Consider the following 72089-nt stretch of genomic DNA (forward strand, 5'->3'; position numbering starts at 1 on the left):
AGATACCAACAAACGTTGTAAGTTGTTGTTGTTGTAGTTACATTTTCATGTGGAGGTGGCGACTCTCGTCAAGCTCCTGTAGGTGAGCAAACTTGTTCCTCTCCAAAGAACCGATCGCCGCGGAAACAGGGTGGCCATTGAATATTTAAAGGCGCCAATATCCCGCCTTGTCATATCGAGCATCATAGGCACTCAGTACTTGTGCAAGAGCCGGTGCTGCTTGGCCTCTCACTGAGACTCTCCGCTCGATAACGCTGATTGTCCACGCTGCTGTTGCAGCTACTCCGTATGGTGCATTGCACTATCCACAACCTGTGGACGCGCCTGGTAGCTCGCAGCTAAGCTTCTCGTGACAGCAATAAACACCACACAGATCGTACCTCAATGTTCGGCTATATGGTGCTCACAGCCATCCCGTGCTGGACAAACGTTTGCGTATCTGCTTCTGAAATGTCCGGACACTTTACAGAGAAGGTGTTGTTGTTGTAAACGTAGCAGTGTGCTATACACTGAGGAGACAGAGAAGGTGTATACTGCACTGGTGCATGTATTGAAAAAGTACAAGGCAGACATTATCGCCTTAGAGGAAGAGTGATGGATCTGGAGGGGTGTCGCACCAAAACCAAAGGGGATGGACTATACTATAAGCTGCTATGATACAAGACATGAATTTGAAGGAGGCACCTTAAAGCCAAATTCTTTAATATCAGTCTCATCTAAGCTAATGCCCCAACAGAAGACAAGGACGAACACACCAACGATATATTTTAAAAACTATTAAAACTCTAATGCCAAGATAGGGAAGGGATAAAATAACAAAGGTAAGCTGTATGACGACGATAGCATAGTTTCACAACGACTGCGTTGGCTAAGTCATGTTGTCAGAATGGATGAAGAAGCCCCAGCAAAAAAGTTTTTTGAAGGCAAACACGGTGGTACACGGGAAGACCAATAGCCCGATGGAAAGGTCAAGTGTTAGGAGACACCTCGAAACTTGGTTCAGAGATTTTAGAATGAGCGCATTAGATCGAGGCGCTTGGAACGGTATTCTTGTGTCCAAATGCTGTTGTCTGCTACCAGTAGCAACGTGCCAGGAAGAAGAGTTTTTGGGGATAAAAGGAAAGAGCAGAAATACGTATTCCGCAGAAAGAGATGGGAAATAGAAAGATCTGGAAATGAGCGAATTGATATGTATATGAATTAGAATAAATTCTGGAAATTTTACCAAAGAATCAAACATCAAACCTATGGCTTTGGTAAAGGGACATTCTCCTGCAGAGACAAAGTTAGAAATCTGGTAACAAATGCTGGCGGCTATTGGCAGCTAAGAGAATACAGCAGAACCAATCCCTGATGATGGTTTAGTATGTATACCTCTTATTCGAAATGAGTTCCAAATTGTAGTGAACCGACTGAAAAACAACGAAGCAGCAGGAACCGAAGGGTTGTTATCTGAACTTTTGACAATCTGAAGAGACATATGCATCACCTCTAAATATGGCTCGTAGAACACATACCCAACGATTGGAACCGACACAAGAAGGAGAACAAAATAAGCCTCCTTCCCATCATATACAGGATACATTCGAGCCTGCTCTTTGAGTGCAAATAATCTAAAATCAATGACATCATTGGGCCCTATCGATGTGGCTTTAGACCTGGTAAATACACCGTAGGGAGAAAGATCTGGAAATGAGCGAATTGATATGTATATGAATTAGAATGAATTCTGGAAATTTTACCAAAGAACCAAACATCAAACCGATGGCAGCACATACCGAAGAGTTACTATCTGAACCATTTGAGAACGAAAAAAAAACATGGCTCGTAAAACGCATACCCAATAATTGGAATTGCATACTTTTTTACAATTTGCTTAGTAGCTGAATGTTCACAACACTGATACTGACAGCACTTGACAAAAATTTCCAGTATTATACTAATTTTTATATCAAGGTTTTTATCTCCTGGCAACGCAACTGCAGTTAAATTGCAACCCATACTCGACCCATGTGTAGGGAAATGGAGAAGGAAGGAACAAAGATTTTGTGCTGGCCTATTTTTACGACAATCAGTTGCAAAATATGCCTAATAGGTCGATTACGGATTGCAATCCAACTTCAGTTGCGTTGCCAACGGATAAATTTGTTATAGCAATGTCCATTTCTGCATTGAAATGTATGCATTTTTACAATTTATTTGATAGTTGAACGTTCAAGACCCAGATATAGAATGAAACTGACAACAATTTTCAACTTCAACTTTGTAGGCAACGCAACTATAGTTGAGTTGCCTTCCATAATCGACCTTTAAAACTTTAAAAATGCCTAAATAAGGCGATATCTTTGTATGGAGCCAATTCCAGAACGTCGTTTACAAAACATGGCTTAACATCCTAACTTGAAAATGTCCGCCCCCAGAATACTTCTACATAGCGACATTTTTCAAAAATGTAATTTTTAAATTTCCCTTTACTTTGAAATAGCTATTCCAATATATACACAAAAATCGTTTGAAACCATTAGGTAATATCTACAACAAAGTTATACAAAATGGTCATTAAATTACCCTCGAAGAAACAAAAAAAAAAATATACAAAAACTAAATTGCATGCTGTTATCCGAATAAAAAAGAAAAATTTGGTACACTTTTTGTTTTGATTTGAAATCTTACAAAAATAATACACCAAGTTTTTATTTTTGTGGGAGGGAAAGGGAAACCAACCGTATGCCAGAGAGTATAATGAATTTCTTAGGCCCTAGAAAGGTTTCATAAGGACCACATATGCATGGTTTTGAGGGGGGAGGAGAATATTGAAAATCATCATTAAACATTTTTCTACACAGTGGTGTGGTCTTAAAAAAATTAATAAATTATATATGCCAGTGCACTCTGGCAACAAATTAGAGCCTTGCTCACAAAAATTCCATAGTCTACAAAAAAAAAAAAGAAGTAACTCCTGCACACTACTAAGATGTTTTCCTTTCTTACATTTCTTTTGACTATTTGTGTTTTTTTTTCTGTTCTTACTTTTAGACAAAAAAAAAACAATTTGGAGAGGGGCGAGAGTAAAAAAGTAATTAAATTTCTAATCAGGTTCACAATCATTAACAGCCGAGGTAGTGGGCCTTATGCAAGAAATTGGAGCAGTAAGGACTGCGGCCGTTGGACTTGAAGTTGGTGTAGTGCAGATCATTACCACACTATCTTGTTTTTGTTGTTGTTGTTGTTGCTGATTGGCATCCTTCACCAGAGCTTTGTGTAAAAGCAGCGATTTTCGTACATCTAGAAAACGAGCATTGACTGCTGGTTGTTGTTGTTGTCGTTGCAAGGTTATAACCGACGTCGTTGGCAATTGTTTAGATGTAGAAGAGTTTGTCATAATACCACTTGGGGCTTTATTGAAAACCAATATGCTTTGCTGCTTTACCACTACGGCATTATCGTTTCTGCCTTCGTTATCTTGGAATATTTCTTGGAACTCTTCTTGATCTTCAGGGGGTATGGGAAAATCGTTTTTGTTTTCGCCGCCATCTTCGTCGTCACCTTCACTTTCACCACCATCAGTAATGCTGCTAATGTTGTCGTCTAGTGTAGAGTTTGGTCTGTCTCAATCATTTTTGGTCTGACAATAAAGCTCTTTGAGCGATTTAAGCTCTTCTATAAGAGCCTTATTTTGGTTTTCCAGCACCGCCACACGATTCTCCAGGCACTTGATATATTCCTTCTTTTTTCGGCGACATTCCCGGGCCGCTTCACGATTCTTTTGCAGGCGTATCTCTCGCTTTCGCGTTTGATCTTCGGGTACCATGACATTGTTATCTGTAAGTAGCAATGAGAGAGGGAGAAAATAATTTTTTTTTTATAAGAAAATTTAAAAAAATTAGAAAGAAAACTAAAAAGGTTTAATATTTACTAGAAAATGTCATCCTATTGGATAAATAATATGTTGACGTATTCTCTGCAGGTAAATGTATTAAGGTACCAGGTGCGGGTCCTGCCGAACCAGTTGCCAAGGCGGGTATACCAACATTATCAGACATTTGTAAATTTGTTCCACCTTTTCGAATTTTCACGAAATTCACGTTTTCATACATTCATTCATTTAGTCAGTCAGTTGAGGGAATTAACAAGTTTTTTTTTGTTTGTTTTTGGTTTTGTAAGAGTTTCAACATAATAATTGGTTGTTGTAGTAGTTGTAAAAATTATAGTGTTTTCATATTTTGAAGTTGTTGTTGTTGTTGATGTTCGTTGGGGAAGGTTCAAATTCAAAAAGGATTCCCATATAATGAGGAGAAAATGTTTTTGTTTTTTTTTTTTTTGGAAAAAAATAAAAGAAGAAACATAAACATAAATTCAAATTAATAGTCGTTTTTTCCTTTAATTTTTCAAAAAAAAACAAATCTTTAACAAATAAATAATTTTTGCGATTGTTGGCTGGGTTAGTAAAACATTTAACGGTCTCTATATTTAGATGAGATTTTTTTGAATTTTCTAGGTTTGATGAAGACAAGCATTGATTGATTAAGTGTTTGAGTGGGAGAGGGGCGGGCGGCATGTTTTAGTATGAAGGCCCCCGCACAATTCAAAATGTACAGATTTGGTGTTCATTAAACGAGGTGTTGTTGTGTAGGCAGCGATTAGACAGATGGGAGTATAGAGGGGGTGTTAGTTCTTTTGTTGTGATTGCTACTAAGGGATTACAATTTAGTTTATACACATCATAGGCTTTAGCTTGCAATTTAATAGTACTACATAGGCGGGGTGGGGAGTGAAACATATGATGCTTTTTTGCTTTAGCTCATCACCCATCAGACAAGACAAATGTAGCCGGAGAGACCAAGAAGTAGCTATTTTAAGAAACTCCCTGCTCCCCCTCTTAGCTTTTGGCACGAAGAAGCATATGATTGTAGTGAAGAAGTTATGTAAGTGTCTTAAAGTGTTGTTTGGGGGTGCATGACAGCAACAATATACTCTCTCAGGTGATTTCTTCTTTTTCTTCTTATTCTTCTTCTTTTATCTCTTTTATATGTGAGATAGCTGTAGGTTATGATCTGACTTTGATTGAATGCTTTGCTGTATGAAAATGTGGTGTGTGTATGTTGAGGGTGTCTTGAGTGTGCATGTGTTTTGTATGCAATGTAACAGTTAGAGTAGTAGTATGTTTGTAGTCATGTGTTCTTTTTACGAGTAACTCTTACAACGTTTCTCTTAATTGAAGGCTAAAATAATGAATATCGAAAACGTGATTTTTGCTGACTATGGTGGGCTCATACAAATTAGTTCTTAATCCCTTACTGAATTTTTCAGTAATAAACAAGTGAAAACGTGTTAAGTTCGGCCGTGACGCAATTTGCATACCCTCCACCAAAGACCCTTAATCGTCAAATTGGTCTATATAACAGCTATATCCAAATATAGTCCGATCTGAACCATATTAAGGTAGAAGGCATAAAACAACTCACTGTTTTAAATTTCAGCGATATGGGGTAATAAATAAAGCTTTTATGGGCTTCAAACCCTTAACCGGCAGATCGGCAGTTATATGTAAATACAGTCTGATCTGAAACATATTTCGTTCGGATGTCGGGAGGCTTAAAAACATCTCACTGTTTCAAATTTCGGCGAAATCGGGTAATAAATAAAGCTTTTATGGGCTTCAGACCCTTAACCGGCAGAACGGTTTATATGGCAGCTATATCTGAACCATATTTGAAATGAATTCTAGGAACCAAACAAGGATGATAGAGAGACCGGTTTATATGGGAGCTATATCAGGTGATTGACTGATTTGGATCTTATTTGCCACAGTTGTTGGAAGTCGTAACAAAATATCGCATGCCAAATTTCAGCCAAATCGGACAAAAATTGTGGCTTGTATGGACTTAAGAGGTCAAATCGGGAGATCGGTTTGTATGGGAGCTATATCAGGTTATAGACCGATTTGGACCGTACCTAGCATAGTTGATTTGGACCTTATATGCCACAGTTGTTGGAAGTTATAACAAAATAGCAAATGCTAAATGTCAGCCAAATCGGACAAAAATTGGGGCTTATAAGGGCTCATGAAGTCAAATCGGAAGATCGGTTTATATAAGGTTATATGCCGATTTGGTCCGTACTTGATACATTTGTTGAAAGTCTTGACCGAAGATAACATGCAAAATTTTAGCCAAATCGGACAAAATTGCGGATTGTAAGGACTTAAGAAGTCAAATCGGGAGATCGTTTATATGGGAGCTATATCAGGTTGTAGATCGATTCGAGATCAACTCAGAACGTCGAGACGATCAAGAATTTAAATACTTTGTGGGGTTTTAGACGAATATTTCGAGGTACTACAAAAGGAATGACTAGATTAGTAGACCTCCATCCTTTGATGGTGCGTATAAAAACCATACGACAGGACGTTAAGACATCGTTCAGAATTCTTTCAGAAATGTCGGAAAAAATTCCTACAGATATATAGTCCTAAAATCGTTCACAATTCTTTCCGATGCGTCGGATGAAAAAAATTAAAAAACAAAATGTATGACAAGACATTCAGAACTCTGTCAGAAATAAAAAATCCCTCAGAAAACCAAATAGAATTCGGTACGTTTTCGGTAAGATCTTGTCGGAAGAGTTCAGAGTTTGTACAGAAATGTCCAACATCCGAAATTTGGTTCACTAGGAAGCTGCACCGACCAAGAAGTGAGATAGATGAAAGGCATTCATCCAGCGTGCAACAACAACATTAACTTGGTGCAACGAAAGCTTTATCTAATCTCACAACGTACGATCGTACGACTGGTGGCTGGAATCGCAATATATGGCAACAGCACGGGATAGCAGTGAGCACCACACAGGTTGGAATATGGAGGTCCGATTAGTGTGGTGTTCATATCAAGAAAAGCTTAGCTGTGAGCTACCAGGCGCGTCCACAGGTTGCGGATATCGGAATGCTCCCTATGTAGTAGCTGCAACGGCAGTCGGGGACAATCACCGATATTGGGCGGAGAGTCTCAGTGAGAGGTCGGGTGGCACTTACTTTTGCATAAATACTGAGTGCCTATGATGCTCGATATGACAAGGCGAGTTATTGGCGCCTTTAAATAACCAATGGCCACACTGTTACTTCGGCGTTCGATCCTTTGGACCGACACGAGCTTGCTCACCTACAGGAGCTTGACGAGGATCACCACCTCCACATGAACATGTGGCTACAACAACAACAAAGGCATACTCCATTCAGAAAGAAGAAGGAAAAGGAAAAGGAAAGACGTAAGTGTGTGCTAACGATAATTTTTTTAATTTCATTTTTATACCCTCCACCATAGGAGTCTTAATTTCGACATTCTGTTTGTAACTTCTCGAAATATTCGTCTAAGACCCCATAAAGTATATATATTTTTGGTCGTTATGACATTTTAAGTCGATCTAGCCATGTCCGTCCGTCCGTCTGTCTGTCGAAAGCACGCAAACTTTCGAAGGAATAAAGCGAGCCGCTTGAAATTTTGCACAAATACTTCTTATTAGTGTAGGTCGGTTGGGATTGTAAATGGGCTCTTTCGGTCTATGTTTTGATATAGCTGCCATATAAAACGATCTTGGAACTTGACTTCTCGAGCCACTAGAGGACACAATTTTTTCCGATTTGGCTGAAATTTTGCATGAGGTGTTTTATTATGACTTTCAACAACTGTGCTGAGTATGGTTGAAATCGGTCTATAACCAGATATTGCTGTAATATAAACCTATCTGGAGTCTTGACTTCTTAAGCGTCTAGAGAGCGTAATTATTATCCGATTTGGCTGAAATTTTGTCCAACGGCTTCTCCCATGATCTTCAACATACTTGTTAAGTATGGTCCGAATCGGTCTGTGGCCTGATACAGCTCCCATATAAACAGACCTCCTTATTTTACTTCTTGAGCCACTAGGGCGCAATTCCTACTCGAATTGCCTGAAATTTTACACAATGACTTCTACTATGGTCTCCAACATTCAATTCAATTATGGTCCGAATCGGACTTAACTTGATAAATAGTTCCAATATTAAATCAATTATTTTCTTTTATCCTTTGATTGCCTAAAATGAGGTATCGGGAAAAGAACTCGACAAATGCGATCTATGGTGGAGGGTATATAAGGTTCGGCCCTTTCGAACTTAGCACGCTTTCACTTGTTTTTTGATGATTTCACATATAATAAGATTTTGCAATCTTTTTAATGTATAAAGTTGCGTCCGAAAATTCTACCAACGAATCAAACATCAGGTACAGACAAATCCTTCAAAGAAGGAAATCTCGTAGCAGATACAAATAGTGTGCTTAGGATATGGAAAGAACATGTTTCCAGCTGTTAATATCCGATAGTGGTATACCGCAGAGCAAATCCCTTATGATGGGATATAGAAGACTTTGCAGGATGACGCTTGCTAATACACGTTCCCTAGAGTAAGGTAGGAAAGAACCTCTCCGAACCGTTGAATACCAAACGCAGACTGGTCCATAAATTCTACGAAGAATCTTTCTCTCGAATACTCCTAGCATTTCCTCATTTGCTTTGGCAAGTACCTTTGTTTCGGACACATATAACATCACGGGTAGTATCAGTGTTATTTTCGCCTGTCGAGAGTTGGCTTTGTTCCTGATATTAATTCACCCCATGCCATATGGACATACACCTATGTCAGTAATCGGTTTGTTGTTCGCTCTCAATTCTAAACGTAATTTCGAAAAAAGAAAATTTAAGTCAGAAACTATGTGCTACTTCGAAAATCCCTAATTATTTTCATACCACGCCCCGTAAGTTTTTTGTTTGGTATTGTGTCTTCACTTAAATGAGGATGTCTGTTAGCCGCGAAAGCCGGACAATGACATAGGAAATGCTCCAACCATGTTGAAAGCTCTGGAATAGAGGTATCATCTGTTTTCCCTCAATCATCTGTTTTCCCTTTATAAAATCAGCTGAACAGCCAGAACTCACCGTGCCAAATTTCATCGAAATCGGATGAAAAATGACTAATTTATTGCCTCAAGATTTTAAGTCTGGAGATCGGTCTATATAGCGGCTATATATAACTTAATTCCGATTTTTTGAGATCAGAAGATCAGGTTTATTATATTGTTTGGAAAATATTTTTATACCCAAGATATCTGCAAAATTATAAATACCCAGCTTTTGGGTATAAATGGGTAAATACCCTGGTATTTACCCAATTTACCGGGAAAATACCTTTTGGGTATTTACCCATCGCACTTCTTTATTGATGGGGAAATTTGCATTGTGGCATACATAAAGGGGAAAGACCAAAACTCCGATAGAAAGAAAGACATCTCAAAACCAGGCAATAGAAATTGTAATAGAATCGCAGAGGACCGAGAAGCTTGGAAATCTATTCTATACTCGGCAAGTGGAACAAATGTTATGTCTGTGATAGCCAACTAAGTAAGTAAATAAGTCTTCATTATCAGCTCAAAGGTAAATTAATGTATTGTTGTTTGTCGCCCAGTGTATGTTACCGAAAATTTCGCTAGAGCTGCGTACTGGCCTTTAACAGAATGCATTTTGACTAATGAATCGGATATGTGGCAACAAAACTATAGAAAAATCAGTATCGGACTAGCACTCTACTAAGACAGGGTCCAACTAGGCGCTTTTTATTGACTTGGTATCAGGGCCAACCACATACTTGTTTTATAATATCGCGAGTGTTCAATCAAATTTGATATTGTCTCTAACAATCAGAATAGTTCATTGCTAATAATATCAATATGAATGACCATGTATTAATTACAAAATGAGACACACAAAAAATGCAATAGAAATGCAAATTATAATAAATAAATGAGATGCTATTATGCATAGGATATTATGTTTGTTAAAGAATTTTGCTTAATAATCAAAAAGTCAGTTACAAGAAACAATGAATTGATGAATAATGATATTCTCTCTCCTTGCCTCTCTCTTGCTCTCTTTCGCTGTGAATACTTGACGTATATTTGAAACTCAATGGCGGCGGTGATTGTGGGTTTGCGGCTGAGGTGGGTATTGATTGGTGTGAGGAAATAAAACGAGCGTAACACAAAATGTAATAGCAGTAAATATAAAGAATCTTGTGTAAATGATGAGATACTTTTTTGGTTTTGCAATGAATCGAAATACGTTTAGGTTTTATTTCCATTTAGTTTGATTTGGTTGTGGTGGTATTGGTGGCAAACTCGATGATGATCAAAGACAGTAAACAAATTGCATTTGTTAACAGCGATAAAAATGTTTTTTAATAGATGGTGGTATATATGAAATGTATATGTACATAGACAAACTGCAGCTGTAACTTTCTTCAATGGCATTTCAAGATATTATTAAAATTACCTGTTATATCGGGTCCACTGATTTCCGAATAGATTTTATTATACGATGGTCTTCGTGTAAGTTCCCTTCGGCCGCGTGGTGAATCGTCATCGGTGTAACTATCTTCACTGTTTGTATCGAGGGGGTGTGTATTCGGTTCAGGTTTAATCTTGCAGGGAAAATGTGGAGGAAGCTTCAGTTATCATTTTGCAAAAGTTATTTTTTTTGTATTTTTTTAAATTGGTGTTTAATGGTGACAGTTGGCGATACAATGGTGGTGGTATGGTTGTTGTAATATGTTCGATTGTTGTATATGTTTTCGGGGTGGAAGGGGGAAAATAAAAAAGGGTTATAAAAAATGTTTATTTTCAATTAGGATTAATGCAGGTTTATTTTTACTATTATGTTTATATATATGTATGTAAATATTGTATTGGGTTGCCCAAAAAGTAATTGTGGATTTTTTAAAAGAAAGTAAATGCATTTTTGATAAAGCTTAGAATGAACTTTTTTTCTAAACTAACAGCTGATAACTGACAGAAGAAAGAATGCAATTACAGAGTCACAAGCTGTAAAAAATTTGTCAACGCCGACTATATGAAAAATGCGCAATTACTTTTTGGGCAACCCAATAGTTTAAAGGGCAATAACGTTCTAATATTGTGTGTACGAGGTGAATTATTTTTCTTGTGTTTACCATAAATCCAAAAACTTAAAGTTGATAAAAAATTTAATTGCAAATATATTCCTTTACAAATAAAAAAACATTTTTAACGAATATTTCTTATTTACAGAAAAGAAAAACAAGAGGAGTCGCAATAAGGTTCTTAGTGACAATTTTGTCAAATTTTTTTTGGTAATGTAATTTTGGAGTATGGGGTGTATAGGAAGACTGATTACATGTACAAATGTACATGTCGATGACTGAGTAACAGGATTGGTACTGTGTGCTTGCTGCTTTAACAAAACTGTTATTGTTGTTGTTCTAGCAGTTTATTGTGTTCTATCTTTTGTCTGCTTGATTCTGTTGAGGGTCAAGACCCAGGAACTTTGCGCCTAAGATGGGGTGCGTCCACAGGGATCTGGGTCTGAGTCGAGTAGGTCTGGCCGGGCAGTTAAACAGGTGATGTGTATCATGCGGTCACTGGTTACAATCGGGACATACATCTTGCACGTCGGCATCAATCCTTGCTCTGTAGGAGTTGAGGCGGCTGCATCTGCCGGAATGTAATTGAGTCAGAATTACTCTGGTTTGTCGGGGGTGGTCAATTTCTTCAGGTGCAATGGGAGACGGTCGTTCTCCAAGGACTACATTCACCCGGTAGCCGTTTACCGCATCTGCTACTACCGTGTCTGCATGATTGTTGTCTAGACCTGCTTGATATGCCGCTTGATCTAGAGGTTCTCTCTTGTAGCGCTGAAACTCAAGCTCTAGATCATGTAGATCTACCTTAAGGCTTCTGGGCGGTGGATATCTATTCACAAGATTATGATTTGGATGGTCTCAACGATAACAGCCCAAAAGATATTGCTTAGACAGCATGTTGTTATGTCTTCGCACTGGTAGGATCTTTGTCTAATGATGGAGGTGGTTCACATGAGGACTAAGGAGACAACCCGTCGCAGTTCGCGAACGGCATTTTGACAGATCTGAATACCGACCAATTCCTTTGTACGTGGTCAACAAGGTTTCTTTGTCCCCCAACCCAAGTGCTGCCAGCAAGTGACTTTAGGACCATGTTTCTACTTTTGACTTTATCGCAAATTGCTGTGGCATGTGGGGAGAATGTATAAGAGCTGTCAAATGTGACGCCAAGTATTTTGGGACACTTGATGATCGGAATCATTTCTCACTGATTATTTTTGGGGCTACGCAAAGCCACCGTAGCGCAGAGGTTAGCATGTCCGCCTAAGACGCTGAGCGCCTGGGTTCGAATCCTGGCGAGACCATCAGTAAAAATTTTCAGCGGTGGTTTTCCCCTCCTAATGCTGGCAACTTTTGTGAGGTACTATGCCATGTAAAACTTCTCTCCAAAGAGGTGTCGCACTGTGGCACGCCGTTCGGACTCGACTATAAAAAGGAGGCCCATTATCGTTGAGCTTTAACTTGAATCGAATTGCACTCATTGATATGCGAGAAGTTTGCCCCTGTTCCTTAGTGAAATGTTCATGGGCTAAATTTGCAGAAGTTATTAAATTTTCACCGGATTTTCACGAAAGGGGTTTACATATATATCCGAGGTGGTGGGCATCCAAAGTTCGGCCTGGCCGAACTTATTGCCATTTTACTTGTTTTTAATTGCAATGTTTTTCTTAAATAAAAACAAAAAAAAAATGACGATGTCTCTTTTTGAAAAAAAAAAAAAAACTTTTAATGTTTTTCTATTTGTTATAGAAACAGATTAACCTATGGTCGGCAGCCGGACAGTATCCTATTGTATGGATAATTTTCTCATTTCAAAATTTATTTTGTAAACAAGTCATTGTTTGCCAATGGTGCTTTAGAGCTGTTGAAAAAAGCGTTGATAAAGCCAATTATGCTCGAGACTGTAATGCGTGTTGGGGTGTTGTTTTGGCATCTGTGTTTTATCCAATGGGAATTTCCAAACCGATAAGACCAAACGGATATGTAGATATAAAAACAACACAATTTCGAGGAAACATCTTCATTCGTCTCATAACAATCGTTCAAAATGGCTGGCAGCTTATTCAACTTTAAATGGGTAGTAATTCTTTTGGCTATTATAAAAGTGACCAAAGGTACGCCTCATGATAAATGGCAGAAAGTGGATGAAGCTGGCAAAATATTCATAGAGCAGGAACAAAAGGTATGAAAAAAAAAAAAATAACAAATCTAATATAACGAACCTAAAAACCCATAAAATATACTTTTAAATTAAAAAATATTCTTTTTAAATCTAATTACAGTTTACTTGGTTCGAAGCCAACAATGAATGTGCCATACGAAATATGACCTTAATTGCTGTGGATACATTTGAGAAAAATCAAGTCATCGATTCATTGTTAAGGAAAAAATTTCGTAAGTGTAATGTCCAAACTTAGCTGCCTCACTTATCAAACACTCCTTTCGTTTTGCCTTATTTTAGCTGTTTCTCCAAATTTATGGATTGGTGGCAGTGACCTTGGTCAAGAGGGCAAGTTCATATGGTCTTCCACAGGCAAAAGTTTCGAGTTCACAAACTGGCAACACCAGCAACCTGATAATAGTAAAAATGATGAACATTGCGTCCATTATCGTATCAATTCCGACTTTGAATGGAATGATGCACAGTGCTGGGGTAAAATGGGCTTTATTTGTGAGGAAAATCGTTTCTTGATGGAAGCCCGCCGAGATTTGGAAATTAAGAAAAATTTCATAGAACAATTGTTTTCATTGTAACTTTTTGGAAAACAAATTAAATAAAGGACAACATTTTTTATTATTTTTGCTTGTAGTATCTGCATACTCAAAGATGACATTGAGAAAAAAACCGCTATAGACCTAGGATGATCCTCCACCCTATCAGAAAAATAAATAAGGAGCATCGAAATGTGAAATTAGTTGTTGGATACTAAGCATGTCGCAAAAACACCCATGTCCAAACTGAAACTTTAGTAGACGACATGGGAGTGAGAGCAGAGACAACGGAGGACATGTTGAGTCTATTGATGAAAACCCATTTTCCACACGATACGAAGGGACTCACGGAGACACCGAATTCTTGGAATAATGACGCTGATCGAAGGTTTATAATTACGGAATTTATGGTGAAGAAATGCTTGAGGAGCTTCGAACCATTTAAGTCACCCGGACCCGATGGAATATTTCCGGCGTAACTACAGACAGAGGCAGACTATGTGGCGCCTCGTCTGGCTAAAATTTTCACAGCGCTGATCGAAGGTTTATAATTACGGAATTAATGGTGAAGGAATACTTGAGGAGCTTCAAACCATTTAAGTCACCCGGACCCGATGGAATATTTCCGGCGTTACTACAGATAGAGGCAGACTATCTGGCGCCTCGTCTGGCTAAAATTTTCACAGCGCTGATCGAAGGTTTATAATTACGGAATTTATGGTGAAGGAATCCTTGAGGAGCTTCAAATCATTTAAGTCACCCGGACCCGATGGAATATTTCCGGCGTTACTACAGACAGAGGCAGACTATCTGGCGCCTCGTCTGGATAACTTTTCACAGCGTGCCTAGAACTTGCATATACTCCGAAAGCCTGGCAGGAGGCAAGGGTGGTGTTTATACCCAAGTCCGGCAAGGGAAGTTGTGCAACACCAAAGGTCTACAGACCCATAAGCCTTACGTCCTTTCTACTCAAAACCATGGAACGTATTGTGGACACCATGATAAAGAGTAGGACATCCAGCGAACTGCTTAAATACAAACAGTATGCCTATGTCAAGGGAAGGTCGGTGGAGACTGCCCTGCCCTGCACGAGGTTGTGCATAAAATAGAAGAATCCTTCGATGCCAAAACGTACACACTGACACAACAGCGGACCGACACTCTGATCCAAACCTTAGACCAATGCCGGGTGGACCCGGCCCTTAGGGACTGGATAAACCATATGCTAAGGAACAGATTGATAAATTGTGTGTGTCATGACGTAAATATAAGGGGTAAAGTGGCACAGGTCATGCCACAGGGAGGCATTTTATCGCCACTCCTATGGGTGACCACCATAAATGACCTATTACGGATGCTGACTGAGGAGGGGTTTGAACCCGTCTGCTATGCAGACGATGTTATAATACTTCCAAGAGGTAAGAATCCGAACGAGCTATGCAGAGGACCGAAAGTGTCTTGCATATGGCATATGACTGGGCTAGACCCAGAGGTCTCAGTGTTAACCCAAAGAAAACTGAAATATACCTGTTCACGAGGAAGACGAAGGTGGGCCAATTTAACACACCATGTTACCTCAATAAGACGACTTCGATATCTGACAAGGTCAAATACTTAGGTGTGATCTTGAACAGAAACTGAAATGGAAGTGTCCCATTCAGGAGCGTACTGAGAAGGCTCACAGATATTGGACACTATGTAGATGGGCCGTAGGCTCGAAATGGGGCCTGAATCGGAGAATAGTCCACTGGCTCAGGAGCGTGATTAGACCACTACTTACTTACGCCTCAGTAGGTTGGTGGACTGCTATGGAGAAAAAGTGCAACATAAGGACCATACACCAGGTTCAGAGAACACGTTGTCTTGGCATAGGCGGAGCGATAAGGACCACACCCACTAGGGCCCTGGAGACTATTCTAGATATCCGACCCATTGACATACAGATTAAGTGGGAGGCAGCCACTGCGGCTATGAGACTTAAGGCGATGGGAGAAAGGATTGAGCATGGGAGCAGCTCATACCATCGCGGTATAATCGAGGCGACGATAGGAAACCTGGAAGGAAGGGAAGAGGTTTCCGAACGGATAACTGAGATGAACCTTGAGGTCGAGTGCGGGGCACTGCTGCCATCGGCAGTCTTGGATTGACGGAACCCTAGTATTGCCATCTGGAAGATCATGTAACACGGATGGATCAAAGCTAGGGGACAGAGTGGACCCGGCAGTTTACATTGAGAACCCAGGGACTGAGATCTGTTTTAGACTGTCTGACCATAATACGGTCCTGCAGGTGAAGATCCGGGCGATCAAGGAATGCGTGCAGTGGTGTGGTTCTAACGCGAGGACGTCGAGTCTGAACATCTTTGCAGACAGTAAAATTGCCATAAGGGCAATAACAACCAGGACGGTAAGGTCACGAACAGTCTTGTAGTGTAAGAAGGAGATTAACGCCTTCTCTGAGGATGCCAAAATCCGCATCGTTTGGGTGCCGGGCCATAACGGAGTAAGGGGAAATGAAAGAGCAGACGATTTGGCAATGAAGGCCAGAGGACTGCCGTCAATGAAATTGGTTAATCCAAAGCTTTTCGGGTAGACGCAGTCCGAGTTAAGGGAGTGGGCTATGTAAGCGGGTGCAATATTGTGGAAAAGCGAAACGGTCGGTAGGATGGCGAAAATCCTATGCGGGAGATCCAGGTCGTGAGAAGACGAGACTATTACTGAAAGGAAGCAAGAAGGAGGTCAGTATAGCTATTAGTATCATAACGGGACACATAGGACTATGAGCTCACTTATGTAAAATCGGTGCGGCAAGTGATAGCATGTGTAGGGCATGTGGGGAAGATGATGAGACGCTGAAGCATTTACTTTGTCACTGCCCGACTTTCGCGTCTAACAGATAGCGGCATTTAGGTGGAGACACAATACCAGCCATGAACCAACTTAGGAGAATGGTATTGAAAACAATTAAGGATTTTGTAAGTAGCAAGGAATTCCTAACTTAAAATTTTCTCTTTAGAGGTTACTTTATAGATTTTAGAGCGCACAACAAGCCGATTACTGGCTAAGGTGTATGTCCATAGTGGCATGGGGCGGATTAATATCTGCACCCTCTTTTCAACCTAACCTAACCTACAAAATATTGCATGAGATGTTTTATTTGATGTTCCAATATGTGTGCAACATTTCATAAAAATCGGTTCAGATTTAGATATAGCTTCCATATTAAATTTTCATACTTTACGACTGATTTCTTTACCTTATTTGTCACAAAACGTGTTTTTCAATATCTGTCAATTAATGATTACACATTTCTTTGTAAACGGTTATCGATAGACGTCATTCATCGAAAAAAATCAAATGATATTTATTTTTCAGCCATGACTGATGGTTATGTGTACATGTGACGAATACACCTTTGTTTTCACCACTACTATTACAATGACCAGACATGAGATGTGCCATGTCTCAACTCAGCAATAGGTGATGGGAAATTAACAACAGTATCGATACTATCGATATTTATTATTAAAACTATCGAAAAATATCGAATGTTGTGATTATCGACAGTTCGCCAGCTCCACGTCCACGTATAACGTGACAGTCCGCCACGGAAACGAAGTCATCCACCATGACTATAAAAAGGAAATTTCGACTTTCGATTTTTTTTAAACAAGCAAGTCATATAAATTTTCCCTTATCTTTTCGCAGATAATTTTGTAGTTTTATTTTTTCTATACTCAAAATTTGTTGTGTAAAAAATCAAATCCCTAGAGAGCTTTTTTATTTGGAGCTCTGAAAAAGTGGATTGATAAAGCCAATTATGCTTGAGACTGTAATGTGTGTGGGGGTGTTGTTTAGGAATCTGTATCCTAAGGGAATTTCCAAATCGATAAGACCGCAACGCTATGTAGGTATAAAAACAACTTCACGGAAACATCATCATTCGTCTCATAACTATCGTTCAAAATGGCTGGCAGTTTATTCAAATTCAGATGGGTACTAATTGTGTTGGCTATAATCAAAGTCACAAAGGGAACGCCCTATTATAAATGGCAGAAAGTGGAAGAAGCTGCCCCAATATTCATAGAGCAGGAACAAAAGGTATGTAAAAAGTTGAATTCACCGAAATAGCAATAGACTATTCTTTTAAATTGAAAAAATATATCATCTAATTTCAGTTCACTTGGATTGAAGCCAACGATGAATGCGGCGTACGAAATTTGTCCTTAATTACTGTGGATACAATTGAGAAAAATCAAGTCATCGATTCATTGTTAAGGAAAAAATTTCGTAAGCGTTTAAAATGGCCAAACCTAGTTCCGTAGCTCATTAAATATCATTTTCGTTTTGCCTATTTTTAGATGTTTCTCCAAATTTATGGATAGGTGGCAGTGATCTTGATCAAGAGGGCAAGTTCATATGGACTTCAACAGGCAAAATGTTTGACTTCACAAATTGGCAACACCAGCAACCTGATAACAGTAAAAACGAAGGACATTGTGTCCATTATCGTATAAATTCGGACTTTGAATGGAACAATGCTCCGTGTTGGCGTAAAATGGGCTTTATTTGTGAAGAGAATTAATGACTGTCCGCTTTTGCCCAAAATTTGGAAATTAAGACAAATTTCATGGAGCGATCGTTTTCATTGCAACGCTTTTGAAAAATTTCTAAAAAAGAACTAAATCAAAAAAAAATTATTAACTTTTTCTAACTGTAAATGGGTTTCCAACAAGTGGTGTTATTTTTAATCAACCGGTATTTCGGTAGCTGTCACTTTTGAAGCTTTTACTCTTGGACATTTGACATAAAGAAATAACGCGATTATTAAAAAGCATTTTTGGGTCTTCGTGAAACATCTTATCGGACTGCAATACAGCAAAATTGTGGCATCTGGGGCTCGGAAAACCCAAGAGTTATTGATGAGAAGCCTCTCCATCCTCATCGCGTGACCGTTTGGTGCGTTTATGGCCCGGTGGAGTCGCTGGACCTTATTTTTCTAAAAAGGAGGATGGTGTGTTTGTAACTCGGTGCGGTTTATGGCCCGGCGGAGTCATTGGACCCTATTTTTCTAAAATGAGGATGGTGTGTTTGTAACTCTGTGAGGTTGAGGCAGTTTTTATTAGTGAATCAGCAAGAATATCGTTGTTTGAACAATATTTACGTACGATTACTCCTTTGGATACGTAGTCCTTAACAAAATGACATTTAATGCTGATATATTCGGTCCTGTTATTTAGTTTAAATCCATCTTCAATTTTGAAGCAACTGTCGATATCATTGTGTATGGTAATAGGGCCATTTATTTTTATGCCAAAATCGATCAATAATTCTTTCAGCCATAGAGCTTCTTTTGTGGTATCAGCTTACGCGATAAAATCGGCTTCGGTTGAGGATAATGTTACACATGTTTGTTGTCGACATGCTAATGACATAACCGCTCCATATCGGCAATTTATGGCTATTTAAAGTAGGTTAGGTTTAGGTGGCAGTCATTACGACGATTGACATAAATATCATCTCAAACAGCCAGGCGGCCATTAAATCCCTGGAGAACGTATTTCTGAACACAAAAACCGCCCTCAACTGTCGCAGATCTCTCAACGCGGTGGCTGAACAGTTCAAAATTCACCTGTTCTGGGTGCCGGGCCACAGAGATATCCCAGGGAATTCTAGATCAGACGAGCTTGCGAGACTAGGAACTAACTTACACTCCAGGGACACTGGAATCTGTGGGTATGCCTCTAGCGACATGTAAGCCAAGTTTTCAGGAGCAGGCCTGAAGGGCAATGAATGAAAGATGATCACAAAGAGAGAGCATTCCAAAACTATGTGGCCTCATCTAGACTTAAAGAGGTCTACTGCTTTGCTGTCATTGGCTAGAACAGACGTCTCAGTCATTGTGTCCGTCATGACAGGTCATTTTCTAATCGGAAACCATGCTGACAGACTAAAGGTTGCCAGCAACGACTTTTGCAGACCAGGCAATGTTAAAGGACGGTCCTCGTGGCACTGGACCTATCGAAGGTATTCGTCAGCCAAACTTTTTGTGGACATCGCCAACACGTCCCTCCAATCAGTTCTGAAACGCTGGGTAGCGATTTTTCGTGTGGTAGCCAGTCGTTTGCGCAATTTAGGGATAAGAAGTCGAAATACCGAAGAGTGAACCAGGGAATTCCGCAAGGCGGGCTGATATCTCCGGCACTGTTTAACCTTCACCTATCCTTTATTAACCCCCTCCAGACGGCATAGAGATCGTATCATATGCGGAAGATTGTATGATCATGACATCAGGTCACCAACCATTGATGACATTTGCGATAGGTTAAACGTCTACCTCAACGAACTTGCCGCGTATTTAGCTGCAAAAAATTTAAAGATATCTGCAACCAAATCTTAAACCACATTCTTCACTGCAAATCCGCTTGAAGTGAATAATGAGCTGAATGTGATAGCCGATGAAGAAACGATTCCAACCATCAAGTGTCCCAAAATACTTGATGTCACACTTGACAGCTTACACATTCTCCCAACGTAGCACAGCAATTTGCGATAAGGTCAATAGTTGAAACAAGGTCCCCAAGTAGCAGCACCCCAAGTGCTGCTGGCAAATGACTTGGGACATATCAAGCTCGTCTAGACAACACTCATGAAGACACGTTGGCAGATGCGGTAAGCTACCGGGTAAAGATAGTCCTTTTCATGTGGAGGTGGTTATCCTCGTCAAGCTCCTGTAGATAAGCAAGCTCGTTCTGGTCCAAAGGACCAATCGCCGCAGAAACAGGTTAGCCATCGGTTATTTAAAGGCGCCAATAACTCGCCTTGTCATATCGAGCATTGTAGGTGCTCAGTACTTATGCAAGAGCCGGTGCCGCCCAGCCTTTCACTGAGACTCTCTGCTCAATATCGCTTATTGTCAACGACTGCCGAAGCAGCTACTCCGTATGGAGCATACCACTATCCTTAACCTGTGGACGCCCCCTGTAGCTCGCAGCTAAGCTTCTCGTGACTGCAATGAACACCGCACAGATCGGACCTCAATGTTCCAGCCTGTATGGTGCTGACAGCCATCCCATGCTGCCCCTATTACGATCCGGAAGATGCAGCCGCCCCAATTTCTACAGATCATGGATTGATGTCAACGTGCAGGGAGTGTCTTGGAACCTCACGACACACGGCACCTGTTTAACTTAAAACATCCCTCAACAAAATCAAGCAGACGAAAGGCAGAACACAACACCCTGCTACAACAACAAAAAGCACGTTGCGGTCCATAGGACCGATTGCGGCGGCAACATGATGACCAAAAGCCATATCAAGCATCATAGGATCTCAGCATTTAATCAAGGGTCGGTGCCGTCCGGCCTCTCTAGATACCGCTGATTGACACTGCGACTGCATTTGCAGCTAAGCTTCGCGTCATAACGACGAGAAGGAGTTTGAGACGGGCGAGTACCTTTTCTGCCACTACCCATGGCAGCTGGTTGTACGTAACGGATTAGCCCGATGGAGTCTTTCATCGGCAAGGGCTACCGCCGCAGTGTACAACACACTGCTACAACAACAACCAGGAGAAGACTTAGATAATGTATGAACACCGGGGCATTACCTCCATGTCATGTCTTGTCATGCTGGAGTTCTGTAGAGGCCTGAATTGGCACTCACCGGCGGTTGTACTAAAGTGTACTTAGTTTTTGGATTCGATAGCAAAGATAATATATCTGAAATTTGTGTTTTAAGTTTTTGGATTTTGGTATTTAAGTGAGGCAACGAATTCTTTGTGTGCATCATTCAAAAGTTTATAATTTTTTTTAATGAAGCGGAGAAATGCTATGCAGCATATAGTTGTTTGGAAGAATTTGGTTAAAAAAAAAACTTACTTGGACAGCATTGCCTGATGTTGTGTGTATAACTGTGGCATTGTTTTTATATACAACGGTGCCCTTGGGTATGGCAACATGTGTTTGTGAATTATTACCGGCCGCCGTTTGTATAACAGACGATTGATTGGCAGCCTGTATAACCGACTGAACCTGAAAATAAAAATCGATAACATCAGTGAGTCTAGTACAGGAGGGGAGAAGGACGGCGATAAGGACAATATGCCATCATAAAACAAACAAAAATTATATTAAACTCACTGGCAAACTATGTGGATTGGGTAGATATTGTACAACGTTGGAGGTGGTTGTTAGGGCAGAATTAGCCGCCAGGGCTGCTGCTGCGGCTGCCACCGATATTGATACGGGGACTGATGATTGGCTAGGAGGTTGTACACTATTTGAGTTTGTCAGATTCATTTGTGTGGCTTGTACCGTGGCAGGTTGTTGTAAAGATGTTGATAGATTGTGACCGCCGCCACCGCCAGTACTACCACCACCGCCCGATGTGTCGTCTATATTGTTTGAGGAGTTGCCGTTCTCCTCAACGATGCTGTCCATTTTTTCAATTTTCAACAGCACCGTAACGTCTTCCGACAACTGCTTCAGTTTGACTAGAATCTTGCGACTATCTTCCTGGTCCTCTTATACCACCCTCGGTGTGTTTTCCTTGTGTTTCTATGCACAGTGCAGGCACGGGGGTTGGGGGTGGGATGGGCTCTCGCACTCCCCTTAAAAACTAAACAGGTGATGATGAGTGACGTCTTCGTCGTAGTCGTCTTTTTTTATATTCCGTATCCAAATCTGGGGTGTGTGTGTTCTGCTGTACGCCAATGTGGTAATTGGCTACACACCACAATTTTGAATTGCCTACCTTAGACTGGCTCGAATTTAATTAGACGGGGACGTAATCGGTGGTGATTTTGCCTAGGTTTCTTATACAGCGGTGGTTTTGTTCCTACTGCCGAGGTCCATATAATGACGTAATCTTTTAAATTATCCAGTTTGAACTTCAATTTAATTAAAAACTAAAATTGAAAAGAAAAAAAAAAGAAAATTTATAGCTATTTGGAGCAAAATTTCGATCATTTTATATTTTTATGTTGAAAAAAATCAAAAGGCTTGAATAAAAACTATGCTGTTGCACATTTAGCATACAAATGCCGCAACTTGTGGCTTTTGACCGCCTTCAACCACCACCAGCACCAGTGTTGTTGTTTTATCCATTCACCACAATTGGGAATGAAACAACTTTTTCTTTAACACTTGACACAGAAAAAAAAAAACAGCAAAAATAAATAAACAAACACAATTCTCCACAAATAGCGATCAAAAACGATTAATCGTTGTTTAGTCGTCATCGTCGCGGCTTAGCCTATGCGGCTGTGAGTGTCTGTGAATGAGTCACCTTAACTTAACTCGAACTAACTTGTTGGCTCAACACAAAAAGAATCCAAGCAACAACAACAACAACAATAAATGTAAACGAAGAGGGTGGCAGCAGTTAAAGCGGGAAAGGCATGCAACAATTTGTTAAAGAGCGATCTGGAATGTTTGATTTGAGTTTTGTTTGGGCATTTTTACTCTATGGCTATTAAATGATCAAGTTTTAAAACCTAAATCTGTGAGATAGGCGGAGTAGGTATAGGATAGGATAGCTATAGGAATATTTAAAAAAAAACATAATATTCAGAAAAATGCAAGAAATCTTTATTTGAATCGATAGTACGGTCCAAATAATTTAATGTTTGAAGATTATTTCATGCAAATGTTGACCATGACTGCGCCTCAATTCGCCCATCCGCTTAGTCTGATTTTGACATACTCTTTCCAACATTTTGCCCGGTGTCTTACGAATAAATGCTTCAATATTGTATTCCAATGCGTTAATCGAAGCGGGCTTGTCTTTATAGAAATGAGCTTTAACATAGCCCCACAAAAAAGTCTAAAGGCGTTAAATCGCACGATCTGGGCGGCCAATTGATTGGTCCCGAACGTGAAATAAAATGTTCAGCGAACTCGCCTCTAAACAGGATTCACTAATAGAAGGTTAGGTCACATGCAAAAACACAAAGTGGATAGGCCCCATAAACATCATTAAGGATGTCAAATCTGACGATTGAAAATGTCATCATATAGGAGAAAATGTAAACAAAGAATGAATGTAAAAAGAGAACAAGTTGACATCCTCAATGCCAAGTACTGCCAAATATTAAAAAAAAAGTATATCGGCTGATCGCTTGGCTTAACCTTATTCAGTGAATCCTGGCCTCTAAATAAAGGCGAAGCTACATACTATGTGCGCGCATTAACATGCAACTCTGGAAACAAATTTGACAAAATCAACGAGCAAAAGTTTAACCATTTTAGAATTTTAAACAATTTTAAAAAAGCAGATCCTTCTGATCAGTTTGTTGTAGAGCTGGCAAAATATCGATGGCACTAACGATATTTAATTTTTTGACTGAATATCGATTGATATTTTTCCGATGGGTTCTAAAGCAAAAGTTAATTTTTTTGCTAAAGCTAAACAAAAATAGGCAATCCGACACTGAATGTGTCCTTTAAGATACTTTGCACCGATAGAGGGCATAATTTTCATCCGGTTAGGCTAACGTTTTGTACTCTCGAATCCCGGTAGACGGGATGACAGGATCTTAGTCCCTTTTGGCGAAATAACCGTGACTGATCCCAAGAGATGCGCCAGGTTGTTCAAACGTCAATTTATTGTGCATCCCGAGAATGACAGGGCAAGGAGGAGAGCCATTCGCCTAATTCGTAGTCTCGGAGCCGATGAACAGCCATCAAAATTTAACGTGGGCGAAGTTACGAATGTCATCCGTGGCGCCAAATCGTCCAAGGCGCTGGGGCCCGACGGAATCTCTACATTGATGTTGAAGAATGTGGATTCACCTGAAGTTGAGTTCCTTACTACTGTCCTCAATCAGTCTTTGAACACTCCTATAGTTCCCGATGTCTGGAAAATTGGCAGAGTGATCCCGCTACTGAAGCCTGGAAAGGACACAAGTTTGGGGGAATCGTACAGACCGATCTCCCTTCTCCATTCCCTTCTTCAGAATTCTCCCCTCGTTACACTTCAGACATTTCGACTCAAATATGGATTCCAATTCGTTCTTTATTCCCAACGGAAATGAAGTTCAGTTTAGGGTGTGCTTTAGGCCGTACCCGAAAACACTTGGCTGCAAAATTGGATAACAAATTCGTTTTCTACTCTCAAATACTTTTCATTTGAGTCCCATATTCTAATTATGGGTCAAATAACCCATTTGACGTATCTTAAGGAGGAAAAGCGCCACCCAGACTTGAACGCAAATTTAAATATCATATTCGTAATCTACTTCCTAATACCTTTCATTTGAGTCCCATATTGACATGAACTTCGAATGCATCTGCTTAGAGTAGTTTTGGGGTTGGGGGCCCGCTGGGTACTTGCACCCAAACTTGAATACCATATTCGTTTTCTGGTCTCCAATACCTTTCATTTGATAGTCTTATTGTGACCATCGGATCACTTTCGGATATGGATGGCGTTTTTGGGGTTAGGGGGAGGGTCCGTCTCCACCCGATATCTAAAAATTATATAGCCTACGTTTCCTTCGAGACAAACCTACACAATCTATGAGAATTTTAAGAAAATCCGCTCAGCCAAGTATCATATAGGCATAATGGGTCTAATGGCGTTTTTGAAGGTTGGCGTAACCTCCTATACTTCGATCTGATTTTGTATGGCAGATTCGAAATCTACTCCGGAATACCTTTCATATTAAAATGAACGTTCAATATGTCTGTTTGGGGAAGTTTTGGGGTTGGGCGGCCCGATGGGTACTGAAACTCAAATTTGAATACCATATTCGTATTCTACTCTCCAATACCTTTCATTTGATACCTATATCGGTCGCGATCGGTCCACTTTTGATTTTGGGTTGTGTTTTTGTCATAAGGGGGAGTGTCCGTCCCCCTTCCGATACCGAAAAATTTATATAGCCTATGTTTCCTTCCAACCTACACAATACGCGAAAATTTCGAGAAAATCGGTTCTGCCGTTTTTCAGTCTATACGGAAAAAACAGAGTCCCATATATCCGTGATTGGCTAATGTGCCCATTTTGGGCGTTTTTGTGGGGGTGGGGTGACACCTATGCCTGCAAGATTCGTTATCTACTCCCGCATATTTTTCATTTGATACCCATATTGTCCTTATCGGTCCACTTTATATTTTGGGTGGTGTTTTTGTGGTAACGGTGGAGGCCCCCTTCCGTTATCAATAAATTATAAAGCCTATTCCTAATTCCTGAACATATTCGTAATCTAATCCCGAATACCTTTCATTCTGTCCCATATTGTCATGATCGTCAAATAAACCTACTTTACGGGGTTTTGGGGCTGGGGCGGTCCCCCAGGTACTTGGACCCAACTTTTATTATTAAATTCGTACTCTACTCTTGAATACCTTTCATTTGAATCCCATATTGTTCCGATCGATCCTCTTTTATTTTTGGGTAGTACTTTTGGGGTAAGCGGACCCTTCGCCCCCTACCGATATCAAAAAATAATATAGCCTATGTTTTGAGTCTATACGGAACAAACAAACAAACACAAATTGAATTTTATATATATGATTTCTTTGTTTTTTGTTGTATTTGTCTTTTGACTTCCACCAAATAAATGTGCGTGAACATGTGACTGCAATTTTTCCATTGTAGGTACATACACACATAGTACGTCATTTGCATAGTTAACATGTTGCCAATTGCCCATGAATGATGAATATTTTGTGATTTGAATTTAGATTGATTTGTTGACATAAAGGATGTATGTTCCGTCATGCAAATTTTTCTTCGACTCTATAGGAATGGTTATCTTATCTTACTAGTGTTGCGAATTCTTTTACCAGATGATTATAATCTATGCCTAATTATAGTTTTTTCACACCAGCAAAGTGAAATAGGATATATTAATACGCCACCGCAGCGCAGAGGTTAGCATGTCCGCCTATGACGCTAAATACCTGGGTTCGAATCCTGGCAAAAACATCAGAAAAGAAATTAAGCGGTTGTTATCCCCTCTTATTGCTGGCGACATTTGTGATGAACTATGCCATTTGAATAAAATGGTATGGCAGCCATGTAAAAACTTCTCCCCAAAGAGGTGACGCACTGCGATAAGCCGTTTAGACTCACCTATAAAAAGGAGGCCCCTTATTATTAAGCTCAACATTTTTTAATCGGACAGCACTCATTGATATGTGAGAAGTTTGTCCCTATTCCGTATTGAAATGTTCATGCTGATATCAAAAAACAAAATTTTCCCTAATTTTCCTAAAACCATACCTTTATGATAACAATTTTAAGTTATCGATTCTCTACCTGTTGTGTTATTACAGCTGGCGCCATAAAAAAAAATATTCTTGATTGCGATATAATTTTCAACCCTCATTTTTCAGTTACAATTGAACAAACTAAACAGCTTTACTTCTTAATTTTAGATCCTGGATTAAGCAAGTATCTCCCCATTTGCTTGTAACTGTATCGTTTTTTATTAATATTTTCTTATCTAAATAAACAAATGGCATTCTTATCAAAAAAATTTTCAATATTTAACTTACTAACGCACCTTACACAATTACATTTATTTTAGCCTTTTAAAATTTAATTCATACCACTTGAAACCAATTTAAAGCTAACAGTGATAGGTGGGTACCTATCCCAAACATTTTTGCCACTACATTTTCATAAGAATTCATAACCCACAACTGAAAATTGAAATGCGACACAAACAAATGTTGTGTTGTCGGCGTTTGCACTGACACACACACTTAAACACTCACTTCGCTCACTCAGGTTGGCAGGCCAGTGTGTTGTTATTTTTATGAAATGACGTCATGACGTCGTCGATTCTAGCGCTATATTATGATGATGTCGACGTTGGGAGTTTCTACGTATGCTCGTTTTGGGGGTATAGGGAGGTAAGTCAGTCGCACGTATTTTATCGTCGTTGCTTTTGATTGTGTATGTTAAATATGTACATATATCCATCCAATCGCATACATACATCTATCTGTATCTGCCTGCTTGTTTGTTATGTGTAGCACCTTAGTAATGAGTGTTTGTTTGTTTTCGTTTCTCTTACATTTCTTTTGCGTTTCGTTGTTACGTATCATCATCATCGTCAGCAGCATATAGAAGAAGCACAAAAGGAGCAAAAGTTTAGTTTGAATGTACGTAATAGAATAACAAGAACACTCCAAAATATACATCCCAGTTGGAAATAAGTTGCATGAAATGGGGTTACCAGATTGTATGGAAATTTAGGTGTTCACCTAAGAACCTAAGCCCTAAACAATTGAAATGTCTCCTAATATGGTTCTAAAATCAAAGTAAAGTTTTCATAGAACAAAAATAACTGTAAAATCAAAGAAGGGCAAACTCTGGTTCCATGGAGGAGGGCCTTAGAAATTAGGGAAAACATTTTTTAAAAACTCGAAAAAATGGTAAAAACTTCTTTTAAAATTTCTAAGGAAAAAATCGCTCGATTTTTTGATAATTTTTCTTTCTTTTAGAGCTTAGGTTAGGTTGAAAAATGGTGGGGATATTTATCCGCCCCATGCCACTGTGGACATACACCTAAGCCAGTATTTGGCGTGTTATGCGCCCTACAAAAAATGGAAGGTTCCCCAACAATATTTGCAATAAAGTAAAGTGTGAATGTCGTTGCCTACGCGGATGACGACGTAGTTGGTACAGATGACTATGAGCATCACACGGATAAGAACACTCAGTTTCGTTTTGTACAGTGTTCGTCGTCATAACGAAAAGCTTAGCTGAAACTAACGGGGGCGTCCACCAGCTGCGGATAGTATAATACTCCGTATACGGAGTAGCTGCGGCCCGAAACGGGATAAATATGAGCACAACATGGTTTGGAACTCTAAGCTCCCATTTATGTGGTGTTTATCGTTATCTCGAGAAGCTAAGCTAATAGATACAGGGGCGTCCCCAGATTGCGGGGACCTCAATTGACTGTAGTCATTGACAATCGAATGTAGTCTCAGTGGGAAGCGGGGCGGCACCGACACTTGCTAAAATATTATGTGTCTTTTAACACTTTATATGACAAGACGATTTATTGGTGCATTTAAATAAGTAATGGGCATAGCGTTCCCTCGGTGAACGGTCCATTGCACCGGAACAACAGCAACCACTTTCCCGCGGCGATTGCTCCTATGGACCTCCTATTGCTCCTACGCGACTTTTTCAGGGGATGGATGACGTTTAAAGGGTTTGACATAATTGGCTGGCCTATTACCTTTCACCAGGAAACTCGGCGTTTTATGGATTATGTACCAAGGGAGTACTTTCTTATTGTTGTTGTTGTTGTTGTAGCAGTTTATTGTGTCCTATCTTTCGTGTGCTTGAACACGTACACTGAGGCTACAGCCCTTGCCGATGAGGGTTCCATCGGGTCAATCCGGTGCGTACAACCGGCTGCCATGGGATTGCCTTTCTTGTTGAAGGGCTGTAGGTACCACACCTTTCACAGGGGGGCAGGGGGATGTTTCATGGAGTTCATTAGGGTTAGGGAGTATTCACGGAGTTTATTGGTCGAACGCAGCGTCACTGGAGACGTTGTCAGCTGTCAGGTTCTGGTGGGCCAACAGGGTTGCCGGGAAACGAGAAGGTCTTCGAGCTAACCAGGAATGGCCTAATGATGAGCGTCGATCGTGCTATTGCATCAGTGAACTTCCGTTGTGTAGTCTTCTAGGTAGGTTGGACGGTATCTACGTTGACCGCGCAAATGAGGTTTGGACTGGGCCGTGGGTTGCAGTTCAGACAAGGTCTTGTATTCGAATGTTTCGCGGAAAAAGACTTTTTTGTCCTGGGGTTGAGAAAACAAGGCCAATAATTGCTGACTAGTCTTTCACGTCGCTCTAGGCATAGGTTGAGGGAAAGTTTTGGAAAAATTGCAAAATAATAGGTCAAAATTCCTTTCTTTCCTGGATTCCCTCTAAGCAATAAGCACTCTCGTCATTCTGAACTACTCCAGAAGCCTAAAATAGTTGGCTGGACGAAGCTGTTGCCTAGAGAGAAAGAGCTCTCTCTGGGCAGCCTGTTTCCCTTCGTTTGTCTTTTGCATTGGTTCTCTTCCTGTCTGCATTCTACCTTTTTTCTTCCTCTCCTCTAGGGAGAAACCGATGTACCTAAGGTATACGAGTGAAGAGGCACAGCCGAGGATGCAAGTCTTGTGCCTTTAAAATTAATCTAAACTATCAAAGCATTTAAATTTTTAAACATAAAATTCAAATACCCTTCACAAATGCACCATGAGTTTACAAGTGCAACAAGATTTTGTTCCTATTGGTATGCCATTGCATCATATTTGCATATGCTACGATTGTGTTTGTGTGTGTGTGCTATAAAGGAAAGCATGGGGTTAATGATATGAGAGTTTCATTTAAGAAGACTTAGGGGGAGCTATTGTGGGGGAAAATAACAAAGTGTGAATTACTTTTATATTATTTTTTTTTGTTCCCATTGCTTTAAAGATAAAACTTAAAGATAAGTTGAAGTGACGTAATGAAATCCTACAAATATCAAAGACACAACACGGCATGCAAAATGAGAAATACATTAAACGATGACAAACTCATAAGGAGACTCCAAAATGCATTTTATTGGCTGGTAAGTAAATAATTTTTCGTGGATCTTTATTTATATTCAATTCAATTCTTGTTGCCGTGTTATGACAACGGTTTGGGGGTATGGAATAGAAGTTACGAGTTAAACTGTTGCGAAAGATAGAATTTGGACATACAGAAAGAACTTCGTACAAACGTTGAGCTACGACCAGCTGAGAACAGCAGAAAAATAAGCAATCGTAAAAAATTCATGTTGGCTTTAATTTATTCAAAAATTTTATGTTTTTCATTGTTGCAAATTACTTTTCACTTCTTCGTTCAACATTGCACTTTTCACTTGGTCGGTTTGTAATTAGGTGGATGGTTTTTGGCGTATTTTATTTCCAATACTTGTTAGCTACACTCTGCTTTTATCTACAACACAAAATTTAAAGGCATACAAGTTTTTTTCAAGTGGGGTACACAATTTGCCGTTATTTACATTCACAAAGTGTGTAACAAGGAATTGGGGCTTTGCTTCTTTAAAGAAATCATTTTAACATAAATTCACTTGCACCTTTTTAATAGAACATATTTATTTGTTATTTTTTTATTGTTGTCCGCCGCGTCGTTTTTATCTGCTTCACACAATATCCAATGTCTATACAACTTCTTCAGAAAAATTCACACGAAAGAAAATTTAACACTCACGAACAATTGGATGAAAAGAAAAACTAAATAATTTCTGATGACATCACTACGTCATTTGTTGTTGTGCATACGCTGCTATTCGGTGAGCATTGGAATAGCGAGACAGAAAAACTGACAGCAGAAAAGAGCGAAAAATGAAAAAACAACAGAGAGCAGAGTTGCCTAGTTGTTATGCATAAAAGCGGCCGTTTGTTGTTTTAACGATTTCTTGCCCAAATGTTTACAAATTTTAATTAAATCATAACAGATTAATTAATTTTATTAGTTTAGAAAATATTTGGAATGATTCTCTTTTTTAAACATCCGTTGTTGGGCTATAGGGCGTAAAGTAATGTAAACGTTTTTCTATCAGCCACATCATTTGCCGACTTGTCAACATTGTTTTTTGTTTAGTTTGTTTTGGTCATAAAACGTCATGTGTTGAAAGAGTACAGCTATAGGATGGTTGAAAAAAATCCGGGATGCCAACCAGTTGATTTAAGTTGGCACAGTGAGGAGATTTGAAAAACAATAAAGTGATAAAATTGTTGTTGTAAAAATAATAGAGGTATGAGTGGCTGAGTTGTCGGATGGTCTCGATTGATGTGGACATTAAGGCTGAGCTAAAAATGCTCTGAACTTGTGACACGTAAGGTCGAGGCTTGAAGGCGATGCCGAACCACCTCCGGGTCATGGGAAGGGCTATGAGGCTGTAAACGATCCCCGGTAATCGTGGTGGGCCAGATTACGGAATAAGTGTGACCACTCCTGTGCGCTTACTTAGTTAATATAGACACTTTCCATGATGACAGCGTGAGCTGAGGTTACTGGTTGCAATGTGGCTAAAGACCAGTGCCTCGGTTCTCAAGAGGGATGCACGACTTATTCTGTGACTAAAGAAGAGTAATCTCGGGGAACTTTAATAGGTATAGGCTGTGTATCGGTCAACTCGTATTAGGGAGTTCGTGAAGGTTCAAAGATTGACTTGCTTCGGAATAGCTGACGTCCACGATGCAGTCAGCTTCGAAAGTGATGGGGTAATTCGCCGACATAGGCTGAGAGAACTCAACATGATAAAAGAGCTTGGATTTGGTTAAAGTTCTGAATACTATGGATCCGGAGGGAAAGTCGAGGAAGGTCTCATACTACCTGGTACTGAGACCGATTTTAGATAGGATCTTCGACTACAGCGTTTGGGGGTGGTGACATAAGGTACTGAAGGCTCTCATGTCGGGCCATATGTGGTCGAGACTTCTCACAAGATGCAAGCAGCTTCTTCTAATCATGGGGCAGGGACAGAATATGTGATTCCTCTCCTATGCGAGCTTATCCTTCCCTATGCGAGCCAACCCAAGCTCTGCTGAGCTCCGGGACATCAAGATTTGACGGAGAAGGTGATATACGGGCCATATGAGGTCGAGACTTCTTACAAGATTCAAGCAGCTTCTTCTAATCTATTCTCCAGGAATAGATCGCTGTTAAATGCGGAGCGTGCTATGGAATCTATGAATCCTACCCTATGTGAGCTTCTTGTTAAGTTGGACGCTTACTATGATAACCATACGAATGAGACATGGGGAAGCCCTGTAGCCTAGTATCTTGCGGAACAGGATGTGGCTTATCCTGTTCAATATGGAGTTCTGCAAAGGCCTGAATTGGCCAACTGGAAAATTTTCCACCGACGAGAATTTCTCCACGGTCCGCCGGTCCGCCAAGTATTTTTCGAAACAGTACGCAGCTAAGCCTGTTCAATCTGGAATTCTGTAAAGACCTGTATTGGCAGACTGGAAAATATACCACCGGCGAGAATTTCTCCACGGTCCGCCGACAGGTTCCCTACATTTCTGTCCTGTGCGTTAGTTCACGTTTTCCTCTTCAATTGTTTTTGCCGTTTTACACTTACTATGGTGTATCTATTTTTCTCTTCTACCTTTCTTTGAAAAGGCTAGCAATCGAAGAGGGGCAGGATGTTCTTTAAGCTTTTTCCCAACATACAACTAATGGTCATAAAGTTTCCTCCCTGTTCATTTGTGGAAAGTTTGCGAGAATTTTTGCAGTTGTATATTTATGGCGCTATATAGATTCTGCTCCATGTTTCTTAGTGGAAAGTTTGTGTTCCCTTATATGTAAGTCAAGGAGTACATGAAGGACAATTATTAAAAATAAATTACAAACAAATAATAAATATGGGTGATCTAAATTCCAGACTTATGTATTCATATTTTGTCCAATGATGATTTACTTATAAAAATGAAACAATTTTACAACACAAAGAACTCTTACACAAATTACATACAACCTATTTGTTGTCTAGCTTATTTTATTGTAAGTGCATACACAGGCACCGACAATTTTTTCGCCACTCTGTACACAACCTTCCAGAACAACGAAGTTCAAGGCTGCTGTCTTTACAACACGAGTCGTTGTAGTCGTCGTCGTCGTCATCATCGTCATAATCATCATAGTCAGCTGCCATCTAGCCCCGCGTCACATAATTCAATAGTCACACAAACTAACGGTAAGTAAATATTAAACATATGACAAACCCACTAACTACATACACACACATACATAAAAAACGACGAAAAACCTGTATACGAATGGTATTCGTAATAGTCGTGTGGTATAGGTTACAAAGCAAGGATTTTTCAAATGCACACTTGCCGACACTCATTTTCCTTTTTGAAAGCAAATAACAAGTAAAAAAATTACTGCAATAATGGAAAAATTGAAAATTTCCCTTATTTACATAATTGTTGTAACCAATAAAGTAAATATTGCAGGCAATTGTTATAATTTACTTTTGTAGGTAAATAAATGTTCAGTTTGTTGATGTCTGGCAATAAGCAATAAAATAAATGACAAATAGTAGTTGGGGAGGTGTTCTCTTGAAGTAATAAACAGCTGCTTCATTTTCACCTCATTAAACATTTATATATGATGAATATGTTCCAAATGTTCCTCCTTCCCACCCTTCTCTCTCTTTGGCAAGCAGGGGGATATGGTGTATAATATTATTATAAAAATTATAATTTTTTTATTCATATCTCCTCAATTAATTGTCAGCACGTGTTTGAAGAAGTTCTAAGACCCCAGCACATACATATGTACATATCTATGCCACCGCACAACAATAACACTCCCAATCGCTTTGTAATGAAATACGAAATCATGACGATGATGATGATTGTGACGATTCTTAAAAAGGCACACATGCCCCCATACGAATATGATTCTTGCTGATTGAAAGTGAATATGAGAGAGAGAAAGAGAGTAGCACAGTCAGTTCTTGCTGGCCAAGTGTCAAAATGCATTTTTTGTGTTTTCGTGGAGAAGTGTGCTTAATTGTTTTATGGCTGGTCGATTAAAAGGGTGATTTTTTTGAGGTTAGGATTTTCATGCATTAGTATTTGACAGATCACGTGGGATTTCAGACATGGTGTCAAAGAGAAAGATGCTCAGTATGCTTTGACATTTCATCATGAATAGACTTACTAACGAGCAACGCTTGCAAATCATTGAATTTTATTACCAAAATCAGTGTTCGGTTCGAAATGTGTTCAAATTTTGACAAATTTTGTTCAGCGATGAGGCTCATTTCTGGTTGAATGGCTACGTAAATAAGCAAAATTGCCGCATTTGGAGTGAAGAGCAACCAGAAGCCGTTCAAGAACTGCCCATGCATCCCGAAAAATGCACTGTTTGGTGTGGTTTGTACGCTGGTGGAATCATTGGACCGTATTTTTTCAAAGATGCTGTTGGACGCAACGTTACGGTGAATGAACACATTTCGAACCGAACACTGATTTTGGTAATAAAATTCAATGATTTGCAAGCGTTGCTCGTTAGTAAGTCTATTCATGATGAAATGTCAAAGCATACTGAGCATCTTTCTCTTTGACACCATGTCTGAAATCCCACGTGATCTGTCAAATACTAATGCATGAAAATCCTAACCTCAAAAAAATCACCCTTTATTATGACGATTTTATGGTTTTTTAGAATTATTTATGTGTTTTTAGAGAAAAAGATGAGTTTCTTTATTTAAAAATATTTTTTTTGAGATATAAACTTACGAAGTTGATAGAAATGGTTGAAAAAAAAACAAGTCAAAATACCTTCAGTTTAGCAGGGTTGAATCTTATAAATGAGCGTTTGTCAAGCTCTCTGGACTATTTTTTCCTAGAGACATAAAGTTAAACGCCGCCTTTCAAGGTCATAACAGAAATATGCATGCAAAATTTTATAATATTCCGATAAAAATTGTTCTGTGAAGATGCTCAGAACATAAAAATAAATGATTCCAAGGTAATGCAAAGCTGTGGACTGATTTGTAACTTTGCAGGACATAACAGAAGTCAATATGCGAAAGTTTCAGCCGAATTGCACAAGAATACACACTGTAGGTGCTCTAGCCAAATTGGATAGGACTTTCATTCTACAGCTTCTCAGGAAGTTAAATAGTGAGATCACTTAATTTCGGAGCAATGCTAGTTTGTGGACCGTTTTGTGCCTAAATTGCCTTGGATAATAGCAAGAATCACTAATAGGTTAGATAACTTGCATGAACGTCATTAAGGATGTCAAATCTGCCGATTGAAAATGTCATCAAATTGGAGAAAACGTAAACAAAGAATGAATGTAAAAAGAGAACAAGTTTATAACCTCAATGCGAAGTACCGCCAAAAATTAAAAAAAAATTATGTCGGCTGATGGCTTGGCTTAACCCATGACATAACTACTAAGTAGTGTACCGTAAACAGCTGAGTACAATTTTTTCTCGCGAAGTGCACTATCTGTCAACGAATTTTGGTTGTGTGTGTGCATTATGGTTAAGAACTATAACTCAAAACAACAACTATAACACAAAATCAGTAATCACTGATTTTGACAGATAGTGCACTCAATATTTTGTTGTTGGGCAATTGCCCCTACCTGTAAATTAATATATCTTGGCTTAATCCTATTCAGTGAATCCTGGGATAATATAAGTCAAAATAAAACTCAATATACAAAGTTAAGTCCAAATTTAAGATGGATTCCCCTCAGTAGGTGTTCTGTAAGTCAGATTTGACAAGAATTGAACCCTATAGTATTTTTGGAAAGTCAAATTATAATATAGCTTAATATCGGAGTTTGTGACCGATTTGGACCATACTTGGAATGCATAGTAGGTTGTGAACCGATTTGAACCATACTTGAAATGTTTAGTAGAATGATAACATAACTCAACTTCCAAAATTTCAGACAAAATGGGTAGGAATGGAACCCTTTAGCGACTCATAAAGAAAAATCGGGAGATCTTTTGTTTTGGACGCTTTAACGGGTTGTGAATCAGTCGATATAAAAATTTTTATGCCCACCACCAAAGGATGAGGGTATACTAATCTAGTCATTCCGTTTGTAACACCTCGAAATACTGATCTAAGACCCCATATAAAGTATATATATTATTGATCATCTCGACATTCTGAGTCGATCTAGCCATGTCCGTCCGTTCGTCTGTCGAAATCACGTTAGCGGTCGAACGCGTAAAGCTAACTGCTTGAAATTTTGCACAGATACTCTAAATTGGTTCAGATATGAATATAGCTCCCAGATAAACCGATCTGCCGATTTGACCTCTTGGCCGCAATTTTCGATTTGACTGAAATTTTGCATGTGGTATTCTGTTATGACTTCCAAAAACTGTGTTAAGTAAGGTTTAACTCGGCTTATAACCTGATATAGCTCCCATATAAATTTTTGCCCGATGTGGCTGAAATTTTGCACATAGTGTTGTGTTATGACTTCCAACAACTGTGCCAAGTATAGTCAAAATCGCCCCTGGAAGCCGTAATTTTCGTTTAGTTAAAATTTTGCACATAGTGTTCTGTTATGACTTCCACAACTCCCATATAAACCGATCTCTCGATTATCCTTGTTCGGTTCCTAGAAGCTTTAATTTTTGCTGGTTTGACAGAAGTTCGGTATGAAGAATAAAATTATGCCCTTCAACTAAATTTATTTTGTATAAATTTTTAGCAGAATCCATGGTGGTGGGTTTCCACCACCATGGATTCAGCGTTGCTGAACTTAGCACGCATTAACTTTTTAATTTTTGGTAGTACTTGGGCTTGAGGATGTCAACTTGTTCTCTTTTAACATTCATTCTTTGTTAACGTTTTCTCCAATTTAATGACATTTTCAATCGAGATTTGACATCCTTAATGATGTTCATGGGGCCTATACACTTCATGTTTTCACAAGTGACCTAACCTTTTATTAGTGAATCCTGGATGTTCATGGGGCCTATCCACTTTATGTTTTCGCAAGTGAATTAACCTTCAATTAGTAAATCCAGGATTTTCTGGTACTCATATTTGCAATATTAACTTAAAAAATCTTTATAAAAACATGACATTCTATTATTTTTAAAAATGCTTTTTTTGCTAATATTAGACAACAGGATTCACTGAATAAGGTTAAGCCAAGCGATCACCCGATATACTTTTTTTTAATATTTGGCAGTACTTGGCATTGAGGATGTCAACTTGTTCTCTTTTTACATTCATTCTTTGTTTACGTTTTCTCCTATATGATGACATTTTCAATCGTCAGATTTGACATCCTTAATGCTGTTTATGGGGCCTATCCACTTTGTGTTTTTGCATGTGACCTAACCTTCTATTAGTGAATCCTGATTAGACAATTTTGTTTTGATTTTTTTAACAGCAATTAACATAAATTACAATGTCTAATTTACAACGTGATGACAAACCCTTCATTTGCTTAAGTTAAATAACATTGCTCATTCTCGTGCATAGAATAGAAAGAAGTATTTCAAATGATGACTTCAGTGGTATCGAATATCTTGAGGCATAATTTATTATTCACACTGAAAAAATCGTGACATATGAAATAAATACGAAGATAGTAAGCGACAAGACGAGTTGCATTTAGTCTAAAAAAGTGGGAAGACAGCGACATAAAGGTATCTAAAATTGTTATAAATTCGTGATGACTTATACGGAGATTGAAATGAGGTGTCTGTCATTGTAATTGTTGGGCATTGCATCAGGATAGTAACGATCAATAATTATCAAACCACAACAAGTAAAAGGGCATCAATTTAAAATTTGGATACCCACCACCGAGGATTTATTGTAATAAAATTTTGTTAAAATCCGTACAGTACTTGGCATTAAGGATGTCAATTCGTTCTCTTTTTACATTCATTCTTTGTTTACGTTTTCTCCTATTTGATGAAATTTTCAATCGGCAGATTTGACATCCTTAATGATGTTCATGGGGCCTATCCACTTTATGTTTTCGCAAGTGACCTAACCTTCTATTAGTTAATCCAGGTTATTGGTATAGAATCGAACTAAAAAATATTGACAAGTCATTGTCAGGATGTTGATAAACAACAGAGCTGTAATCGATTTTTTTCTCCTTTTTCTTTTTTGATGAATTATCTCCCATGGCTGTTAAAATATATAGTTGACGAAGAACAACTTTAAGATTGTTTTTCCCAAAATACCTACAATGAAACTCGTACGAATAAGAATTTGTTTTTAACAAAAACAATGTCTTATAAGTTTTGTTGTTGTTACTGTCCATGAATTGGCATGCATGCATACGTAATATAACCACAAAAATGACATCACTTCAAGCTGCTACAATGCCCGCTACAACAATTTCAACCTCGCAATCTTTTAATCTTCAATGAACCTTACTCCTCGCTCGCTCAGTCCCTCCTTTAAGGCATTCATTACCTATGGCAAGATATGCGCTACTTGTACTTTTAATAATTTGTTTTTGTTTTATTTTCATTATAGATACGGGTACAGCAAGCACATTACCTGTAAACATTCGAAAGCAAGTAGGTACATACATACACACACACACAACATTACGAAAATTACGTAGCCATAGACAATGCAGTCAGTACAAGGAGTCAAAAATAGATAGAGAGTAGAGTAGCACATTGTAGGTAGATAGATAGGTAGAGTATATAAATTAATGTTAATTAATTAGTATTGTATACACAAATTAAACAACATAATTGATAAACGAAAAAAAAAAACAGTACAACACACATTTATAACCAAAACCTCAACTTGATACCTCCCCGCCAGCGTCGGTTGATAATTGGCTTGACTTCCTTGAGTGGTACTCAGTCGGTGGTGATAGTGGTGGCGCATGAAATGACGCGAAACCAATGAAAGTAAAAATATGTACACAAACCTATTAAGAAAATCCAGAAGATTTTAAATAACAGTGGCTGTCATTGCAGTTCAAGTGAAGTGATATGCTCACAAATTGGACTTCGAATACAAAACAGTCATTGGCAAAGGTATGGCGGTAAAGTTTTACGAATGTGTTGTAGAAAAAAACTCTATTCCAAAAATATCATCAGACATTGGCAAAGTGTTGGGGAAGCCCACATTTTTTTCTAATGAATAAAATACCATGAGACTGATGATTACGGTTAAGATGGACCCCAGAACTTAAATGAAGAGATGAGAGATAAATGGTAGATATATCCAAAATTTAAAGCGATCTAAATGTTAACGGATTTATTACAATTCACTGTTTCAAATGTCAGCGAAATCACAAAAATACGAATTTGATGAGCTCAACAGGATTCACTAATAGAAGGTTAGGTCACTTGGGAAAACATAAAGTGTATAGACCCCATAAATATCATTAAGGATGTCAAATCTGTCGATAGAAAATGTTATCAAATAGGAAAAAACGGAAACAAAGAATGAATGTAAAAAGAATGAACGTCAAAAATTAAAAAAAAGTGTGTGTCAGCTGAACGTTTGGCTTATACTACGTTCAGATCAAAGGCGTTTTGAGCAAACGACTCGTTTTGCCTTTATAATGATCTAAAAACGCCTTATTTTTCCTTTACAATTTAAAAGGACAAAACTACTCGTTTGGCACAAAAACAAGTCATTCAAAGCATGTGAGCCCAAATAAATGCCTAAAATGTGTAAATTGTGCGGATGAATAGATTTCTGCAAAATCGGGTATTAAATACGCCTTTTATGGGTTCTATCCCTCGGGAGATTGGTCTAAATTGCTGCTATATCCAAATTTGATTCGACCTGGAACATAATTGACTTGTTTGTAAAGTGTTTTCCAATAGGGACTTGACAACTTTGAATTTAATTTGTGAACGCAATCTTACATAAATTATCGAACTGTCACTGTCAAGACTTAAAATCGTGAGATCGGACTATATGGCAGCTATATACAAATCTGAACCAATCAGGGCCAAATTAAAAAAGTTTGTCACTGTCCTAAATTTGAGCGAATTCGAACAATAAATGCGTCATTAATGGGCCCAAGATCTTAAATCGGCAGATCAGTATATATTGCAGCTATATCTATATAGAAATGTCGAAGCGCCTTACACAACTCATTGTATCAAATTTCGGCGAAATCGGACAATAACTTTCACTTTACGGACTTTTATGGACCCAAGACTTTAAATCGAGAAATCAGTCTGTATGGCAGCTACAACGAAAGACCGATCTGGCCCAAGTTCAAGAGGGATGCCGAGTGGGTCTAACACAACTCATAGTCCCCCACTAAAATCGGACAATAAATGTGGCTTTTATGGGCCTAAGACCTTAAATCGGCAGATCGGTCTATATGACTGATTTGGGCCAAATTGAAGAGGTATGTCGAGTGGCCTAACACAAATTTGAGCGAAATCGGACAATCAATGCGCTGTTTATGGGCCCAAGACCTTAAATCGGCAGATCGGTTTATGTGGGGGCTATATCAATATATAGTCCAATAAGGCCCATCTTAGAACTTAACCTGCCAATCGACAAAAAAGAAATTAGCTTTGATCCATCCGTGTAACATGATCTTCTAGGTGGCAGAACTAAAACTCCGTTAGTATCTCTATTTTAAAAGACTGTAGCGTGATTTCAACAGACAGACGGGCAGACATGGCTAAATCGTCTTAGTTTTTTAAGACGATGAAGAATATATATACTTTATAGGCTCGGAAATGGATATTTCGATATGTTGCAAACGGAATGAAAAAAGTGAATATACCCCCATCCTAAGATGGTGGCTATAAAAAAAAACTATTTGGTGCGGTTTACATGTCGGCGGCGTCATTGGGTCATACTTCTTCGTTGACGATGAATCGTCATATTACCGTGAATGGACTGAATTGAAAGATATGGACATGGACGACATGTGAATTCAACAGAACCTGCCACAAGCTACCCATCGAAATCGTTTTGTTGAGGAAACGTGGTACCTCAATTTAGCCCACTTTCGTCTTCCTCGTGAACAGGCATATTTCAATCTTCTCGAGGTTGAGTTCCCAGGGTCTTATGCAAGAGCCTGTCGGCTTTTCTGCATAGCTGGTTCGGATCCTTATCCCTAAGAAGTATTATAACATCGTATGCATAGCAGACGGGTTCAAATCCTTCCTCAGTCAGCATCCGTAAAAGGTCATATATGATGGTCACCCAAAGAAGTGGCGATAAAATGCCCCCATGTGTCGTCCCTTGTGCCACTTTCTCCCTTATATTTATGCCATGGGACCAGCAATTTATCCACCTGTTCCTTAGCATTCAGTCGGTACTGGTCTAAGGATTGGATCAATGTGTCGGTCCGCACATTGTTATATGCCCCCTCGATGTCAATGCAAACCGCCAACGCTCTCACTCCGGCGTCATTTATTAATTATTAGTTTTATTACAATCTTAAATGTAAACGATCTATGGAAAACATTCACGGCATTTTTCATTCACTGAGAGTTAAATTTCCTACCCACTTTTTCGATAAAAAGTCGATGATGTATACGTACTTCAATGTTTAAGTGTAATATAAACATCAATTAGTAATAGCAGAGAGAAAGACTACATAAACAATCATTTATCGGTTCGTTGACTAGCCGGCTGTTCTCTTACGATATGCTTACATGCATATATATACATGTATATAGACATACTATAAATGCGCGTGATTGTTTTGCCCGTTCATATATTGTGTACATTTACAATTTATTTGTTTCGTGCTGCTACGATAAACAGTTTTATAAACGCTACTTTTACATAAATATTACATAGAGCAGGCCGGACTGTTATAAGAAAGTAAACGACATTTAAGTCTTTAACATTGAAGTGACGATACCATGCACATAGTGTTAAAAGGTAATTGACACTTAATGATTCATGTGAAGTCGTTTTGTGATACAGACTATAACCCTTTAATAACCTATTTACTTTACCTTATGTTAAATTTTAACTATGGTAATGATATCTATCATAGTTAAAATTTTTGTTTTTTTTTAGTGTGGGATGTTACGTATGTAAAACGTAACCCATAACGTCATTCATTAATTGGTTGAAGCATAAAATGCTTATATTGTTGCCAACATATGATTGTATGCCTGCATGCATGGTGCATTCTTTTGCATTATAGGTTAGTCATACGTATGATTCGCTCGCACACACACACACACACAGACATTACGTATGCACTAATGACGTTCGTACATACGAAAAATCACAGTGGCTTTATATTTTCCAGTGATGCAGCCGGTCGAGCTTGCTTTTTTTTCGTTTAAGGTTTTCATTGCATGGGCACGACTGGCACTCTCATTCAAAATTTGACATACATATCTCACGAGTTGCTTGCATGTGCGAGTATGCATGCTTGGCACAATGGGTTTTTGGTCTTTAGAAAATTAATTGAAATTTTTTCTTTCAAAAAATTTATTTATGATATCCTTTAGAAAAAACAATATACGCATATATATAAAAATGTCCTTTTAAAGACATATTTTTAAAAATTTTGTCAAAACAATTAATGATTTCAAATTTGTCTTTTAAAAAATGGATTTCATTTTCAAGTTTAAGAAGTTTTTTTTTTTAACAAAAATTTTTCTTAAAAGCAATTTTGAGTTTTAAGAAAATTTTAATCATAAACAAGTGGGCTTGAAGGCGTATTCTAAAGACCTAGAACTGTTCATATCGAAGAGGTTACCCGATCACTGCAGTGTGTATCAAGCAGAGATCCTTGCAATTAAGGAAGTTGTGGAATGGCTAAGATATAATGTCATAACGACGTTTGGCATAAATATCTTCTCAGACCGCCAGGTTGCCATTAAATCCCTGGAGAATGTATTTCTGAACAAAAAAATCGCCCTCGACTGTCGAAGATCTCTCTACGAGATGACTGAACAGTTAAAAATTCATCTGTTTTGGGTGCCGGGCCACATGGATATTCCAGGGAATTGTAAAGCGGACGAGCTTGCGAGACTAGGAACTGCCCTACACATTCCAGGGATACTGGAATCTGTGGGTTTTCAGGACGAGGCCCGAAGGACAACGAATGATAGATGGTCACAAAGACGGGGCTGTGAGCATTCCAAAACTATGTGGCCTAATCTAGACTTGAAGAGGTCTACTGGTTTGCTGTCACTGGCTAGAACTGACAGGTCACTGTCTAATCGGAAAACATGCTGACAGACTGAAGGTTGCCAGCAACGACTTTTGCAGTAGTCTATTCTTCTTCGATGTCCGACGAAGAAGAAGAGACGATAGAACACCTTCTGTGTGTATGTCCCGCACTAGCAGTCAGAAGAGTTCCACTTTAGGTTCTCATTTCTTTGAGAAAATGTCTGATTTAGCGGATGTGAACGGCAGAAACTTGAAGGCATCTTCTTTGTTCTGTTCCAGTGGTATCACAATGGACGAAAACGTCTAAGTGAGTCTGATGGTGGACTTCCACTTAAACCTAACCTAGTGTAATTATGTAGACAAAAAATCTGCCATTACACAAATACATGCATTGGAAAAAGAACGGCTAATATACAGGGTTGTCGACCGTGGTTAATGTAGTGTTTATATCATACAGCCTTTTTCGCAATAAATTGGATATAAGTACAACATACCAACGCACGGCCCTTGAAGCCTTCACACCCAATATGGCCGATGAGTTATTCTAACCAAATGACGAAACGCGTGACACAGTTGTTGTCGTAGCAGTGTGTTGTACACTGAGTCGGCAGCCCTTGTCGATGAAGAACTTTATCGGGTCAATGCGTTACATACAACCGGCTGCCATGGGTTTGGTCCCATAGTGGTTGGTGTGTGTTGCGATCTCTTGTCTCGAAAGAAAACCGGACAAAAAATGCTAAAATTAAATGAACCTCGCCCTAACAGGCAAAAAGACCAGAAAATAAATCAACCTTTGTTTTTGAAGAAAATTTTATTAAAAAATTTAGTCTTTTCGTTATAATTTGTCTTTGGAGAAAAAACTAAAATTCCCAAAATTCAACTTAAAATTATGTCCTATGCGAGCCAAATGATTTATAGTCCATAGAAAAATTGCAGAGGTCGAAAGTGGTCTGCTTGGCTTCCAGTAACTCCATCCCCTCAAATGTCCAGAACATTTTATAGCACTCAGATCAGCCATTTACTATTTATCGACCTATTACCAATTATTTTGCGTTTTGTACCACTGTGCTAAGCCACAATTGCATATCCAATTTTTAAATTATTGAGTTTTTTTCTTCAAGTGATAACATTGCACATTTGTATGTTTGTTTGTGTATTTTGCGACATGTCTAGAGTAGGAATATATACATGCATACAGATAACCATGTATTGTGTATTGAACACTTGTGGTGTATGTCATTCATTTACAAAAAAAAAGTGCCAGACAAATTGACATTTAATTAAAAGAAAATTTCCTATTGTGGTCAGTGCGAAATCTTTTGGAAATAAACAACGTGAGTAAGTGAGTGTGTGTGTGTGTGTTGACATTTGACATAACAATTTTTCTTTGCTACAACTTGACACTTATTACAGTCATAGAAACACAGAAAAAAAATATCACCAAAATGTTTTCAATAAAAAAATTAATTGAAAGTAAAATATTTTCAATTAAGAAATTAATTGAATAAATCATTTTTTAATTGAATCCCAATTTTTAGGTAATTTCAATAACAAAACTAATTGATTCAATCATTTTTTTTAATTGAATCCGAATTTTTTTCATGTACGATCGTGATTAAGTAAAGACAATTTTTTTTTAAAAAATTAGTTGGATATTTCGGAAATTTCAATCATATTTTAATTGATTCAATTAACAAATTAAATGAAAATTTCAATCACTTTTTTAATTAGATTCATTAAAAAATTACTTGGAAATTTAAAAATTATTGGTTTAAAAAATCAATAATTTTTATACCCACCGCCAAAGGATGGGGTCATTCTGTTTGCAACACATCGAAATAACCAATTCCGACCCTATAAAACATATATATTCTTGATCAGCGTAAAAATCTAAGACGATCTAGCTATGTCCGTCTGTGGAAATCACGGCACAGACTTTAAAAATAGAGATATTGAGCTGAAACTTTGCACAGATTCTTTTTTTGTCCATAAGCAGGTTAAGTTCGAAGGTGGGCAATATCGGACTATATCTTGATATAGCCCCCATATAGACCGATCCGCCGATTTAGGGTCTTAGGCCCATAAAAGCTACATTCGTTATCCGATTTTGGTGAAATTTGGGACAGTGAGTTGTGTTAGTCCCTCCGACATCCTTCTTCAACTTGGCCCAGATCAGTCCTGATTTGGATATAGCTGTCATGTAGACCGATCCGCCGAACTTGGGTCTTAGGCCCATAAAAGCCTCCTTTATTATCCAATTTTGCTGAAATTTGGGCAGTGTTAACACAACTCATATTTTTCCAATTTGGCCTAGATCGCATATAGCTGTCATATAGACCGATCGGCCGAACTTGGATCGGCCTTTATTATCCAATTTTGCTGAAATTTGGGACAGTGTTAACACAACTCATCTTTTTCCAATTTGGCCTAGATCGGTTCAGATTTGGATATAGCTGCCATATAGAACGATCTCTCGATTTAAGGTCTTGCGCCCATAAAAGGCGCATTTATTGTCCGATTTTCCAAAATTTGGAACAGTGATTTGCGTTAGGATCCTTGACATCTTTCTGCAATTCGGCCTAGATCGGTCCAGTTTGGATATATCTGCCATATTGACCGATCTCTCGATTTAAGGTTTTTGACCCAAAAAGGTCGCCGAAATTTGGGTCAGTGGGTTAAGACATACTTCTGCAATATATCACAGATCGGTCCAGATTTGAATATAGCTGCCATAAGGTTTTGGGCCAATAAAAGGCGCATTTATTGTCCGATGTCGCCGAAATTTGGGACAGTGAGTTAAGATAGGTTGAAATTTTGCATGTGTCATTTTGGTATGATTATCAACAACTATTTTAACTATGGTCTAAATCGGTATATTACCCGCAATTATTGCTCGATTTGCCTGAAATTTTGGAGGTGATGTTTTTCTATGGCTTCTAACAGCTATGGCAAGTACGGTCCATATTGGTCAATAACTTGATATAGTTAATATGTATTTGATAAAGACATTCAAAGAACTCGACCAATGCGATCCATGGTGGAGGGTATAAAGGACTCGGCCCGGCCGAACTTAGAACGCTTTTACTTGTTTTAAGTTAGAATTAACAGGATAGGCGTTTAATTTTCCTCCACGATTGCAAATTTGCCCATGAAAGATCCCGGATTTGAACTAAGGTTTACAGCGTCAAAGGCGGACATGCTAGCCTCTGAGCTACGGTGGCTCCAATATAATATGTTTTGAACTCTAAACTAAACTACTTAATAAGCGGTTCACCTGAGCATATGCTTATTTCCAACTGAATCCATATTAAGTATACGTCAAGTAGTTTAAAGGTGAAGAGTGGCGATATATGGTGAGCATACATATACAAAAACGAACAAAAGCACACGGACAGTGTAAACAACTTCGTTGGGCTTCGTTCGGTTGACTCTATTTCAAAGCTTTTTCTATTAGTTGATGTTTGATGATACCCAAACAAATACAGTTTGGTCTTTTCAGCAGTATTAATGTGCCCATCACTGGAATAGACCAACCGGAACTTCCTAATAACAATTATATCCTCCAAAACAGAGACAGCGGCAAAAATCAAAGAAAATTTTCCTTTTAAATATGGTGATAATCGATAATTTCATAAACATCATATAAAATCAAATGGTAAAGCTTGTCGCATGCCGTCTTTTGTGTCAATTGTGTGTGATAATAACAAAATCAAACGCATTTTTCTATTCTTTTTATGGCCCAAATGAATATTATAGCTAATTTCAGCATATGCGACTAAACTAAATTTTTTGACACACGTACATACATAAAATTTGACATTCTGTTTGTTCCAATCATATCAAATTAGCAAAAACACGCATTTTAATAGCTTTAAGCCGATAATGCAAGTAAATGATTAACCACATGTTTGTTTATATCAACATTCATAATAATCCTATCAAAAGACTTCTCTCTCTCGCTTCCCTTTTAACAATTAAAAGAGGTGGTAGTGTGTTGTGAAAACCTAAAATCACACATTCATCCATCCATCTCCATATAAAATAAGATTTTTTTTTTTTTAAGAAACGAAATAAGTGCCCCTCAAAAGAAGGAAAAATAAAACAAACAACAATCTTAAGAAAAAACAAAAAAAATATATATATATAAAAATACCTACATATTTTATTTTTTTATAGCACTAACGACGACGTCGCTCATACGTAGTTGGGCGATCGTGCATTAAGTGTAAGGGTGTGAGTATGATAAAGCAAGCTAGTGGATAGAGGCCAGAGTTGCCGTTGCAAAACTGAATAGAGTAAAAGAAAATAAGTACAATAAGAAAACAAGTAAAAGCGCGTTAAATTCAGCCTGGAGGATGTTTAAAAAGTTATTCGAATGAATTTCTTAAATATAAAGGAGCTATATTAGGTCTGTTCGCGTACTTTTCCAGTAGAAATTTGCTAATAAAAATTTACAGGAGAGTAAGCACAGCCTTTACTCTCTTTTGATATTTATTTGAATTAAACAGTTGGTGTTCATAAAACGCTGTTCCATGCTGCAAATTTCTGCTTAAAAAAACCTCCAGTAGAAATGTTGAAGCCCTCAATTACCAAACTCTCAAAATGTTGTTCAGTCTCACGCGCTCTCCCGCTCTCTTCTGCTGGCAAATAAAGTACGCGAATGATTTTCAGTAACCATTTGTACAAATTTGCCCATACGCACATATTTAGTTACAGATCGATGGGAATTGTAAATTTCAGCCAAAACGGATCCTAACTGCTCCCTCTAGAGGATCGAGAAATTGAATAGAGCGATCGATTTATGGGAGATTCGATTCGAATAATACTTGGAATGGATGTTGAAAGTCACAACACAAGTCTTTGTCCCAAATTTCTGCCAAATCGGATAAAAATTGAGGCTTCTAAGGATTCAAGAAGTCAAATCGATAGATCGGTTTATATGGGGGCTGTATCTGTTTATAGCCCGATTCATATTATACTTGGCATGGATTTTGGAAGTCGCAACTCAAGCCTTTGTTCTAAATTTCAGAAAAGCCGCATGAAAATTTGGGGTTCTAAGGGCTCAATAAGTCAAATCCAGGAATAGGATGGGGGCTGTATCTGTTTATAGAGCGATTCAGATCATACTTGGCACGAGTGTTGAAAGTCACAACACAAGTTTTTGATGCCAATCGGATGAAAATTGAGGTTTCTAAGCGCTTAAGAAGTAAAATCCGGGGATCGGCGCATATGGAGCTATATCTGTTTATAGAACGCTTCGGATCATAACTAGCATGGATGTTGGAAGTCGTGACTCAAGTCTTTGTTCCGAATTTCGGCCAAATGTATATTGGAAGTCACAACACAAGTCTTTGTTCCGAATATCGGCCAACTCGGATGAAAATTGAGACTTCTAGGGGCTCAAGAATTCAAATCCAGAGATCGGTTTATATGGGGGCTATATCCGAGTCTAAACCGATATGGCCTATTTGCATATCTCAATGACCTACATCAAAAAGAAGTATCTGTGCAAAACTTCAAGCAGCTAGGTTTATGCGTTCGACCGCTATCGTGATTTCGACAGACGGGCATGGCTAGATCGACTCAGAATGTCGAGACGAACTAGAATATATATACTTAATGCAGTCGCAGATCAATACCTCGAGATGTTACAAACGGAATGACTAGATTAGTATACGCCTATCCTATGCTGGTGGGTATAAATTTTAAAAATTATACTGTTTTTGATCAAATTTGCTAATTTTATTGCTATTCCAAGGGTTCAGCCCACGTGAAGCATGGCTTTACGAGCAAAAGGCCAAAGAACAGTCATTTTACCGGTCTACAACCATTGCGCACATACAATTATACTATAACCTCAACGATGAAACTACAGTCTTACAAGGTTTTCAACAGCAACTATACTCCTACAACGTTATCTACTATTTTTAGCCGAACTAGAAGTGGTACTGAGTTCTATAAGCAAAATATTGGCAACATGTTGCTTGAAATTTTCTTTGCATAACAGGGTGACATAATAGGCTATTAACTAAAGAAAGTAAACACGAAAAAATCAAAAAAATCCTGCCCAAAAATCCCAATTTTTGAACTGAATGTCCATCAAGTCTCCAAGCCAAAAATGTCGTTCCCAATTTCTAAAATGAATCACCAATTTGGGGAGAAATCCCCAATACTGGATGACAACCACTATCTCTTCTGTATATATTCCCATTAATATTGCAATAGTAGGCGCATTAATTTAAGGATCTTAGCAAAATCTGAAACATGAATAGTTAATTTAGTAAAGTTTTAGTGGATTTGTTAGGGGTTTTGAAAATTTTTTGTAGATATATATTTTTTTTGTATTGGCAACACTGCTTTTGATGGCGATCATTTGCTCTCTTTCGTACTTTACTCTACATTTGGTGAGAATCACGCATGAACATGCTACAACACTTCTACTCTTTAATATACCGTCACTTGGCTTACTGATGTTGTTGCTGCTTTTATTGTCGTTGTTGCCGCTGATATTTTATTGTTATTGTAATGGGTGTTGGGGGGTATTGAAAGATGAAGAGTAATATTACGTATATACATACGTATGGTATAATAATGTTGCTGCTAAGACGATGATGATGTTGCTATTGTTGTCGTTGCAAGTACTTTGTTGCTTTACTGTTTGTTTGATATTCAGTGGTGGTGATGTGACGATGGTCTGGTTGTTCACTCGCTGGATTGCTTTGATGGTTGGTTGGTATTATTTGGTCGGTTGGTTGGTTGGGTTAAATTTGCTTATCTTTTGTCGCGTTTGTCGACGTTTTGGCGACGTCGTTAAAATATTTTTGCGGCGATTACGTCAAGATTATTTTTTTTTTTTTTTGGGGGATACGATTGTTTCTGGTACTCTTTTTGCTTTGTTGTTGGAATTTTATATTCGTATTTTAGTTTGAATTTAGGGGGGTGGCGGAGAATGCTTTCGTCGTTGTATTTGGTGGGAGTTGCGTGAGGTGGAAAAAAGCAAAAATAACAGATCGTTTCGTTTTGCTGGTTCTTTTTTGCTTATATTAATATCTAAATATGTAGTTTTGTACATATACATATATATGTACATATCTTTTTTGATTTCATATACATATGTTCATCTATTTTTTATTTATAATTTAATTTTCATTATTTCCTTACAATCACACATATTCTCTACATTTATATTTCTAAACTCACAATTTTGTTGAAAAAAAAATTAGTTTAAGTTTAAATTTTATAAACAAATCGTTGGGCTTTCTTTTTTGCTGCTGGTTTTTCGAAAAAAATAACTCAATTTAATTGGCGCGTTGTAGGAATTTCAATTTTTGATTTGTTGTTTTTATTTTTTTGTAAAAACGGTCTTCAATATGTTTTTATTTCTCTATTTTTATTTTCTTCAGCTTTTTTTTCGTTTCTTGATATGCAAAAAAGCGCGTTCGTTACTCACTGCGACTACCTTACGTAGTTGACTGCTGAAATTTTGATGACAACACAACGACGAGTGGCGGCAGACCGACCCCACAATAAACACTGCTTGCTTCGTTTTTCTATAAGGGGCAGAGCGCCGTTGTACGAAACTACGAGCCACGAACCAGCAAAAGAAGAAAGCAACACACATACAAAGTATAAGAAAAAAAGCAAAACACAATAAAAATACTCCTCGTTGTCGTAAGTGTGTGGCGATTATTACGATTACACATACGTAGTGGGTTCGTAGTATGTACATACATATAGGAATATTCATACGTACATAAAAATATCGACGAAATATAAACGCATATGTATGCAACGAGAGTATATGAGTACACTTAGCGAAAACAATGAGCATTTTAATGAGTGGATTATAATTGGGACAATATTTCAGAAGGGAAGAAAAGCCAAAAATGTACCTCAAAACCAAGGAAGGTTTTTATTGATTCGAGACATATGAGTCCTAACCTAGGCAATATGGTAATTTAAGGAAGGAAAGATGTGACAAATTTATTAGAAATGTAACCCTAAAATGGTAACTGTCGTGAATGAGAAGGTATTTGTCAAAAATTGACGAAATTATAGTGTAATGTATACAAAACGAAATCGTATACATTGATTTTTAAGAATATATGTACATACAGTGGTGGAAAAAATAATAGGTACAACATTTACTAAGAATAATATTGCATAAAAAGAGTAAGAAAACATTATTAACTCTTCATAAGGCTGAACCTGAATATTTGCAGACATGTTGGGCTTTGAGCGGTGAACTTAAATTTGATAATAAATCTCATACAATTCACGGATACTCGTTGTAGTGTTTTTTCGGTAAATAAACTTGAAAAAAATAATAGGAACACTTATCAAAACATTGTTGTTACTGATGAATTGTCTTCTTTTTGTAAATTAAAATTTAAGAGGAGAGCTAATGGTTACCCCTTTTTCTCATTCTTTGTTGCAGTATACACTTGGTAAATAAAAACATTAGCACCCCAAAATCGTTCGCGGAGTTCACACAACAGAATAAGAGAAAATAGTAATTAAAAGATTAAAAAAAAACATAAAAACCATATGGAAAGTTTAAATCTTTGTTTTTATACCACAGAGATTCTCAATAAGGTTCAGGTTTTATGATTGCTATAGGTCTTCCAAACTTGCTAGACTGGAAGAGTTCTTTGAGTATTTAACTTACATGAACTCTCACTAAAGTGGAAGTATTTTATTCCCTAAGATATCGTTGTAATCCAAAACACACATTTTGTACCTAATCCAGGAAATGGGATACGGACCAGATACAAAACACCTCCCACAAATCATCAACGGGTGCTTAGGATTATATTCTTTGGTCCTGGTATTAATTTGCTTTTTTTTATCAGATGGGAAAACTTATATGCGTAGACCCAGGACCAAATAATAAAATCCTAAGTACCCCTAGAAGACCGTAAAACATGTTGGCGTCACATTAATAATTTGAGGGTGTTTGTTTGTATCTGGTCCGTATCCCATTTTCTGGATTAGGGACAAAATGTGTGTTGTGGATTACAAGGATATCTTAGGGATTAAAATTCTTCCATTAGCCCAGGAAAAAACGTCATTGAAAACCTCTGGGGCATAAAAAAACAAAGATTTGAAACTTTCCTTACGTTTTGTATATGCTATTTTTTAATTTTTTAATTACTTTTTTCTCTTCTTTCGAGGTGCTAATGTTTTTATTTATCAAGTGAATAATGCAATAAAACATGAGAAAGAGTGGTAAGCATTTGTTTTTCTCCCCTCTTAGATTTTAAGTTACAAAAAGAAGGCAATTTATAACTAAGTAACAACAACGTTTTGATAAATGTCCCTATTATTTTTTCCAAGTGAATTTACTGAAAAAATCTCCATAACGAGTATCCGTAAATTATATAGGATGTATTATAAAATTTAAGTTCACCGTTCAAAGCCCAACATGTCTACTAATGTACAGGTTCAGCCTTATACGAAAGTAATCATGTTTTCTCACTCCTTTTGTGCAACATTATTCTCAGCAACTGTTGTCCCTATTGTTTTCTCCACCACTGTATATACATACATCTTTAATTTCCAATCTTATAAAACCTGTATTGATAAGTGTCAATTAATGTTTATTCATCTCTTTCTGGCTTAAAAGATTTGCAAATTTTTTTTCGGCATGTACTGTTATGCATATCTGTATGAGTGGTTAGAGCGCGAGATGTGATGAGCAACAGAACACTTGCATTCGGTATATGTACGTACAATGTGGTTTGAGGTCTTAGTACGTTTTGTACACGATGTGCTTTAACAATGACTAAAACAACAACGACGACGAAAGCCAACGAAATAACCGAGACTACCACTGCTTGCTTGCCTGCTACGAAACGACGACAACGTAACATCAGCGATGATAATGATATTTAGCGGTCCCAACTAATAGTGGTGTCAATAAAAAATATGTTTGGAAATGAGAAAATTGCCATCTGTTATTTTTGATGATTTATGATTTATGATGATTTTAAAATGGATAGTTAAGGTAAAAGTTAGCAATAGTTGAAGGCAAGCATTTATGATATCATTGCCATTGGATAAGGGTTTATTTTATCAAGTTCGCGTGTTTGTCCGTCTGTCGAAATGAGGAGAGCTTTTGCATATATGTATAAAGCTACTCCAACTAATTTTTACCTTACTCATCTTCTTCTCGAAAATTTTTTATAATTGAAAAACCACATTTATAACATTTGTCACCATAGGTATCGTGTGTAACGTGAGACCTGAATAGGTTTAATATTCGGGCGCCTGTTTTCGTTGTGGGGATTTTTCATAGACGTCCGGCCGTCTGTCTGTGGTATTCACGCTACAGTCTTTAAAAACGAGGATATTAAGCTGGTAATGTATGGAGATTCTTTTCTTAAGGTTAAGTGCACAAATAGGCTATATCAGACTATATCTTGACTATAGCCCCCATATAGGCCGATCTGCCGATGTAATGTTTTAAGCTAATTAAGCCAGATTTATTTATTGCCCGATTTCACTGAAATTTGGCAAAGCGAGTTGTGTTTAGCTTATTGATATTATCATCTAGTATGGTCCAAATCGGACAATATTCGAATATAGCTGCCATACCTACCAGTTTCCCGATTAAAGTTCCCATTTTTCATAAAATATGCATTTATTACCAGACTTCGCTGACATTCGGTACACAACTCGTTGTGTCAGGCCTTTCGACATCCGTACAGAGTATAATCTTTTCATATATACAGATCCCCGGATTTAGAACGTTGGGCTCATAAAGCGCACATTTATTACCCGATTTCACTGAAGCTTGGCACAGTAAGTTTTGCTAGGACCCACGACATCCGTATCAAGTATTGTCTACATCGGATTATATTTCGATATAACTGCCATTAACATATAATGATTTTCCTGTTTGGGCTTGCCCCATAAAAGCCGCATTTTTTACTCGATTCCGCTGAAATTTGAAAAGGAAAGTTGTGTTAAACCTCTCCGCATTGGTACTAAGTATGGTCTAGATAAGATTTGAACATAGTTGCCAAAAAAACATACAACGATATCCCGATTTAAAGTCTTGGCCCCATAGTAAAAAATGCAAATTTTGCCGATGAAGAATCGACTAAGAAACAGGGGGAAACTTTTCACATATCAATGAGTGCAGTCCGATAAAAGTTTAAGCTAAATGATAAAGGACCTCTTCTTTATAGCCGAGTTCGAACGGCGTGCCACAGTGCGACACCCCTTTGGAGAGAAGTTGGAGGCAACCGTAACGCAGAGGTTGGTAAGTTCGCCTATGGTGTTGAACGCCTGGGTTCGAATCCTGGCGGGACCATCAGAAAAAACATTTTAAACGGTGGTTTTCCGCTTCTAATGCTGGCAACATTTGTGAGGTGCTACGCTATGTAAAAGTGAGTAGTGTAGGCCTTTCGATGGCATATATACCTCCCTCCCAGTTTATGGTCTTGGGTATTTATTATCCGATTTTGATAAAATCTAGCACAATGATTCGTGTAAGACCTTTCGACATACGTGCAGAGTGGTTAAATATACCTATATCTGAAGTGGTGGATATCCAAAGTGCGTTCCGGCCGAATTTATTGTTTCTACATTTTCCGTAATTTACACTTTCAAAGTCAATTTCTACGCCATACCCATAAGATTTCAATATATTGTCAACACTGTTTTGTTGTTCGAGTATGTGCTTGAAAATAATAACAAACCATGGAATTATGACCAAAAAAAAAAACAACACAAAAAGGGCCCAATACATAAACCCCCTCCAAAAGACTGGCATGCTAAACAATAACTCACAGTGTTGCGCTACGAAAGAGAGAACACTTATGAGAGAGAGTCAGAGAGAATTAAAGAGACGTTTTTGTTTGGCAAAAAAGTATGCGATTTTTGTTTTCAGTTTCGTTTTGATTCAAAACAAAGTGATTTCATAATTGTTGCACATTCTGATGATGATGTTTGTCTACGATTTTGTTTTTGAATCAGCCCAAACAACCCAAACAACTGGAAAATATGCTTTTTAAGATTCGCGTGCGAAAAATTTAGTTCGGCTGATTCAGCTTATTGTTAAAATGTTTCTTTTATGTGCCTGTGTGTGTGAGCGTGCACGCTTCTGTATGCGTTTTGGTTATTGATTCGCCACGTCAATTATTTTGCAATATTATTTACATTTATAATTTGTTTGCCGTTTTGCTCAAGGTGGTGCTGCTCTCCGAACAGCTGTTGCTGTTGTTGTTGCCGTCATGCCCATCACTGTGGTTATTTTTATTGTTGTTGGTTTTTTAATTGTATTCTGGTTTGTCTCACTACCAACTGCGCTGCTGTTTGATTTTGTTGCTATTCTGTTCGTTATTATTGATTGCTGGTATTTTCTTTTAAACGCGCTGCTCTTTAACCCATACTCTCACAACACCTTGCAAGTCAATACAAATTTTGTTATTAGGTATTTATTTTTTTCAGTTCCCATATTGTTGTTTTTGTATTTGTTCAATATACCTATGCTAGGTAAGTATTAATAAGAAGTAATTTTGCCGCTTTTTTTGTCTGTTGTGTTTTTTTCTCCAGCCAGCGTTTAAATATCATTTAATTAAGTTCCCACCGCATCACCTTCCCTATCCAAACAGTTCGTAAAAGCGATGGCAACAAAAACTCCAATAACTGTTTGCATTAATGATGACCAGCATTAGCAGTGTTGCCACTGTGGCAAAAAATTTCAACCGAATTTTTAAACCTTTCCTTAAGATAAAAGCTAAATCAGGCGCAACTTAATAAGAACAGAGACGTCTCTCTTTTATTCTTAAAAGAAATGGTTGAGAGATATGTTGTAAATTAAAATTTTTCGAAATTTACGGCCTTAGTCACAATACCTAATGTAGATTTGATATAGGTTTATTTGACATATTTCCTTTATAGAACTGTCAAATAAACCTATTTTAAGGCTTCATAAAGTTTTGTGAATAAAGGCTTTAATGTTCATTTACTTATAGGGCCTTGGTAGCCGAGTTGGTGGTAGAGGTGGAGAACTATCGATAGCACTATCGATGGTTGGGCACTATCGATAGTAGCCAAGACATTTTCGATATTTTAGTTTTCACATCACCTAGTTAAATTTGCGCATTAATTTGTGGCTTTTGCTAATAAAATATTTGTGAAAAAATTTATTAAAAAAGGTCATACTGCAATAATGAGAAATGGATCGCCGTCTTCAAAGATCGCTTTACTTTTAAAGTAGTTATGAAGTTATGAATGATCATGATTTGCGGATCTGCACCTGGAATGTACGCACTCTCTATAGAGAAGATGCAGTATACGCGATGGCGGATGTATTAGAGAAGTACAATGCAGATATTACCGCCTTACAGGAAGTGCAATGGACTGGGAATGGCGTCACTACAACACCAAACGGTGACGAACTATACTATAGCTGTCATAACGCGAGGCATGAATTTGAGACTGAAACACCTTGTCTCCTGCTTAACTCCGGTGGATGGGAGGCTAGCCACAATCCGCATAAAATCCAAATTCTTCAACATTAGCCTCATTTGTGCCCATGCCCGACGGAAGATAAGGACGAGCAGACCAAGGATATTTTCTACGAGCGTCTAGAGAGAGAATATGACTGCTGCCCCGCCCTTGATATTAAAATCGTTCTGGGAGATTTTAATGCGAAGATAGGAAAGGAAGATATTTTTGGTCCAAAAGTCGGAAAGTTTAGCCTCAACGAGATAACGTTCAGTAATAGATTTCGCCGCGGCACAAAACATGGCAGATTTCAATTTAAAAATATTCACAAAGCCACATGGCTGTCACCCAAGGAATCAAATTGATCACGTTGTGATAGATGGAGGGCATTCATCCAACGTGTTAGATGTACGATCGATCGATGGAGCGAATATAGATTCGGATTATTACCTAGTTGCAGTAAAGGTTCGCACCCGTTTGAACATGGCGAGGAAAGTACGATCTGACACTGCACGGAAGTTCGACATTGAAAAGCTGCAAACACAACAGATGGCAGCGGCAAACTCCACTCGACTGACCAAACTGCTTGATGAAAGCACTCCTTCTTCCAATGATATAATAGTGCAGTGGCAAACCATTGCCCACTCCACGGAAAATACCGCGAAATCCGAGCATGGATACCGGAAGCCTCCATCAAAAAACCCATGGTACGACCAAGAGTGTCGAGATGCTACTGAAGCCAAGAATGCGGCATATAGAGCAACCCTGCAATCAGTAGCAACGCGCCAGATGAAGGAGAGGTAGCGGGAGAAAAGGAGAGAGGAGAAACATTTATTCCGCAGAAAAAAGTCAATGGAAAGAAGTGAGTGTGAGCGAATTGAGATGAACAGGAGTCAGAATGAAGACCGGAAATTCTACCAAAGAATTAAACATCAAACCGATGGCACATCCTCCTGCAGAGCCAAAGAAGAAAATGTGGTTATTGACACAGATAGCATGCTGAAGATATGGAAAGAACATTTTACCCAATTGCTAGTGCCCGACGTGAGCGGCGAAGAGAATACCGCAGAACCAATCAATGATGATGGTATAGAATGTTTACCTCGTAGTCAAAATGATGTACAAGTAGCAGTGACCCGACTGAAGCAGGAGCCGACGGGTTGCCCGCTGAACTATTTAAGACCAGAGGCGACACGCTTATCTGCGCAATCTGGCTAGAAAAACGCATACCCGATGATTGTAACCTTAGCATACTATGTCCCTAGACACAAGAAAGGAGACAAGACGGAATGTGCTAACTACAGAAAAATAAGTCTCCTCCCCATCTCATACAAGATACTCTCGAGCGTACTGTGTGAAACTTTATCTACCTCGGCACCGCCGTAACCGAAACGAATGACACCAGCTTTGAGATTAAGCGAAGGATAATACTGGCAAACAGATGCTACTTTGGACTAAGTAAGCAGTTTAGAAACAAGGCCACCTCTCGACAAACCAAGATTACACTATACAAGACACTGATACTACCCGTGCTGTTATATGGTTCTGAAGCATGGGTACTTGTGAAAGCAGATGAGGCAGTGCTTGGAGTATTTGAGAGAAAGATTCTTCGTAAAATATTTGGACCAGTTTGCGTTAACGGGGAATATAGGCGACGTATGAACCACGAGCTGTATGAGCTGTATGACGACGATAGCATAGTTACACGCATCAAAATACAACGGCTGCGTTGGCTAGGTCATGTTGTCAGAATGGATGAAGAAGCTCCAGCAAAGAAGTCTTTTGAAAGGCAAACATGGTGGTACACGCAAACCGGGAAAACCAAAAGCCCGATGGGAAGATCAAGTGGTGGGAGACACCTCGAAACTTGGTGTCAGAGATTTTAGAATGAGCGCAGAAGATCGAGGCGCTTGGAACGCTATTCTACGTTCGGTTATTGGAACAAATATTCTGTCATAGCCAATTAAAGCAAAGAAAGTAAGTATGCAGTATTTTGACTGTGTTGAATTTAATGTAAACGTAAGAGCTCCCTGACAACCAGTGTGTCGAGCGCTGAAAGGCATGCGATTGCAGCACCTCGGATTCGGAGAAAGATTTGGCGACAGAGAGGCGAACACAAAACAAGAAAAGGTTGGATGACAAATCATTTGCAAAGTGCATTAACTGCGGAAAGAAGTACAAAACTTGCGAAAATGCCTCGAACTTGCTCGATCGTCTGAGAAGATGCCACTCTCGCTTGGAAATGCATGTCCCAGATTCCAGCACTTCAGTTATATCGGCGGATACTGAAATCGAGAAAAAGCAATGTAGTTACAAATCCCCAAATCGGCAGATCGGTGTACATGGTAGCTAAATCTAAATATGGCCCGATATGAACCATATTCGTTTTGGATGTCGATGGCCTTAATAAAACTTCCTTTTCCAAATTATATCGAAATCGGATAATAAATGAGCCTGTTATGTGCTTAAAATCCTAACTAGGCAGATCGGTTTATACGGCAGCTATATCCAAATATAGTCCGACAAAGCCAAGACGAACTTAAACCCCGTTTACACTGCTCATTAAAGCTCTCGTCAGTTGATTTTATAAAGGGAAAACAGATGATCGAGTCATTAAATCCGGATTTAAAGAGTAGTGTAAACGGGGTTTTAACTTGAGTATAGGAACATACGGGTCTGCTCCAAACTTTAGCTAAATATCTCAAATTTTCTGGTCTGTAGAGTGATTACAACGGACGGACACACAGATGGACAGACACACTTTCACCATTTAAACGTTTTAGGATTTTAAGACGATCAGAAATATATATACATTGTAAAATCGGAAATGGATATATCGATGTGTTGCAAACGGAATGACCTCTACCCTATGGTGGTGGGTATAAGAAAGCTTTAAATACAAACCAAAAGCAAAACAAATATGTATATTATTTTGGTCGGGATATCGTCGACTATCGTCAACTATCAGTGGTTGTCAAATTACCATCGTGCACTATCGATGGCGCTGACTATCGATAGTTCTCCGCCTCTAGATGGTGGAAGCGTGCTCGGTATAAGAGGCTAAAGTATGTTATACAGCCTTAGTGACACTGCTATGTATTACCTCTATTACATAATGTAACCTTATACTGTTTGCGCTCTTTTATTTTGATCTTTAAAATCTTTTTGTGATTTTTCGAACATCTTCAAGCTGGAGATCATATTCAATACTTTCTATTCAAAGAATAACATAGCAAGGAACTTATAAAAGTTGAGCAAGTGTGTTTTATTATTCACAACACTTGGACTGGTTTAGAGGATCATGATTTCTGATACCCCATGTATCTTCATCAACATCTTTGTCAAATTGAAAGTGCCCTGTATACCCAAAGCCTATTGAAAACAGTGTGGAGCACGAGTTTGATTTGAAACAGGGCTTAATAAATCCCCTAACTCTCCAACAACAAACACCTCAACATTACCAAACTCTTGCTGTGCACTTTAACATTCGTTGAATGAAACTGTAAATGCTTTTTGTGAGTAGGCCGCATTGACGCATAGCACAGCGACTAGCAGGTTCGTTTGGTTTGTCTGTTTGCGCTCTTTTATTTTGATCTCTAAAATCTTTTCGTAATTTTTCGAACATATTACAGCTCGATATCATATTCAATGGTTTCTATTCAAAGAATAGCATAGCAAAGAACTTATAAAAGTCGAACAAGTGTGTGTTGTTATTCAAAACACTTTGACTGGCATGGTGGATCGCGATTTCTGATACTCCATTTATCTTCATCAACATCTTTGTCAAATTGATTAAGGTGCCCTACTTACCCAAAGACTATAGAGTACGTCCAGTTTTTATAAGTTCTTTGCTACGCTATTCCTTGAATAGAAAACATTGAATATGAACTCGAGCTGGAATATGCTTGAAAAATCACGAAAATATTTTTTAAAATTTAGTTTGTGTGCCTGGTTGTACAACAGCTAAAGGGATTAGCTTGTGTTAGCAAAAATTTAAGTCTCCAGATTCCAAAATGGAATGTAAACCTAATTTCAAGGCAAAAAATTAACATGAGCAACACTATTGTACTGATGACTAGACTAGCTACCTAAGAAACGTTTACATTTGGCGTGAATGTGATCAAATCTCATCTGTATCTGTGGTAATTTCTATTCAGTAATCAATAAAAATCCTTAATTTCTTGTGATATTCATTCCCTTGGTGAAATAAGCAGGACTCTTTCCCCCTTTGGAAAAAAATAATAAAGTATTATTTAAATATTTATTTAAAAATATATTTCTCATAACGGCAATACTATTCACCATTAATAGACTTACTTTCTCATTTGTATTTAATCAACTACAAGTTGGTTTGCCAGTGTGTGAACATAGCATACGTAGTGTATGTTTGTGACAGTGGGTTTTATTTATACAAGTAAAATGCCTGTCTGCCTGCTAGCATGCTGGTTGTTTCGTGTTTCGGGTAGCCTAGCTAGCCAGTCAGTCACACTCATCGCACTCATCGCGATAACAAAACATTTCTTTTATTTCGTATTTGAAACAGCTTATTACGTAGTGTGTGCCTGATTTAAGGAATGAGCAATGCAAACAGTTTTGCATTACTCTTACCCAGAAACTACTTCGGGCAAACATACACACTCATTGCTGCTGCTCTCACTCTCTCTCTCTCTCTCTCTCTCTCTCTCTGTATCTTGTTTTCCCATACTACCTCTTCTGTGGTGTGTTAATCTCATTTTGAATGTTATGGGGCCAATCTTTGGGGTTCTGGTAAATGTTGTTAGTGTGTGATGAACCACTTTTTGTGAAGAATCACACGAACACACATGCGCCTAAATATATATTAACACTCTCATATATATGTAAGATTATGTATATATATTTAATGTGAGCTTATTTACTTATCATCTTCGAAATCGAATTTGTCGTAGCAAACGTTGTCGCCAACGTTGGCGTCGTCATACAACTATGCTATATGCCTTAAAATATTGTTTTTTTTTTTGGTATGGCGTGCTTGACTTTCGCTATTCCTTTATGGTTTGTTTTTATCATCAGTCCGTAGCACCTGCTATTCAAATATTTGCGATAATCCAACTAGAAGACATGCATGTGTGACTGTATGTAAATCATATTTGGATACAAAAGTATCTTAGAGATAAGTTAAAGTATTAACGATAAATAAACTAAAGTTGGTGTGGGAGAAAAAATCTTGTTCATTTGAATGCTTGGTTTTGGTGGGTCTTTATATTTCATAGGTCGTGCGGGCGTATACTTAATTCAAATATATTTGCAATACTCATTCGTCCTGGTGTACTTGAAATGGAGAAAATATGTAATAAAAGAAGGAAAAAAAAACAATAAATAAATAAAAATAATATAAAATAAAATAACATAAAATAAAATAATATAAAATAAAATAAAATAAAATAAAATAAAATAAAATAAAATAAAATAAAATAAAATAAAATAAAATAAAATAAAATAAAATAAAATAAAATAAAATAAAATAAAATAAAATAAAATAAAATAAAATAAAATAAAATAAAATAAAATAAAATAAAATAAAATAAAATAAAATAAAATAAAATAAAATAAAATAAAATAAAATAAAATAAAATAAAATAAAATAAAATAAAATAAAATAAAATAAAATAAAATAAAATAAAATAAAATAAAATAAAATGAAATGAAATGAAATGAAATGAAATAAAAAGAAATTAAATTAAATTAAATTAAATTAAATTAAATTAAATTGAAATGATATGAAATGAAATCAAATGAAATGATATGAAATGAAATCAAATGAAATGAAATGATATGAAATGAAATAAAATAAAATACACCAAAAACAAAAATAAAATAAAAATGAAGTAAAATTAAATAAAAAATAAAATTTAATTAAAATTATGTCATCGTGCAATAAAATCTTGATGGATTCCATACACGATGTTCGTCCAGCTTCAGATTATTAAGTTAAATGCTTCCATTAAAAATGCAAATTGGCAAATTTTTCCATTAAGGAACAGTAGGCAAACGTATCACATATCAGTAAGTGATGTTCGATACAAATTTAGGCTCAACGATAAGGCACTTTTTATAGCCAAGAGCGAACGGCGTCCCGCAGGACAACAGCAGCAAGCCACATGTTCTCTGAACCTGTTGTATGGTCCTTATGTTGCACTTTTTCTCCATAGCAGTCCACCAAACTACTGAGGCTTTAGTAAGAATTGGTCTAGTCACGCTCCTGTAGAGCCAGTGGAATATCCTCGGATTCAGGCCCCATTTCGAGCCTACGGCCCATCTACATAGCGCCAAACATCTGTGAGCTTTCTCAGTACGCTCCTGACATTTGACACTTCCAATTTAGTTTCCTGTCCAAGACCACACCTTGTCAGATATCGAAATCGTCTTATTGAGGAAATGTTATGCGTTAAATTGGCCCAGCTTCGTATTCCTCGTGTACAGGCATATTTTAGTTTTCTCTGGGTTAACATTGAGACCTCTGGGTCTAGCCCAATCATATGCCATATGCAAGACCTATTCGGCCCTTCTGCATAGCTCTTTCGGATCCTTACCCCTTAAAGATATTATAACATCGTATGGGTAGCAGACGAGTTCAAATCCCTCCTTAGTCAGCATCCGTAATAGGTCAGTTATGGTGGTCACCCATAGGAGTGGCGATAAAATGCCCCTGTGGCGTGCCCTTTGCCACTTTCTCCCTTATATTTATGCCATGGGACATACAATTTATCCATCTGTTCCTTAGCATATGGTTTGTCCAGACTCTAAGGACCGGGTCCACCCAATAATCCAATACTGGTCTAAGTATTGGATCTGTGTGTCGGTCCGCACATTGTAAAAAGCCCCATCGATGTCAATGCATACCGCCAATGTGTACGTTTTGGCCTCCACCGACCTTCCTTTGACATAGCCATGGTTTTGAGAAGAAAGGACGTAAGGTTTGTGTGTATGTAGGGTTTGATTTCGTAAAACTTGCTTTGCCGGGGTTAGGTATATATACCACTCTAGCCTCCTGTCAGGCTTTCGGAGTATATGCAAGTTCTAGGCAGAATATCTGGCCAGGTGGGGCTCCAGATATTCTGTATCCTTCTGTAGTAACGCCGAAAATATTCCATCAGGTCCGGGTGACATAAATGGTTTGAAGCTCCTCAAGGACTTCACTATAAGTTCCTTTATGATTAATCTTCGATCAACATAATTATTACAAGATTCCCGTGTCTCCGTGAGCCCCGTCGTATCCTGAGGAAAATGAGTTTCTATCAAAAGGCTCAACATGTTCTCCGTTGCCTCTGCTCTCACTCCCATTTCGTATACTAAAGTTTTAGTTTGGACATGAGTTTTTGAGAGAATCTTTTTTATCTTATCGGCGTCATTAACGCTATCGACCTGTTCGCAAAAAAGCTTCCAGTATGCACGTTTTGCCGGTCTGGCAAAATATTGAGCCGTGTGTAATACATATCCCAATAAACTTCCACGTTTTTACGACGTGCTCTGTTAACAATTCTGCGGACCTCTTTACCAATATTGCGAATTCCTCCGGTCGTCCAGGGTTTTTCTTGGGCTGATTTCCAACTGTACAATTTCGGAAGGCTACTCAGAAGAAGACTCGGCCAAGATAATTTAGATTGTCCAAGCATTGAAGACATTGACGAAAATGTCAACAGAATTACGACTGCACTGCACCTCATCGGGAAAGGAAATCAGCCCAAGAAAAAAGTAAGAATGTCACTTTAGAACAGACGGAGACAGCTGCACGTACGCCACTGATAAATGCAATTTTGATCCAAAAATAAAAAAGCAAGTGCAAAAAATCAACGGAGTTTATCTATACCGCTCAACAAAACTTGATGTCTCATTCCTCTGCTTGCTTTGGGTTCATGTGGCACTCATCTGAGTGATGCTCATTTGCAAACAACACACGATGTCCGTTTACCAAATTGAAAATCAAATCCACTAAACGATTACAAAACCATTCCCGCATCTCTCACTCTATTATATTTGTGCGTGTGTTTTCAGCTAACTTTGTTTTTATGTGGCATGCGATGCAGACAATTGCTTTGGTCAAAGTGGCTATTGAGTGCCAAATTTTGGGTTTCATGCAGTTTTTTTTGGATGACAAATCTTTGGGTATAAGTTTTTAAATGGCTGCTATACCATTAAACATGGCATAGTACCTTACAAATGTCGCAGGCATTGGGATGGGATAATCACCGCTGAAAGTCGGATGATCTCGCCAGGATTCAAACCCATGCGTTCAGCGTCATATGCTGCTATGCTTACCTCTGCGCTGCGGTGGATCTATTCAAAGAATATCATAGCAAAACTCTTTTTAAAATGTGGGGCAAATGTGTGATGTTTGGAGGGACCCCACTTAACCACTTTTTGACTTTAGATTTAAATCTCTTACACCGAGTATTTTATATGCGATTGCAAAGGAACCTTATATCTCTGTAGCTGGCATATACATATTGCCCTTTCACCTTTCTTATGTGTAAGGGTCAGGATGAGTTATGTTCTAAGTCTATTCACCTCACTGTACTACTTGTTGCCATTGCTTGGAGATATTACACTCTAGCAGAGAGCCTGTAAATGCTATTTAATGCATAACCTTTTGATATCAGTAAATAAACACACTCAGAATGCTTTCAGTTTCATCATTCATAATGCTTTGAGATAAGAAAGAGCCGACATTTACTTACCAACATTCACAACACACACACACACACACACACACCAGTACAAATATTGAGCTAACGCAACAATTGTATGTAACTACCATTCACGTCAATGATTACATTATCCCATACCAACAGAGCACTCTTCCGTAAAGGCAAATGTTATTGAACTTTTTGAATGAATGAAGAGCCCAGAGAGAGAGAGAGAGAGAAAGAAATGAATGACAAGTGTCATATCTATTTTCGCAAACAATACAAACATCATTGACAGATTACGTTTTGCTATGAATGACGCACTACTGTTTAGATTTTCTCACACACGACCATACGCGGGCTATGTCACATTGTGTAACAAAAAAAAAGACGATAAATAAAATATTTAAGTAGGAATATCCAATGGAAATGTACAACAATTAAATACTGTGTGTCAGAGCTAGTTTTGTAGCTATGTAAAAGTGGGGGAATTGTTAAGTTGACATTTTTTAATTATGCTCTAAAAAATTGTAAATTTAAGAAATACAGTGCATTTGCGAAAGTATGAACACCCAAGCATATGAACATTTGTTTTCTTCCATTGACTACTCTAAAATATGAACTCAGAGTTAACAAGCTTTAAAATATGAACAGCTAATTTTTGTCATCAATAAAAAAAATCATCTATTTTTCGCTTAAAAACTTTTTCTTTTTCCAAAAATCAATGCTTGTTTTTAAAATCAATTAAATAATAAATAACAAATTTCAAAGAAGAAGCTCTTATTTTTAGGCAATAAACGTTTTCAGGAAATTTGAAGCCATTTGAAAATATGCACAATCTTGCAAAAAGTACTATCGCCAGTGCATTGTATTTGTTTTTTTTGTTGCTAATTCTGAAAGTCTACCATACGTATAAGTAATATTAGTAAGATTGAGGGTTTATCATACGACACGTTTGCCGCTCGTCCAAATGAATATTAAAATAAGACAAATTAATGAAAATTTGCACAAGTTTAGACATTTTCTAAGTTGGACAACATATCTGGGGAAACAGCATACTCAACAACTGAACAAGAAGCTTATATACCCAAATTAAAGTGTACTAAAACGACCACATGATAAAGGAAAAGGATCTAAAACCACGTTTACCAAAGGAAAAGGCACTACAACGAAATTTTGTTAAAGGAAAAAGTGCTAAAACAATACTTTGCCAAAGAAATGGCTACTAAAACCAGCCTATTTCAAATGCTAGGGAATAAAACACGTTTTCAATTAAAAGGATATCAAAAACTACACTTTACCAAAGGAATGACTACTTAAATCAGCCTTTCCCAAAGAAAAAGATACAAAAGAACTTCCCTTTGAGAAAGAGTAGTAAAAATATATTTTCCTTTGAAACCCGTACTATAACTACCTTTACCTTTGGCAAAGTGTGCAAGAACTACATTTTCTTTTGGAAGAGAGTACAAAAGGGTACTATAACTACACCTTCCTTTGGAAAAGGGTACAATAACTACCGTTTCCCTTGGGAAAGTTTGCAATAACCAACCTTTCCTTTGGGAAAGGATACTATATCTACACTTTCCTTTGGGAAAGGGTACTATAACAACACTTTCCTTTGGGACAGGCTACCATAACTAGCCTTTCCTTTAAAAAAGGGTATTATATTCCTTTCGGAAAGGGTACTATAACTACACTTTCCTTCGGGAAAGGGTACTATAACCTCCCTTTCCTTTGAAAAAGAGTACCATAACTACCATTTCCTTTGGGAAAGGGTACTATAACTACGCCTTTCTTTGGGAAGGGGTACAATAACTACTTTTTCCTTTGGAAAAGGTTACAGTAACTACCCTTTCCTTTGGGAAAGGGTACTATAACTACCATTTCCTTCAGGAAAGGGTTCTATAACTACTCTATCCTTTGGGAAAAGGTACTATAACTACCCTTTCCTTTGGGAAAGGTTATTATAAGCACCCTTATCTTTGGGAATGGGTACTATAACTGCCCTTTCCTTTGGAAAAGGGTACTATTACCACCCTTTCCATTAGAAAAGGGTATTATAACTACCCTTTCCTTTAGGAAAGGGTACTATAACTACCCTTTCCTTTGGGAAAGGGAACTATAACTACCCTTTCCTTTGGGAGAGGATACTATAACTAACCTTTCCTTTGGGAAGGGGTATTAAAACTAACCTTTCCTTTGGGAAAGGTTATTATAAGCAACCTTTCCTTTGGGAAAAATTACTATCACTACCCTTTTTTTTGGGAAAGGATACTATAGCTACCCTTTCCTTTGGGAAAGGATACTATAACTACCCTTTCCTTTGGGAAAGGATACTATAACTACCCTTTCCTTTGGGAAGGGTACTAGAACAACTATTTCCTTTGGCAAAGGGTACTATAACTTTAAAAAAGGGTACAATAACTACCCTTTACTTGGGGAAAGGTAATTATAACTACTCTTTCCTTTGGGAATTGGTATCAAACAACGCTTTCCCAAAGGAAAGGATATTAATACCACCCTTTCCTTTGGAAAAGGGTATTATAACTACCCTTTCCTGTGTGAAAGGGAACTAAAACTACCCTTTCCTGTGTGAAAGGGAACTAAAACTACCCTTTCCTGTGTGAAAGGGAACTAAAACTACCCTTTCCTTTGACAAAGGTTGCTACAACTACCCTTTCTTTTGGGAAAGGGTACTATTACTACCATTTTCATTGGGTAAGGGTACTATAACTACCGCTTCCTTTAGGAAAGGGTACTAAACTACCCTTCTCTTTGGAAGAAGATATTATAACTACCCTTTTCTTTGGGAATAGTTATTATAAGCACCCTTATCTGTGGGAAAGGGTACTATAACTGCCCTTTGCTTTGGAAAAGGGTACTATTACCGCCCTTTCCATTAGAAAAGGGTACTATAACTACCCTTTCCATTAGAAAAGGGTACTATAACTACCCTTTCCTTTAGGAAAGGGTATTATAACTACCCTTTCCTTTGGGAAAGGGAACTATTACTACCCTTTCTTTGGGAAAGGGTACTATAACTACCCTATCCTTTGGGAAATGTTTTTAGAACTACCCTTTCCTTTAAGAAAGGATAATATAACTACCCTTTGCTTTGTAAAAGGGTACTTTATTTACCCTTTTTATTGGAAAAGGGTACTTTAACTACCCCTTTCTTTGGAAAAGGGTATTTAAACTACCCTTTTCCTAGGGAAAGGGTTTTAAATTGCCCTTTTTTGAAGAAGGGTACTTAAATTACCCTTTCCATTTGGGAAAGGGTTCTGTAGCTATCTATGCCTTTGGGGATGGGTACTCTAACAACACTTTTCTTTGGGAGAGGGTATTACAACTACCTTTTCTTTGGGAAAGGATACTATAACAACCCTTTCCTTTGAGAAAGGGTGCTAAATCTACTGTATTCACCCCTTTTTGGGAAAGGGTACGAACTTTTTCTTTGTAAAGGATACTGAAAATACACTTTCCTTTGGGAAAGGGTACTAAATCGCCCTTTCCTTTAGGAAAGGTTATTAATATATAAACCTTTTCCTCCTTAACTACCCTTTCCTTTTGGAAACGGTACTATAACTATCCTTTCCGTTGGGAAAGGATTCTTTAACTACCCTTTCCTTTGCAAAGGATTTTTCGCAAGTTAGCACCGATGTCGAAAGAGCTTTCCTTTTAGGATTCAATATTTTTTTTCTTAATGTTTAAGTTCGTAAATCTGAAGAAGTTAGAATATAAATTTTTTTGAATTTTTTTGGGTATCAATTTTCAGATTTTGGGCTTTTGTTGTGAGGAAAAAAACCAAGAAATTGTGTTTAGCCTCTTTCTTTCGCCACAAACTTCTCTGCTGTTTACTTAACTCATAAATTTTTTAATATCAAAAATTTAAAATTTTGGTAGGTGTAAGAAGAAATGTGCGATTTTAGGAAGTGCTGTTTTTTTTTTACAATACCTCTTGAAATTTTGCATTGCGATATTGTTTTGGATTGTCGAAATTCGAAAAAATGAAGGAGTTACAGCGTTTTTGTCTTTGAAAATTGTGCCCACGAAAAATCGATTTTTAAGAATTTATTTTATGAAAACTGACATGGCGAAACAATTATAGGTGGTCTCATTTGGACAACAACCACAATTCATATGGTACAATCCACCATATTGCCATCATAATGTTATTTCAAGAAAGACATTGTTCTCAATACAAACAAAGAAACGTGCGCTCATTTGCTTACGTGTACAATGAGAGAAAGAGAAACACAAACAAAGAAAACGTCAAAAAAATGGGGTGGTTTGCTGCGAAATTAAACACATAACTGACATCTTAATACCGTCAAACCGCCTGGCTGTTTTCAGCTGTTCGCATGAGATCACCTTTATTAATCCACCTTGGAAAACTTGGAAATGTAGCTTGCTTTGGGAGTCGAAAGTGCCAGAGTGCCCAAAACAAACATAATTTTCGCATTTCTAGGGAAATTTTAGGAGGTAGTTGTCTTGGGTTATTTTTTAATTTTAACAAAGTTTTCCATGAAATTCTGAACTGTTCTTTAAAAATTAGTTTTTTAATAAAAGTCTTATGTTTACAAAATTAAAATATTGAGTGATAGTTTTTTATTTGACAGCCTTTTTGGGAACCCTTCAATGGGCAAAACTACCGTCAACTGCATAAAATCTTAAGTTATCTATTTTTGAGACGAAAAAGGGAGAATATAAAAAATTTTACTTTTTAAATTTGCTGAGATTTTTATCCTTTTTTACAATTTGTTTGTTACGCCCTTATGCATTTCAGTTGACAATAAGTAAAACCTGAGTACTTCACTAAATTCGCTTTATAGTTACGAAAACTTCACAACCTTTTTCACATTCTTACGTAATACGATTTTGCCCAGAGGTTGGCCAAATCCTTCATTATCCTGATAGACATGAAGACCTCGTACCACAGTAGCATGTATCAAACCTTGAAGTCTTTGATTCATATAGGGAGTAGACTGCAACAAAAACCAGAATATGTAAATTAAATAAATTTTTTACTTTATTTTAAATTTTTGAATGTATTTAAACTTTAAAATTTTGGTTTTAAAATAAATGAGCATTTTTTGCTTTTAAGAAAAATTATTTTAAATTTATTTTTTTTTATTTTAAATTCTATGATTTCATCTTTCAAGCATAAATTTTAATTTAAAATTGAAATTTTTAATTACTGATTTTTAGTTTTTTTATTTAATGTCTAATTACCCGTATGTCCCATTACCCGTACCACATTAACCTACCTTTATGGTGGAATACAGCATATCAGCATGTACCTCAAATGTGGCGTCTGGATCCCAAATACAAAAATCAGCATCATAACCTTCGATAATCTTCCCCTTGGAGTTCTCCAAACCACAAAGTATTGCGGGATTCTCACACATGGTCTTATAGATATGCTGCATGCCCAAACCATATTTTTGGCAATGAGTCCACATAACCGATAAACCTGAAAAAGGAGTTACATTTAATAAATTTGGACCAAATACGGTGACCACTTCATGATAACTTTAACAAAATCCCACCCAATTGCAACGATGATATGCCAGGCCAGGCATTAAGAAAATTTCCCCTAGCTCTGCCATAGGTAAGACATTTTGGTCCTGGTGTAGCTGGTGAATGGTCTGATGCTATAATGTCTATCATTCCCGATTTAACTGAATCCCAGAGCGCAGCCTGATTGGATCTTGCCCTAATCGGGGGATGAGTTTTATATTCGGTGTGACAGTCTTCTATGTCTTCGGCAGCTAGGCTAAGGTAATGAGGGCAGGTTTCGGCAGTGATTTTAGCACCTTTGCTTTTACCATCTTTAATAATGGGCATAACCTCGTTGGCACTGAGATTAAGCAGGTGAAATTGTTTTCTGTACGGGAAAGAAAAAGAGAAGTTTTAGACATGTTTTTTCTTTATTATATAAAAAAATTCTAAAAATTTTATTTGCAATACAATTAAAAAAAAAAAACAAATAATGAAAAATTGCTATAAAAATTTTATCCCAATCCAAAAACCCTTCGAGGAAATCACGCCACCCCCAAACCTGCAAGGGAACATATAAACAGATGGCCACATTACGTGACTCGAATAGAAGGCATCTAGGAGGTTAGTACGAATTGGAAATCAAATTGTGCAATCTGTATCAGAAAGGTTGTCCTAGTAACTAAAACCATCCGAGTGGATTCAAATGATAGGCGTTTCGGAGTATACTATGAATCAGAATTTCATATTTATGGAACAATATGCCTACGGGACGCTTTACCGCAAATACTGGATTAAATTTTTCTTTGTTCAAGAATAGTATACTATCTTTCAGAGTAAAGTGAACTGCAACCATTTGTTTTCAAAGAAAATGGTACTAAACTACCGTTTTCAAGCGGCACGGGATAGTTGAGAGCACCTCACTGGCTGCAATATTGAGTAATTGCAACGGTAGTTGCGGACAATCAGCTGTATCGAGTGGAGAGTGTCAGTGAGAGGCCGGGCGGCAAAGGCTCTTGCACAAATACTGCTCGATATGACAAGGAGAGTTATTGGCGCCTTTAATAACAAATGACCAACCTTTTTCCCGGAGCAAACGGTCTTTTAGACCGGAATAAGCTTGAACAACAACAATAAAGTGCA

General features: G+C 37.8%; 3 protein-coding genes and 1 long non-coding RNA gene across 6 annotated transcripts in view; 1 reads left to right on the plus strand and 3 right to left on the minus strand.

The window, feature by feature from the left end:
* Window positions 1-2970: 2970 nt before the first annotated feature.
* On the minus strand, window positions 2971-22620 carry LOC106083228 (cyclic AMP response element-binding protein B). 3 transcript variants are annotated; one of them, XM_013246131.2, is made up of 5 exons: window positions 21836-22620; window positions 21575-21727; window positions 10359-10506; window positions 3917-4060; window positions 2971-3822 (listed from the first exon to the last, which is right to left on the minus strand). In XM_013246131.2, the coding sequence occupies exons 1-5, from the start codon at window positions 22133-22135 to the stop codon at window positions 3611-3613; spliced, it is 957 nt and encodes a 318-aa protein (XP_013101585.2). In that variant the 5' UTR covers window positions 22136-22620; the 3' UTR covers window positions 2971-3610. The 3 variants fall into 3 exon arrangements, with proteins under 3 accessions (XP_013101585.2, XP_059224271.1, XP_013101586.2); XM_059368288.1 differs by having other exon boundaries at window positions 10359-10530; XM_013246132.2 differs by lacking the exon at window positions 3917-4060 and having other exon boundaries at window positions 10359-10530.
* On the plus strand, window positions 12780-13782 carry LOC106083230 (lectin subunit alpha). The gene is made up of 3 exons (XM_059368289.1): window positions 12780-13165; window positions 13266-13377; window positions 13445-13782. The coding sequence occupies exons 1-3, from the start codon at window positions 13031-13033 to the stop codon at window positions 13735-13737; spliced, it is 540 nt and encodes a 179-aa protein (XP_059224272.1). The 5' UTR covers window positions 12780-13030; the 3' UTR covers window positions 13738-13782.
* Window positions 22621-30478: 7858 nt separating the features above from the next.
* LOC131997161 (uncharacterized) lies at window positions 30479-31104 on the minus strand. Its single transcript, XR_009398096.1, has 2 exons — window positions 30711-31104; window positions 30479-30643 (listed from the first exon to the last, which is right to left on the minus strand). It is a non-coding gene; the product is annotated as an uncharacterized LOC131997161 (long non-coding RNA).
* A 38928-nt stretch (window positions 31105-70032) lies between these two features.
* LOC106083210 (allantoinase) overlaps window positions 70033-72089 on the minus strand; it is a 7185-nt gene continuing 5128 nt past the window's right edge. Inside the window, exons 4-6 of the mRNA XM_013246099.2 lie at window positions 70997-71334; window positions 70715-70920; window positions 70033-70432 (exon numbers count right to left, since the gene is read on the minus strand). Coding sequence (XP_013101553.2) covers window positions 70280-70432; window positions 70715-70920; window positions 70997-71334 — 697 coding nt within the window. The 3' untranslated portion in view covers window positions 70033-70279. The remainder of the gene's footprint in view (window positions 70433-70714; window positions 70921-70996; window positions 71335-72089) is intronic.

This window comes from Stomoxys calcitrans, chromosome 4 (assembly GCF_963082655.1).
Source record: "Stomoxys calcitrans chromosome 4, idStoCalc2.1, whole genome shotgun sequence".
In the NCBI taxonomy this organism is placed as follows: Eukaryota; Metazoa; Arthropoda; class Insecta; order Diptera; family Muscidae; genus Stomoxys; species Stomoxys calcitrans.

What these genes read in the sequence shown, in the direction of transcription:
- LOC106083230 (XM_059368289.1), top strand. Translation starts at nt 13,031, where the DNA reads ATGGCTGGCAGCTTATTCAACTTTAAATGGGTAGTAATTCTTTTGGCT. An exon ending in TCATAGAGCAGGAACAAAAG is followed by an intron (nt 13,166 to 13,265) that starts GTATGAAAAAAA and finishes ATCTAATTACAG; the next exon opens with TTTACTTGGTTCGAAGCCAA. An exon ending in ATTGTTAAGGAAAAAATTTC is followed by an intron (nt 13,378 to 13,444) that starts GTAAGTGTAATG and finishes GCCTTATTTTAG; the next exon opens with CTGTTTCTCCAAATTTATGG.
- LOC106083228 (XM_059368288.1), bottom strand. Translation starts at nt 22,135, where the DNA reads ATGGACAGCATCGTTGAGGAGAACGGCAACTCCTCAAACAATATAGAC. An exon ending in CCAATCCACATAGTTTGCCA is followed by an intron (nt 21,728 to 21,835) that starts GTGAGTTTAATA and finishes TTTTATTTTCAG; the next exon opens with GTTCAGTCGGTTATACAGGC. An exon ending in CAATAGGATGACATTTTCTA is followed by an intron (nt 3,823 to 3,916) that starts GTAAATATTAAA and finishes TGCTACTTACAG; the next exon opens with ATAACAATGTCATGGTACCC.